The 72,089-nt window shown below is 40.4% G+C and overlaps 3 protein-coding genes across 5 annotated transcripts; all 3 read right to left on the bottom strand.

Annotated features, from left to right (window-relative positions):
- Nucleotides 1–3,896: 3,896 nt before the first annotated feature.
- Nucleotides 3,897–24,902, bottom strand: LOC127627041 (forkhead box protein N2-like). 2 transcript variants are annotated; one of them, XM_052103247.1, is made up of 6 exons: nt 24,607–24,901; nt 9,975–10,570; nt 8,940–9,064; nt 7,937–7,992; nt 7,529–7,597; nt 3,897–6,214 (listed from the first exon to the last, which is right to left on the bottom strand). In XM_052103247.1, exons 1-6 carry the CDS (start codon nt 24,614–24,616, stop codon nt 5,856–5,858), a joined length of 1,215 nt encoding a protein of 404 aa, XP_051959207.1. In that variant the 5' UTR covers nt 24,617–24,901; the 3' UTR covers nt 3,897–5,855. The 2 variants fall into 2 exon arrangements, with proteins under 2 accessions (XP_051959207.1, XP_051959208.1); XM_052103248.1 differs by lacking the exon at nt 7,529–7,597 and having other exon boundaries at nt 24,607–24,902.
- Nucleotides 24,903–28,247: 3,345 nt separating this feature from the next.
- Nucleotides 28,248–49,910, bottom strand: LOC127627037 (F-box only protein 11-like). 2 transcript variants are annotated; one of them, XM_052103242.1, is made up of 23 exons: nt 49,610–49,910; nt 47,956–48,025; nt 44,114–44,241; nt 43,921–44,002; nt 43,610–43,754; nt 42,163–42,292; nt 41,759–41,842; nt 39,894–40,026; nt 39,656–39,762; nt 39,337–39,448; nt 38,866–38,972; nt 36,059–36,196; nt 35,748–35,965; nt 35,360–35,540; nt 34,901–35,023; nt 34,742–34,827; nt 34,483–34,559; nt 34,107–34,250; nt 33,690–33,800; nt 33,339–33,446; nt 33,146–33,254; nt 32,959–33,057; nt 28,248–30,080 (listed from the first exon to the last, which is right to left on the bottom strand). In XM_052103242.1, exons 3-23 carry the CDS (start codon nt 44,219–44,221, stop codon nt 29,951–29,953), a joined length of 2,532 nt encoding a protein of 843 aa, XP_051959202.1. In that variant the 5' UTR covers nt 44,222–44,241; nt 47,956–48,025; nt 49,610–49,910; the 3' UTR covers nt 28,248–29,950. The 2 variants fall into 2 exon arrangements, with proteins under 2 accessions (XP_051959202.1, XP_051959200.1); XM_052103240.1 differs by lacking the exon at nt 47,956–48,025.
- Nucleotides 49,911–51,268: 1,358 nt separating this feature from the next.
- LOC127627042 (DNA mismatch repair protein Msh2-like) lies at nt 51,269–56,206 on the bottom strand. Its single transcript, XM_052103249.1, has 5 exons — nt 55,587–56,206; nt 54,347–54,597; nt 54,153–54,199; nt 51,683–51,859; nt 51,269–51,587 (listed from the first exon to the last, which is right to left on the bottom strand). The coding sequence occupies exons 1-5, from the start codon at nt 55,619–55,621 to the stop codon at nt 51,270–51,272; spliced, it is 828 nt and encodes a 275-aa protein (XP_051959209.1). The 5' UTR covers nt 55,622–56,206; the 3' UTR covers nt 51,269.
- Nucleotides 56,207–72,089: the final 15,883 nt, after the last annotated feature.

The raw sequence follows: 72,089 nt of genomic DNA on the forward strand, positions 1-72,089 counted from the left end.
GCACGCGCGCCATTTTTATAAAGCCTCCAGCTCGCGGCGGGGGTTTTGGGCTTGCATACAGTGTTTGTGTGTAGGGGTGCATGCATGACAGCAGGCACGCCGCTACCTTTATAGAATTTCCCGCTTTTACTGGGGAAGTGTTTATAACTGTGGGAACAGTGCTTGTGTGTAGTGGTGCATACATGACAATAGGCACACGATCCACATTTATGGGGCGTCCAGCTTGAGCTGGAGAAGTATTCGGCACTGTTTGGACAGTATTGATATGTGGGAATGCGCACTTTAGTGTGGACACGTGACCCCTTAGTGACACAGGCAGAAAATGACTCTTTTTGTGATTTCTGTGTGTTGCCGTTAAAACGGCGTTTGATTGCAGGTGAGCGAGTTCTGTGACTGGCCCATTGACTGCTGTACAGACATTTCCAGCCGCCTGTAAGGGGACTGGGTAATGCCTTGCAGGAACCACTCGTCCAACCGGCTGCGGGCGGGTTCTTCCGGAGAAGACCAGTCGAGCCCGAGGTCTTCCACGGCTTTGAACAGGATGCGGACGATCTCTGAGTCCATGCTGGTACCCGTGCTCGTGTCCGCTAATGTCGACGGCGCTGGGTCGAAGGTCGAGCCCGCCAGTCGCCGGATGCAGCGTCAATGGAAAGGCTGTCATCCTTTTCACCGTCGCCCCTGAAGCGCCGAACGAGACGAGACCCACCGCCCGGAGGGGTGCTGGTCTGCCTGCGTGAATTGAACTGGCGGCAGGGATTCCTCGGTGGTGGTGAAGCACGCGGGACTGGCCCGGCGTGACGTCACTGAAGTCTGCGTGCTCTGGCGGCCTCCGTGAGCGGCGCTTTTTCTTGCGCTGCTCGAACAGAGGGATGGCAGCACGGTGGTAGCAGGCTCGTTCACGGCGAAGGCGGCAAAGCGAAGCGCAGCTCGGTGAGGCCCAGGGAGTCACATTCGGGGCATCCGCCTCGAGTGAGAGCAGCTTCTGCGTGGTCAGGTCCCAGGCAGCGAGCGCAGAAAATGTGACGGTCCCCGTCAGAAAGAGGGCCTCTGCACGAGGCGCAGGTCGAAGGCAAACAACGCCTCGAATTTGCTCTTTTACTAAGTGACAAAAAAGCGCCGCAGAGGCGAACACTTGCAAAGTAGCTTAGTAAAAGGATATCAAGGTGATGCGCGCCGGATGGCGTAGCAGAAGGCTTTGAAGGCGGCTGAAGGCGCCGGCGTCCGAAGGCGCCGGCGTCCTCGTAGCAGTCCTGCTGTAGGCTTGTCGACGGTGGGCTGAAAAGACTCCAATAATCCGGAGGATCCAGCGAAGAGAAGGTCTTTGCTGAAGGAGATTAAATCTAAAGAACTCTCATGACGGGCCTAATATATAGCCTTAGCCACGCCAATCTTGGCGGGCTCTGAGCGCTGGCGTGAAGCGCTCATTGGTCGCTGCTCAGAGTCGCCCGTCATTGGTTCGAGCAAGTTGCCGCAGCACAGCCAATGACCGAGCTGCCTCGCTCATTGCTGTCTGCTGTGCAGCTGCAATGCGTTTTATATAAAGACTTCAATATTTCTCGAGAAACTGAGTTTTCCCATAGCGTAAGCTACTTACGCAGTAGGAGAGACCTCTCGAGAGGGAACGGATATTTACATATGTGGCACATGACAAAATAATAACTGAAATAATCAAATTATCCTGTTCAAAAGTTTACATACCCTTAGCTCTTAATATAGTGTGTTGCTTCTTTGAACATCAGTGACTGTTTGTGATAGTTGTGCATGAATCCTTTGTCTTGTGGAATATATTTGTATATCTGGTTTGTAGCTTTTTCAGGACAGTACTAAATAAAGAAAGGCTTACAGATCCTGCAAAGGGTGTGTAAACGTATGAGCACGACATTGAAGCACAACTCTATTCACAACAGTCCAAGCCTGTTCTCTTCATTCTGTTCTTATCTTCGCGCCTGCAATAATGTTCAAGCACTGAGACAGAGAACTGTTGTTCTGCTGAAATTTATTAGGCAGCGATGTTTGAGGGAGAAGGTGGGAGTGGTCTTGTGTGTGACAGTTAAAGCAGCTGTGCTACACAGCACCCTGAACTCAAACCTTACATGGGCTGAGGAAGACTAAAAAGAAGAGGAATCTGCAAAGAAGATATGGCTCATGTATCAAGGCCAGGAGTTCAATGCTGCAAGTCAATGGAACAGTGGACAGTGAGAAAGCCACACACAGAGAAGGCAGAGCAGGAGAGTTGCACCCATTATAACGTGTGAAACATTTAAGTCCAATTCCTCACAAAAAAAACAAAAGCATGCCTGTGTTTAACCATACTTCGTTCCTATCTACAAAAAGTACCATCATTTTATTAAATGAAATGAAGCACTATAGTTAATAATTTCCACAAAAAGCATACAAAATATGGCTTAAAACTCTTAAAAATTAAACGTTGTAAATTAAGTTTTTGAATATTTCAACAAATGGTCAGTGCTTAACCTTCAACCTCATGAGGGCAAACAATATTTTAGGAGCAGTTTTATTTTCTATTCATTTTTAATTAGTTTTACAAAAATTTGGACCATTAAATTAGTCAAGGTAAAACTTTATAAGGTTCAGGTTTAAGGTTTATCAGTCATTTATTTATTTTTCTCCCCAATTTGGAATGCCCAATGTCCTCTAAATCCTCGTGGTGACGTAGTGACTCGCTTTAATCCGGGTGGTGGAGGATGAATCTCAGTTGCCTCTGTGTGTGAGATGCAGTGCATTGTTATCTCATGTTAATTCATGTAGTTGAAGGGATAGTCCACTCAAAAATAAAAATGGTATCATGACATACCAGATGTGAAAGACTCTCTTCACCTAAACACATAGATTTTTAGAAGAATATCTCAGCTCTGTAGGTCCATACGATGCATGTCAATGGGTACCAAAACTTGGAAGCTCCAAAACCACATAAAGGCAATTCAATTACAAACGTAATCCATACTCCAGTGGTTAAATCTGTCTTCAGATACAATATGATAGGTGTGGGTGAGAAACGGATAAATATTTAAGTAATTTTTTTTACTATCAATCTTCACTTTTACTTTCACATTCTTTTTTTTCAATTCACTGTGAACATCACTGCCTTCTAGGCATGGTGGAGAATTTATAGTAAAAAAGACCTAAAAATATATCTGTTTCTCAAACGCACTTATAATATTACTTCTAAACATATGGATTGAACCACTGGAGTTTTATGGAGTACTTTTATGCTGCCTTTGTTCTTTTGGAGCTTCAAAATAACAACTTCACTTTCATTGTATTATTCTAAATATCTTTTTGTGTTCTGCAGAAGACAGTCAGTCATACACATCTGGGATGGCATGAGAGTGAGTAAATGATGAGAGAATTAACATTTTTGGGTGAACTATCCCTTTAAAGTAAGGTCAACAAATTCAGCCTTATTGTAAAGAGTAAACAATCAACCTTAATTAGAAACAATGCATAAAACCAAAAAAAATAAGAGGGCTATACATTATCCCCCAGTTATTTAAGTGTACCATGTACCTGGAAAGTGTGAATACAGTGCATTATAGCAAATTCAGTTCTATAATGCACCGTATTCACCATCTATGAACGCTGTCCACCGCCAGATTGCGCTATAATCCACCAAAAGCATGAATGAAATATGGTTCTGAAAAACCTATTAAAAAAAGGAATTAAAAACACACCTTTAGTTAAACTGACAAACACTAAACCATTAAAATAACTTTTTTTTATTCTTTAATACCATATATAATGCAATAATTGCATATCTTTGGCAAAAATAAACTTTATAAACCTTTTATTAACAGAGCTTTGCTTACAAAAGCAAAAATCAGGTTCAGCCTGCCATACATACATGGCACAATAACATGACAAAATTGATTTGGGGGCAATTCAGTTGGACCATCTTAATAATAATAGCAATAGTCATAATTAATAGGCATTTTCTTTCAGAATTGGCCTCAATTTCCAAAACTAAAGCTAGCTCCCCCTCCACCCTGCATTAATACTTGCATTCTGTTTTAGCACTATGTACAGCTAGGGGGACAGTGATGTGAATTGGCAGCCACGGTTAAAGTGACTAGGATAGGCAGTTTTAAAGTAATCAAATCAAAGACCTCAGGAAGTTCTAGTATGCCAGTGTCAATGGCAAATGGCAGTTATATTTCACTATTTCACATGCTTGGGTATATAAAATCCTAATGTAGCCTCAAACAAACACTAAAAACCCAATCAAATACAAACAAACTGAAGATTTAGGGTTACAGAGTACACACATGTTTTGTGAGCAGCAATTTTGGCAATCTCAAAAGGAACAAAAACCGCAGTGTGAAAGGTTAAACATGGCTCTGAGTTCTTAGTTCACATCCAGCCATGCTTTTACTGTTTTCCTGGAAAGATTCAGCTGGTTCTCCAATCACTTTTAAGCTTCTTGAGAAAACCAACTTAAAAATATAATTTCCACTTTCCGATGACTTTCTCCCATAATCAGCCCCTATCAGCGAGCTGCAGCTCTCCTTGCAGGTTATTTTGTGCAGTTCATTGTCTCTGGTTTCCTTTCAAGTCCTGGGAACTGTATTGAGGTCTAGAGCAGCAAAAGCAGCAGTGGGAAGTGATGAACCACACAGCTCCCCCTACTGGGGAGCATCGTCACACAGGTTGCACCAAGAACAACAAGACAACAGTCTGATTTGGGTAAAGGTGACACTTATGGCACCAAAATGTCAAGGAGAATACCTTGCAGTAGAGGTAAAGACGTTCTTGTTTTGATTGTTTTTTTATGCTCCAAAAGCAAGCAATATGTGAATGAGCAAAGATTTCAAGGAAGAATTCACCATTTACTGTCGTCATTTACTCGCCCATATGTTGTTCAAACCCAGTATGACTTACTTTCTTCCACAAATAATAAAATTATACATTTGGATTACAACTGAATTTAAGCATCAGTTACCATTTACTTTCATTGCATGTGAATGGTGACTGTGATTTACATTCCAAAGAAAGAAAGTCTTATGATTTTGAAACAACATAAGGGTGAGTAAATGTTGACAGTTTCCATTTTTGGGTGAACTATCACTTTAATCAAGTCAGTGCACATGAAATGGCACAACTATTATTATGCAGATCAGTAGTAGCATTGTAGAATCACTGAGGTGGATGCCACAAAAAGCAGTTTCTTTCAAGCTGTTCTCCAGGCTTTTTCAGGGCAGAATAGCTATAGTGGTCAGGTTGGGGAAGCAAAACTGATCCAATCAGAATGTAGGAGTCATCACATGGGTTTGACATCATAACTGCGGCAGCAAAATGCTCCCAGGGGCATGTCATCACCACCACACAGGGTATAAACCAGCAGTACAATAATATAAATAACTACAGGTATTTAGGTCAACTAATTATTGCATTTCTCTTTTTTCCCTCTATGACGAAGAAGCCCGAGACGTCTTGGGAGTTTGTAAAATCCATGCATTCACTCATTCTATAAATAAGTTTGTGTTGATTTAGAGGTGGAAGCATGCAAATCTTTTATGTTTGAAGCTTTTTTTCCAGTCTTTTTTTAAGTGATTAACATCTTCAAACCCTTGTCCTGATGAACTCAAATCATGAGGGCTGTTCATTCTAATCTTTTTTTTCTTTCTGTACAATAAAACATGTCAGTATGGCTTTTCTCTCCAATGTTTGTATTGCCATAGTTGATGAGTGGACCAGGACAAACTCCCAGATTAAAAACAAAAGGAAAGAAAAAAAAAAAGACTTGATTACAAACGAGAAGGAAGATACACCAAACCAAAAGAGAGAGGTTGGGCAGGCCACAGGATGAAGTCACAGAATAGGGGTGAGGTTACAGGGTCTCATTTCCTACTAAGTTTCCTGCTCTTGCGTCTTGAGGTTACTAGACTGGTGCGAATACCGGCCAGGTGTAGGAGCGAGCCAGCCGCCTCCTTTAGCTCCTCATCGACCTCGGGCCGAGATTCTCTCCTGCACCTTTTCCCTGATAGCGGACCCTGCAGTGAAATGCATGGCCATCGGGCCCAACCTCCTCTCTCCTGCTCAAGGTGCGAACCCATGCTGAAGTTGATTGGTTGTGAAGGAGACATCTGGTGAGGGTGGGGCGGGGCAGGGTTGCTGCTGTAGGTGTGATCCTGCTTCGGATCCCGACTCACAACCACCAAGTCCCTTTTGGACAGATCTATGGGGCCCTCTTGGTCATCTGGGACAAATAAATGATATGCAGAGTGATAGCTGATGAGTACAGACAGTCTTTGTATTGACTGGGGAATCCAATAATACTAGTACTTCTATACCAAGATGATACTGAAATAGTAACAATACCAGATTTTCTACTGTTTCAGTAGTACCAAGGACTGACTCAATTTGGAACCTATGTATTGTTTTGATTGACAGCCTGCTACTTTTGAACCATTGCATGTGTATTTACATGCATGTTCTGCAGAGTTCTCATGGTGATATGTCTGTGCGCATGAAGTCAAATGCACATATTTGCAACATATTATTGTAGACACCATTGGCAATGGCTTAAGTGAATGTAAACAGAGAGAATAAAATTAGATGTGTGAACATTTTTAAATTTGTTCATCAGGCCTTAAACACTATGCCATCATTATTCTCATGTTGTCAATATCAAATCTAAAACAAAAAGATTGACAAACACTCATTGTTCTTATTTTCTTTGTTCCTCATTATTAACTAACATTGAAGCAGTGTTTAACTGAAAAATATTTGTAGTTTATATTACATTGTTTTAATTTATGAATATTGGTAATAAAGTGGTTGTTCAATTGCATTTTAGTTTTTGCTGTGGTATCGAAACTGGTATAGAGAACTGTGAAATTTCACTGATATTAGCACCGACTATTGAAATGTTTGTATTGTGATCCATGTTAGGAAAAGTTACTCTTTATTTACAAAAATTACAGATTACTTCTATCAAATTGAACCCTCATTACTTAATAGTAAAACTTATCACATTACTAATTATATTATTTTAAAATTACATTCTAAAACACAAAAAATATTTATATTACTATTATATTATAATAAGTCTATATTTCCTTCTATATCTCTTCGAATACAAGTCAGATACTAAGCACCACATGTTCCTCCCTTACAGTGACTTGTTAGGGGGCACACACCCTTCAGCTGTCACAGAAACACAAACATAATAAAAATGTATATTTTAAATGTATTCAATTAAATATGATTTTTGAAATATATGTAACCCTAGTAATGTAATAATTAAAAAAAGTTAGAAAATGTAATCTGATTTCAATCATTAAAAACGTAAAGCAATATGCTATTATCTGATTTAAAAGTAATTCAATTACAGTAAATAAATACTTTGTAATCTGATTACACCCAACACTGACTGTGACATCCCTGGTACTGAGATTATGTAAAGAGATGTCCAAATGTATGTCTTGATAAAAATTAACCAGATGTAACATGGATAAAAAAAGGAGAAGGACGAAACATGAGAAGTGGGTGTATAATGGTGGTCTCTTACATGAGTCAATGTTCTGCTCAGAGGCAGACTTTAACAGCATCATGGCAGTGGCAGCATCAAAATCACATTCTGTAAAGAGAAAGACACGTTTGATGCACACAGGTATTGACTACTGGTGTGCATCTTCACGTGTGTGTTTAAATGAATGAGTCACATCCACCCAGGAGCGATTAAGTCTCTCTCTCTCTCTTATTTAAAAGTATCAGTGTCTTGGTTGTCAAGGTTACCAAATACAGGAAAGAGATGCCATCTCTGTGCACAGTGTAGACCGCACAAGTAAGAGATGAGTGGAACAACAGAAGCTGAGATGAGTGACAGGCTTTAATGTGTGATGAAGTCTGCTTATGGTGTGTAAATGATGTGACCATGTTATGGAGTTTCTGAACAGAACTGATGAAGTCTACAAACCTTTTAGGAAACAGCCCTGCTCTGATGTGAAGAGGTGATGAGGAGGAGATGAGGCACTACAGAGGAGAAAAAAAAAAAAGAACATTTAAGACACTAATAGAGCCGTCCACTTTTCAGCCCCTTTATTCCTGAAGTATTTTTCCCATTAATTTTTTTCCATAATGATTTAATAATGTATTTTTAATAAAAGAGTTCTAAACCATGAACCAAACCAACCAGCTCTAAAGCAAATCACATCATTACATACATTGATTAGAAGCAAAAAAGTATTTGGAAAATCTGACAAAAAGACAAAGGTAAAAAGACTATGTAGGGATTGTTCACCCAAAAATGAAAATTCTCTCATTATTTACTCACTCTAATGCCATCCCTTTCTTTCTTCAGATGAACACAAACGAAGATTTTTAGAAGAATATCTCAGCTCAGGTCCATAAAATGCAAGTGAATGTTGGCCAGAACTTTGAAGGTCCATAAAACATATTAAGGCAGCATAAAAGTAATCCATAAGACTCCAGTGGTTTAGTTTATATCTTCAGATGCAATATGATAGGTGTGTGGTGAGAAACAGATAAATATTTAAGTCCTTATTTACTATAAATATTCACTTTCACTTCCACAATCTACTTATGTTTTTGGCAATTCACATTCTTCTTGAATATCGCCATCTACTGTTCAGGAAGGAGAATTTATAGTAAAAAAGGACTTAAATATTTATCAGTTTCTCACCCACCCCTATCATATTACTTCTGAAGACATGGATTTAACCGCTTAAATCATATAGATTACTTTTATGCTGCTTTTATATTCTTTATGGACCGTCATACCGCCCAACCCTCCTGTGAGTTGAATATTTCATTGGGTGGACACCATGAAATATTAGTTGGCAGTAAACAGACATTGTTCACTTACAATACTAATTTAAGCCTTGATAAATGGCAGCATGTTCAACAATTATATGCATCAAATCCCCACAGATTAGACATAACCAGGGCAGTGTTGATACCTGGGAGGGGAGGCAGGAGGAGTGCAGAAGGCATGTGCATTTGGGAAGTGCTGCTTCTTCAGGGCTTGCATCAGCATGGGCCGGAACTCAGGGTGAACACACCACAGAGAGCCTTTCCCATTGGCCTAGAAGAAACAGAGCAGTGAGGAGTTAGAACTGCAAGAAACAAGCATGATCTCAGCATGGTACTCTGAGGACCAGGCTCAGGTAAATTGACCACAGGGCCACACCATCTGTCGGTCTTGAAAATACAGATATGGCTCTAACACTGTACACGTATGAGCACATCCCAGAATAGCTGCAAAATGATCATTAGTGGACAAACTAGAATAACCCCATGGGAAGGATGCAGAATGTCAGCACCTAGCATCTACTCTATTTGAATGGGGGTATTTTGTGTGTGTTTGAATGGAGTGCTCATCACCCTTAGTTTGAGGTGTGGTCCTGCAGGGGAATATGACCTTGACTCACTTCACTAGCCATGTTCATAAACAGGAAAGAGGAAACATTGCCATGGCAACAGACACCAGGCTGAGACATATGAAACACAATGTCTCACAACATTGAATGGAACATACCATCCTCGTCGATCCATAAATTATTTTGCCATCTATGGATCATGTACAAGAAATGAAAACATCTGCCTCACTCTTTTTAACTGGCTGTGTTCCCTGCTTTGAACACATAAGCGTTTAAAACCCCTAAACCAACAACCGTTTTGACAACCCTGTTAGCACACTGAAGTCAACCTGCACTCCTTTATACACTGACCCATTTAACTAAATGTCTGAGCTAATGCTCTGCAGCAATGCTATGTGAATCGCTCTTGCGAAAAAGATGTTGTTCCAATTAATACAACAGTTAGTTCTGGTACTCTTATTTGATTGAACAAGTGGTGTTGCAAGAGTAAAGATATTTAGTACAACACCACTGGAATGGTTCACTTGGGGAGAAAATGATGACAGAATTTTCAATTTTAGGAGTACTATCCTTAAGTAAGTATACCACATGGGATTATCCATTTTGTGTTCTTACCTTTCCTATGCTTCGCTCTTCTTTGCGGAAGCACTTGTTCAGGGAGAGGTTGTGGCGCACAGAGTTCTTCCAGCCAGTGGGGGCACTGGAGAAATATGGAAAATGTTTGAGGATCCAGCCATAGATGTCCTTCACAGGAAGAGATTTGTTGGGTGACTGCTCGATAGCCATGTATATCAGTAAGGAGAAAGATAATGGAGGCTTTGACTTGTGTGGATCTCTCTCACTTCCTGCACTCCCCACTCCCCAGATGGACGAAGTGGATAAGGTGGCGTTACTGTGTGGTGACCCACCACAACCCTCAATGTCAAACAGTGGGCTTTTGTTGGATTGTGCTTCGGGTCCTCCGAGAGTGAAATTCTGCAGCAAGTTCTCATGAAGCCAATTCAGGTTGGTTAGCTCATCATCTTCTGACTCACCTCCTACAACACTCAATGCTCCAGTTCGACCGATCTGGTCCAGACTGGTAGCCAAGGGGCTGGAAGCACTCTCTGCTTCAGGGAGAGTCCCTGCTCCCCAAACTCCCTGCGCTCCAGGCGATTCAGCTTTTTTATCTGGAGACATCCCGATTATAGGACCCATCAAACCAGGAGGGTCTGTGGAGACAAAGTGAAATCAGCTTACTTTAATGATTACTTCATCTAAAAAGTAATCACATTAGTAATTATTTTAAATTTAAGTTACTTTCTAAATCACTTTTTCTAGAGGAATTTTTGGTTTTCACTCAAAATGTCTATATTTTCTCCTCTTTCATTGTCGCACACCATTCTGCTGTCAAAGTAATGCTAACAGACTTACATATGACTTTATATTTTAAATGATTTATACATATTACTTTAGCAAAAGTAATGTACTTAAAAGTAATTACTTTAATTTAAAATCATTAACTGTAATCTGATTACAAGAATTTCAAATGTAATCCAATACACTACTTTATGATTTAAAGTCATTAGATTATAGTAGTTAATTACTTGTAATCAAATACACCCAACAGTGCATCTAAACCATACCTGAAAAAATTTAAACAGTGGCTCGTGGGACTATCATTGCCAAGTTTGTTTGAGAATTCTACCCAACCCAACAGAGAAAACTCACAGCAATCAATGGTGTGAGTTTGTGGTGGGACTAATTTAACATTGGAAGATGAGGGGAGTGTTTGGCTAAACAAGGGATATGAAAAACTTAATGTTTTTTAAAATTGACAAGATGGTGGGTTGTTTAATCCAGGCTTTTTTTTTGCCAAGGATCTCCATATGTGATAATCCCATTGCAAGGGACTCCTTCTTATATATATATATATATATATATATATATATATATATATATATATATATATATATATATACACATGATATATAAAAATTCACATGAAAAATTCAATTAATCGCAATGCCCACGGACCGTATAATAAGGAAGATTCCTGAGAAATGCAAGCTTGTAGTACCACCTGTTTACTCCAGAGGGCAGTAAGTGAAACTTCATCTTTATGGCAACATGCAGTTTATACAGTGAAGAAAACAACCCTTCAGTAGGCAGGACAACACAAACATGCATTACGTCCTTGCGTTCAAAACACTTGATGGGAGTGCAAATTCGAAATAAAGGAGCTCAAGATGTGTTCTAAGCACTGATCTAATATATATATATTAGTGGTTCTAAGTATTAAACTATATTTAACTTGACTTAATTTTTATGTTTATGACATGATGCAACGAACCCGAGACGCAACACAAGCATGTCTGATGCAGGTGTACATTGACGGGTCCTTAAACAAGTCCTCATATTAAATCTCTGACAAATTAAATTGCGAAATGGATTGCTGTGTGAAGGATTGTGGCATAATATGGTGGTAAAAAATACATTGCATTCTAAAGCCGCTTTTTGTATTTTCAATGTTAACTGTTCTGCCACAAGGATGTAATGCATTTTAATTATCAGAATATTTTATTTATATATATATATATATATATATATACACACACACACACACACACACACATGCATATACTCACACACACACATACTTTTTAAAGATATCTATGTATAATTATTTCATCATTATATATTGAATTATTGTTATATGAGGGGCTTTCTCAGCAAATATTTGTATATGCGATTAATTAATCGGGACACCATGTAATTAATTTGATTCAACATTTTAACCGATTGAAAGCTCTTTTATAACACATGTTCTTTGCAATATTAAATAGTTAAATTTCTCATTGCACAAAAAGAAAGCCAAAAGAAATTATTCAGATATTATGTGGATAATATTTACTTGATTTCCTTAATTTGACAGTATCTTTAAATAATTGTCAAAATTAAGCAAATGGTAAAGCAAAATTGAATAATCGTCAAATTAGTCTAATGCTTTTTTTATTCAGTTTTGTTTTTTTACACTTTTCTGCAATAATTTTAATTTGCAACAAACCCCCTAGCATTTCATTATCTAAATAACTGTTCAATCTTAAGGAAGCCCTATTTCAGCATTCACAGAAGGTAGATAGGGCTGGGTATCAAGTTCAATAAGTTTTAGGCACTTTAAGGTTGACAGTAACCGATCAAGTTTAACGTGCATACAACTAGTTATCTTGTTAAACCATTCTTATCCTTAGGGTTGGCTGAATTAATAGCTTTCTTTTTTTCTCTTCACTTTAATGTTATAGCATCGGCCCCTGCCGACCCTGGCATGAGGAGACCAGACGGCTCAGGAGTCTTTGAGTCTGTAAAAATAGACAACAAACTGAAAAATAAAACCAAGGTTGTTTTGATGTAATGTGTAATGTTTGTAATCTTGTTAAAAACATTGTGCGAATCACTGAAAAAAAAGAACAATTCACAACACTACAGGCAAAGAAGTCTTTCTGGATGTATACATAAACCAACAATAATGAATGGACTGTTTTGAACCTTATCGATGAAGGTGTAGGATGTGTTCCCTTTCCGAGAAGTTACAGTTGAAGTCAGAAGTTTACATACACTTAGGTTGAAGTCATTAAAACTCATTTTATAATCACTCCACAGATTTAATATTAGCAAACTATAGTTTTGGCAAGTCAATTAGGACATCTACTTTGTGCATGACACAAGTAATTTTTACAACAATTGTTTACAGACAGATTGATTCACATTTAATTGACTACGTACATCACAATTCCAGTGGGAATTGGAGGTGTACCTGTGGATGTATTTTAGGGCCTGCCTTCAAACTCAGTCCCTCTTTGCTTGACATCATGGAAAAATCTAAATAAATCAGTCAAGCCTCAGAAAAAAAAATTGTGGACCTCCACAAGTCTGCTTCATCCTTGAGAAATTTCAAAATGCCTGAAGGTATCATGTTGTCACATCTGTACAAACAAGAGTATGCATGTATATACACCATAGATCCATGCAGCGATCATACCGCTCGGGAAGGAGATACATTATGTATCCAAGAGATGAACGTAATTTGGTGTGAAAAGTGCAAATCAATCCCAAAACAACAGCAAATGACTTTGTGAAGATGCTGAAGGAAACAGGTAGACAAGTTTATATATTCACAGTAAAACAAGTCATATATTGACATAACCTGAAAGGCTGCTCATCAAGGAACAAACCACTGCTCTAAAACCACCATAAAAAAGCCAGATTACAGTTTGCAAATGCACATGGGTACAAAGATCTTACTTTTTGGAGAAATGTCCGGTCTGATGAAACAAAAATGTAACTTTTTGGCCATTATGATCATTGTTATGTTAGGAGGAAAAAGGGTGAGGATTGCAAGCCGGAGAACACAATACCAAGCAAGAAGCATGACAGCAATCATGTTGTGGGGGTGCTATGCTGCAGGAGGGACTGGTGCTCTTCACAAAATATATGGCATCATGAGAAAAGAACATAATGTAGATATATTGAAGCAACACCTCAAGACATCAGCTATGAAGAAAGCTTGGTCACAAATGGGTCTTCCAAATGGAGAATGACCCCAACTATACCTCCAAAGTTCTGGCAAAATGTCTTAAGGACAACAAAGTCAAGGTATTGGAGTGGCAATCACAAATCCCAAACCTCAATCCAACAGAACATTTGTGGGCAGAACTGAAAAAGCGTGTGCGAGCAAGGAGGCCAACAAACCTGATTCAGTTACACCAGTTCTATCTGGAGGAAAGGGCCAACATTCCAGCAACTTATTGTGAGAAGCAAGTGGAAGGCTACCCAAAAAGTTTGACCAAAGTTAAACCTTTTAAAAGCAATGCTACCAAATACTAACAAAGTGTATGTAAACTTCTGAGCCACTGGGAATGTGATGAAAGAAATAAAAGCAGAAAAAAAATTATTCTCTACTATTATTCTGACATCTCACAATCTTAAAATAAAGTAGTGATCCTAACTGACCTAAGACAGGGAATGTTTTCAATGATTAAATGTCATGTTACTTATTATGTGTTATAAAATGTTCAAATTACTCCGTGATAGCATAACAGCTGTGATCGAAGCAATGAAAACATAAATAAGAATTTCAAATATTCTTATACTGTATAGTATAATATAATAATTATAACTGCATTAGCAGACATCAATGTTTAATATATTTTCAATTTTCTTATTTCTATGTATTCGGATCTCTGAATCATTTTTCCCCTTTCTCTTGGAAGAATTAAGAGGCCCATGTGGGCACTCATAGAACAGAGTTAAGGGCCTCTTGGGTGTCTACTCAAGTGTGTATGAGAACCTGACCCCTCTTCTTCAACCACACCATAACAATTGCAGTGCATACTTTAGGGTTCTTAGACTCAACAACTGAGGAAATGCTGATCTGTTATCAGTGCCGTGGCATAAAACAAAGGCGGAGAGGATAAGTGATTTTCAGATCCGACCCCTTCATTTGAGTGCCAGGAGCCTGGCATGGTGGCCCCAAAAGCATAGAGAAACAAGAAGCCCTCCAAGCACAGGAGATTAACTCTTTCTGACCAATCAGAAAGCTACTCTGTCGCAGAAGTGACTTCCTTTAATGGACAGCCATGAAAAGCACACAGAATATTGATAAATAAATCATCTGCTCAAGTCAAAGAGGTCTGAGTGCCTAGGAGAGTTAACGTTTCTCTGCCCACTATTATACCCACTGCCATGGAAACCATACAGCACATCAATAAATAAATAATCCCATAAAGTGCTGCTCTGAATCATTCTCTCTCCCACTCTGGAGAATAGAATGGAGGGTGCAGGGAGGGGGTTCCTCTTCCCCTTTCTTTCTGACTGTTCAAAAACACCCCAGACACAAATAAAACATCTTCCTGTTCATATGCGTACTGTGATAATGGTTGGTGCTGACAAAACCTTACTTGATGAACTAAACTGAAACCAAACAATCGGTCTCCCTTGTCCACATCATTAGACCCCTGTTGTGTTTTGTAGAACATGCCATTCTGTTTTTACAATAACGTTCTCTTTGATTGTCTTTCTCCATGGGCACTGAAAGACAGGTACGGTAGCAGCATCTACTCCTAAGCACATCTTGCCCCAGCCAGAGACTTGATCTCTGTACACAGGGCGGCTCTCATTAGCAAGACAAATCTAACTGCCTCCAACAAGCTCATCAGCCCATCTCCACACCCTCCATCTACACAGACACATAATGCTAATGATGGCACTCCACCGCTCTTAACCACTTCAAACACAAACACACAAAAATTAAACCACGTTTCTCTATGGGAGGAGCATCTTGGAAATACATCTGCTCCTTTTAATTCATATGGGGGGGGGCAGTATGGGAAAGCTGTGCCATTTAAAGTAGCTTATATACACAAAAAAATTAAGACAACCTTATATTACTTAATAGCAGGGCTGTCACGATTATGAAATTTGGCTGATTGTCAAAAAGATTTATTGCGATCAATTGACTGTTTTAGGGCTTTTGAAATTATAATGATTAATTGTCTTACAAATTGTCACATAATTTGTATAGAATGGTGTATGTGTGCTTCATCTTAAAAAGTAATCCATTTATATTTCACATGGAATTATACAATAAAATATGGCTACAAAATTTCCTTTAAAGTTTTCAATACTTAGAGATGACATGAAACTAATATTTGAAATATCAGAATATTTCCAGATAATTAAAAAGTCTCTTTTTAGTCAACTGTTGGAACCCAGCCAACCTAATTAGCTATTATATTGTATGTATTATATGAAATAGCAAAATATTTCTGTCATATTTCATATGTTATTTTAAGACTCTTGGATTAAACCCACCATTACTCAAGAAGGAAGACATTTGAGATTGTGTGTATATAAAAATATGTGGGTTTACGGACTCATTTCCATCAAAGTTTGATAAAGGATGCATTCAGTATTGAACCATTGATGTTTGCATTAGCGAGAAAAGTACAGGGTAGCAGGAAGAGAATATATATGCCACAAAACTGTTGGAGAAGGAGATCGGGGCCTGGGTTGCTCAGCAAGTAAAGACGCTGACTACCACCCCTGGAGTTGCGAGTTTAAATCCAGGGCATGCTAAGCGACTCCAGCCAGGTCTCCTAAGCAACCAATTGATCCGTTTGCTAGAGTGGGGGTAGAGTCACATTGGGTTAACCTCCTCATGGTCGCTATAATGTGGTTCTCGCTCTAGGTGGGGCATGTGATGAGTTGTGTGTGGAAGCCACGGAGAATAGTGTGAAGCCTCCAAATGAGCTAGGGTCGCCGCGGTAACGCACTCAACAAGCCACATGATAAGATGCGTGGATTGACGGTCTAAGACGCGGAGGCAACAGATTCATCCTCCGCCACCTGGATTAAGGCAAGTCACTATGCCACCATGATCGGGCATCAAGGGGTTTGCTAAATGTTTAAGCTAGGGATTAGTGCTGCACGATTAATCATATCGCAATCACGATGTCAGCCTGTGCAATTATATAATGGCAAAATGCTGCGATTTTATTAAATAAATAAGTGCATGTGTGGACATGACAGCCCATTTTCTACACAGCTAATAAAAAGATGACCAGAGGAGCACTGCAGCTCGAGTGTCTGAGTGTCACAGCATGGCGATATATCTTTATTTCATCCTTAATTAAGCTTCAAATAATACGGGAGGGTGCCATGTAAATAAGCACAAACTCCAAAACTGTCATTCTCTGTGCGGTCAGAGCTGCTTCAACCAGTCGTGGAAGAGACCCAATCTGAGCGGGAGAGATTTAAAATTTTGCGGAGACGCTCATCTCTCACCACCGCTGTCTGCAGCTCGCAACGCCATCATGATAAGATCAATCTTGTGTGACAAATAACACTAATATTACAACAACAACTAATATATATATATATATATATATATATATATATATATATTACACATACACACACACATAAAAATGCTTATCAATAATACTCTAAAATGTTTACAGTTTTCATTGACTAAAACTACATAAACAATGCCCAGACTTTGTCAAAAAAAAAACAACTAAAAACAATAAATAGAAATAGGATAAGGTTGACTAAATATGACAAAAACTAAAAAGGACATTTGACACAGAATTAAGACTAAGATGAAATAAAAAAACAGCTGACAAAATTAACACTAGTATTCAGTTGCCAGGTCATTAGAAGTGTATTAATGCAAAGCCAACATTTATGTGTTTTTAACGTCACTTTTTTGTTCAGTATGGTACCATCTCTGCCTCATTTTAAGCCAGGAAAAACCCTGGATATATGGCGATATTTTGGCTTTAAGATAACCGACACAGAGCAGAGAGAGGTACTGTTCAAAATTAAAGTTGCTACATCACGTGGCAACACGACAAATTTATATCAGCAACTGAACCAGCACAGAGAAATTTAGAAAAGTGAGATTTCAGAAAAAGATCCACACACTTGACAAGCGATACCAGCGATAAGTAGAACTTTTTAGAAAGAGGATTTGGAAATACCAGTTGTCATTTAAAAAACAAACGAAATAAAAAAAACAACAGTTTTAGTGGTTTGATTGAGTGAACCACACTTTTATATCTAGTTTCATTTTCAAAAGAGTTTATAAAAAGAATATGTTACATCCTGCTTAAAAGTCCCTGTTTGTTTGGACAATCTTAATTTCATGAAAATTTGTATGTTCTTATTTATTGTTTATTTTATTTAGGTGTAATATTGAGAAAATAACAAGTTTGCAATAATGCAAAGATGTTATTTCATTTAGTAAAAAAAATATTTTAATTTGAAAACACTGTTCATTTATAGTGGTTTTTGTTGCTAGTTTGTATGTTTGAGTTGCAAAATACACATTTCAGCATTATCAGTAATCTATTTGGGCATTGTCCTTGATAACCAAGCAAGTTGACTCATGATACGATTTGTTTATTATATCGCAATCGCAATATTAGCCTCAATAATCGCAATATGACATTTTCCCCAAATCGTGCAGCCCTACTAATGATGTGCAAAATTTCCAATTTTCACAATATACTAGTCAGTCAGTTGTTTAAAAGACTAAACAACTAGTCAGTGTAAAGGCTCAGTTAGGTTCACGTGACCCCGATCAGACACCTTTTAAAGGGATATACGGACACTAAGTGCAGCACTTTAATATGGTGAATTACAGATATTCAACAAATGAATAGTCTAAATAACTATAACATCTTATTGCACAAAACTAAGTAAGCATTCAACACAGAGCGGCACAAAGCCACTTATGCGCATCCAGAATACTTCATTGCGAACCTCACTGCGCATTCAAAAGTGCAAAGCTGCAAGATAATATTGCAGGTACATATCTAGTTCATGGCATCAAGCAGTTTAAACCTTTTTTCTGAAGCACTGTCAGACAGAATCATCAGCAAAACACTTTAATCTCTCCACAGCACCTCACAAATATGAGAATATTACTCAGAGGATTTAATGTCCAACAGTGATTTTGAAATTGTTGATGTGGCTCTTTGCTGTAACAACAGTGCATAAAAACACTAAACCTAAAGCATTAAAGAGATGAAACATCTTGCAGAGGGTTTTACTGTGCTCACTGTTATTCACTGTTAAGCACAGCAAGTTATCTTCACGCAATAATGCTCTCAAAGAAGTTGCATCTCTAAATGAATGTGAGAATTGCATCTCCGGTTAAAACTGCCAATGCTAAAAAAAAAAAATATTTTAGCAGTCGACCCCACTAATCGACAAGTGTTGGCCGATAAGTTGACCACCCCAGGCACATCTCTAGTTCAAGTATGCTTAGACAGCTCATTTAAATCGGAGTTCTCTGCTTAAACTAAGCAGAGAGCTTTTCTGTCCTGATTCCTGTAGCTGTTGGAATTGGTCTGTCAAGCATCAGTCCTGACACAAGGGCTCCCAGTGCATCTCCATAACTGTGTGAGAGCTGATCAAAAAGCTTAGCTGGAACATCACCTAACTGCATTAGAAAGCTTCTGGAGATTAACTAGTTTTTATTCTTCCCTGTCCATAATTCAATTATTGTCCTTGATGTCGAGGAGACATCTGACAGAGACTAATGGATTTATTTCCAGTCACAATAAGTTCTGAGAAATTCTGATTTTTTTGTAAATTTTTACAAAGAACTATACAGTACAAAGACCTTGTTGTTAGATTGATTGGGGCTCATTTTTCTACAATTCTGAATCACGATTCAAAGCTAAAGCTACTTAAACACATTCATATGCACAGGTTCTGGAATTTTGAAAGCTTTAATCCACAAAAGTATGTACAATACCAGAGTTTGTTTCATGTCAATACTTAAATATAAATAGAGTATAATTTTTTTTTTTAATCTTTTTAAAAAGTTACATCTCTAATGAGTGTGTGCATAACAAATGCAATGCTTTTCTATGATTGTGCAAAAATACATATTTTCATACTCTAGTCATTTTCTATCAGGCAAGTACTTATCAACAGAAGCCCTGTAGCTGAATAGTGGCAATTCTAGGGGGCTTTTAAAAAAGACGTGTTCCTTATGTAAAACAGCTGGATGGAGCACAAGGAAATGGAACAAAACACAATGGTCTTGAGGCAAAAGTTTCACTATTTTTAACTCTACACGGTGTCGTAAACAACATAATGCATTAATACCAATCCATAGATTTTTATACAATAATGGGGTCACAAAAAGAATGTATAGAATCCCTAAAGGGGCTTTAACGTGACTCGTGTCGGGACGTCCATGCATCACTCAATGGCAATGCCTTTTTGATCTCCACAAGAAATGTAGTTCAGATAACATCTTCTGATTTTACAGTGATATGCCATCTGAATTGTCTGGTAATCATTGGCCGTCGCTTCGAAAGGTTAACAGCAAAGGGGTCAAAGTTGAAATTGTTTGAACATTGAGAGCTGCATTACAATGCTTGCCAAAAGCGGATAATGCTGAAGATGAAGCTTCACTCCATAGAGCTCAATGTATTCAATAACACTGACACACGTCATGTGGGAGTCCCTTTAGAGCCATAAAAGAGCTGCAGTGTTGCTGTAGTATTATTGCATGATGTTCAACTAGTCATCCAACAGCTGACTTGCTGATTAGTGGGGTCAACTACAAACATTAATATTTTTAGTGGTGGTGGTTTCAATGGGATTTACTATTCTTATTATAACCTCATAATTATTATAAATATAACCTCATAATTATTCTTATGAGGTTATATTTATTCGGCCTATTCATTACTTGAATACATGTTAAAGTACTGCACTTAGCATCCGTATATCCCTCTGAAACACGTCTGATTGGGGTCAGGTGAACTTAATGGAGGCTAGATTTTCATTATCCTTAACACAGACTAGTCATTCATAAAAAAAACAGCTGACTAGTTGATTATGAAAATTGGTAGTTTTGCACATCTCAAGTTCATGTAGGCCTAAACAAAAAGTGCCAACAAATCAATAAGATATCAGCAAGATTTATTCCAGGATCTATTTCTTAGACGTTTACATGGTGGTGGCATGTATGCATTCATACACACAATCCCCCATGCCATTTCCACAGCATGCTGACTGGACTTTCCCCGTGTCATTGTCACACCCAACAGTCTCAATTAAACACACCCTGTTTATTCACACAGGAGTGACCAACACAATGGAGGCTATTGTAACCAAAATGACACAGAGGCAACATCACTGGGGCAAGCTATCCTCATCAAGGCAGTGCCTAACATCAGCATCACTGTCAATGGGCAGAGGGGCCCTATAATGGCCTGCCGGCTTCTCTACGGACTTAAATCTTTCAGAAAGAAGGTGAGGGATCCTAAACTAGGAGGAGGGTGACAGACTTAAACTAAGAATACAACGTCGAGTTGGGGGTTGGGGTGGGCACAAAGTGTGACACAGCCCAGGCAAATGAGTGTAGAAAAGCCCACATTTGCAACTGAAATCCAGAGCAGTTGCCAATATTTGATTACCACGCCCTAGCGTCACTATGTAGCCATGGCAACCACAGTGTTATAGCCTCCTGGGGATGACATTTGCGCCTCCTGGTCTAATGTTGAGGGCATAAGTAACAAAAAGAGGCTAACGGCAGATGAGAAATATGTGCAGCTGGACATATAATGAGAGGATGGAAGGAGGGGGGTCACTGAACAAAGGCATTGTCATTAGTAGTAGTCATAGCATTTTTCAGAACTCCAAGATTTAGTTTCATTTAATCTCATCATGAAAATGGTGTCTAATCAATTCATTCTTAAAACTTTTAAGGAGTATTTTTTTGCCAAACTTTTATTCAACAGCAGTTTGCTTGTGATATATTGCTTAATTATTATTATCATCATCATTACAGTGAATTAGTAGTGGTCTAAGCACGTAACTGGTAATCTGGTAATCAGAAGGACACTGGTTCGAATCCCACAACCACCACCATTGTGTCCTTGAGCAAGACACTTAACTCCAGGTTGCTCCGGGGGGATTGTCCCTGTAATAAGTGCACTGTAAGTCGCTTTGGATAAAAGCGTCTGCCAAATGCGTAAATGTAAATGTAAATGTAGTTGTAATATATTTCTGTCACAATTTCTGTAGAAACACTGGTATCGTTGCATCTTTTTATTTTAGTATCGATTTGGTATTGAAGTACCGGTACTTTTGACAACTCTAATCCATGCACATGTTTTATTTCCATTTTATTTTTTACCTCACAATCTTTAATCAAAATGTAATAACTCAATCTTCTGGTGAAATTACAGACTTATCTCTGGTGATAAAAGGACTTCTCCAATCATTTAGCGTAATTGTGGTGAAGATAACAAGGTGTATTTTTGTCTGTTTTCCTTCAAAACTATCGTTCCTTAACCCAGACTTCATTAGTTATGGTTCAGCTGGTAAACTCACATTCAGATCTGCTATGCAGTGCCAATATTTTCACAGTCCAATCAATAACCAATGGGTAAACTCTACTTCCGTATTGTGACGTATTTCCAAATTAATCTGTTTATCGAACAAGAAAAAAAGATGTATGGCGGAGAGTTAAGTCGGTCACAACTTCCGTTTCATGATGACTTTAAGAGGAATACACACACACACACACACACACACACACACACACACACACACACACACTATATATAAATATATATATATATATATATATTACACACACACACCACATGAAGAAAACAGATTTACATAAATACCGTGAGATTTGTGAATTAAATCGGTTTAAATGGGATTTTGCAGATGGTATATGATAGAAATTTCATTGACATTTGCCATTTTATCATTAGACAAGACAGTTAATGTTTACAGAGATCTGTTTAGAAGAGAGAGAGAATGAAACAACTGAGCACTTTAAACATCATGAGCTCATGTGCGATCCTCTGATAGGATAATTTAAATGACACTGTTGCACACCAGTCTATTATTGTGATAACACGATGTAGCACCAAAACAAACTGTGATTGGTCGATTACATGTCTCGTCTCCTTCATGTGCAATTGGGCGATTCTTGTGCCGTCACAGCTTAACAAACCAATCAGACAAATTGGAAAATGTATTGGCCTATGCAAATAATTAAAAAATACCAAATATCGGCGATATATACTGGTCGACCACTACACACAAACCTTTGTCAAAGCTTACAAATATGTCTTATATTTTAGACCCTACAAGACATTCCAAACTGGCTTATCCTTGCTGCCAAAACAGTGACTTAAAATCATGTACTCTGCATTTCCTCAGCCTTTGTGCGACAGCAACTCCATACAGCCAAGAGCTAGATCATATGTCATTGTGAAAGTCATAATGAGACTAATTAATTTCCCGTTTAATGCCAAGAGAAAAGCAATAAGCAAGGAATAATTTGCTGTGCCCTACAAAAGCCCTCCAGAGAACAGCACTGCACAGATACTGCTGCCACTAACAACATTAGCACAGGATTCGGTATTAATGAAGTCTCTTAGGGCAATTCTGAATTCTGTACACTGTGGATGCAGCTAATCACAGAAATAGGTCCATTTTGTTTGTTATTTTTGCAAAGCAACACATTATGTCAACATGTGAACAACAGAGCGCACAAACAGACACGCCAGTTACTGCCTACGCAACCTGCATGCGACCACAGCCTAAAGTGCAAAAGTAGAGAGCACAACTAAATAATGTGCTCATGTGACAGGCTGGGCAGAAGTTGTATACTCGTCCCTTTCCCCGTCCCCCTAAGCACAGCTATGCGCTATCGCTCTCTGTCCACGTGTCAGTGTCACTCACATACATTATCTACCGCCGGAAATAATGAGTGCACGTCCGCGTCAGAACATCCCATTCCAACAACAAGTCACGAGCTAAACTGGCAGGCAAACATTCGGTTTCGATCTCAACGAATAATTGCTCACGGACACTGTGGATATCCACAACCCCTAATATAGGCAATACAAAACAAGAGAAAATAAATCCCCCACCCTCAGATATCATGTTACATAGTTGCCCTGGATTCTCACTATACTTGCCACAAAATGAATATATTTGTATCATTTGACTATAACCTTAATTACTCGTTAAAGTCGCGCGCAGTCGATAAGCGTTCTATTGGAATGTTTTTAAAACGTTGAATTAGAAATTCGACGCGCTTTTGCGCGCATTAGCATTGTAAATGTAATTTTGAAAATATGACTGACTGCCGTGTGTTCTAAAACTTCCGCAAATAATGTCACAAGAATGTTGACCAGTCTCGAGGATCTTCAGTTAGCGACAAGCTACAGTAATGCGTGGCTTTACAGCAAAGCTTCACTGCGAGCTGCTGTCCATCCAGTGGAGTTCCAAGTAATAAAAACGCACACATAAGGAAATCCCTGGATATTTGTCTGGTTTCAAATATTAATTTTGGAAAAGTGTAAGCATGTGGCTGACCAAAGGTATCGTGTCAGCTCGACGGCAAGGCGCGTGCATTTCACTCAACTAAGTTAGCTAGCAAGATCACATGGTCTAAAATGTTTATCGTTTTCTTCAGGAAAATAAAATAGACGGCGAAATGTTCTAGCTATTCCAAAGCGGAATGTTGCTTTCAAAAAAAGATCAATGCAAACACCAAAATTAGGGAGGTCAGTGGCTTAATATTGGCTAGGTTTTATCGCGAGACACCTTTCATACTTGTCATCTGGTTAAAAATGCGATGACAAATAATATTTTCTTTCAAACACCTTTGAACAACAAACGTTATGTATAATTTCGAAAGCCGTGTACTTACATTCGTGCATTATACTGTCACGTCAGACGACAAAAACTCCCGTGCTTTCATGCAGTAGCCTTTCGCTCGCGCTGTGTCAAAAGATCAGCAGCTGCTTCCTCCATCCACACAGCGCGGAGATCACGCCGCACGGCAACGCTTCCGTACCCCCCCTGCCGTCGCCAAGGCAACAGGACCACTTCAGCCAATCACACCCCCTCCTCTCCGATATCCCCCTGACAACTGCCGCATCGCAGTAGCATTTTTTTTTTTTAGCAAACCTAGGCAATTGCGTTCAGCATGCGCTCCGCGTTGCACCACGTTCTTCATTTGTTCTTGAGAGGTTTGTGACGAAAGAGCTCGGCGCTCGGAGATTCGTGAATTCAAACGAATTCAATCACTCGGTGTAGACCAAATTCAATGGAATTTTTCACGTCATATTTTCATTGAGCTTTTTCTTCATATTCGAAGGTTTTACAACTTAGACTGTTATTGACCACCAACCAGCTTATGTTGGAAACGAGGTCAGATGCTGTTACGTCATATGGCGGGGGAGTCCTGGCTGGAGGCTTGACGTCCAATCGCAGGCAATTTCACGATGTGAAGTAGTAGAGGTACTTAACGAAAACATATCAGACAAACTTACATAACTATTATGCTCTAGAGAAATAAAACAGGCAACGGAAAGTAGTTGTATGTAGGATGACAACAATTGTATTATTATACTTATATACATTTCATTTTTTCTCTTATGCATGTTTTTTCTATAAATAAAAATGCTTGTAAAAAAAAAGTATTTTAAGAAATCTAATCAAACAATTAGAAAGAGGCAAAAGTGTCCTGTCTGTAGCTACTGTTTATGCATATCCCATGCATGTTTCTTCCCAATCACATGATTGATTTATGGCATTGAGGTGGGCTGGAGGTGGGATCTGTAAATGTGTTCAGCAGAGGGCAGTGAGGTCACAGCTGGGAGGAGAAATGGTATGGTTACTTCATTTGCAAGGCTCACACACATGTATTAAGGTTTATGTGATTATATTAGGTTCAAATATCTCATGTTACCATCTCACTTTGCCAAGCTCTGCTTTTCAGAGTAAAGACATTAAAGGGGTCATGACATAATCTATCTATCTATCTATCTATCTATCTATCTATCTATCTATCTATCTATCTATCTATCTTCCCTGAGGTCCACTGATAATGTAAAAGTGTATTTTTTTTTTTCACCAAACAGACATAATTTTGTAATGTATGATCCGTTTCCACCCTGTCTCTGTCCCTCTGTCTGAAATGCTCGGTTTTGGCCTAAGCGCCTCCTTTAAACATCAATGTCAATGCCCACTTTTATGATTGGCTAGCATCATGCAGACCCTCAATTACACCCAGATTTAACCTCAATAGGAAGAGAATGAACGAAGCTCCACAACATTATAAAACTAATTTTCAGGGTTTACACATAATGCACATCCAACACATCGAATCTGAATATATTAAACAGGAGCAACCTAATCTGTCAAACAATCATGACATTTGAAATATTCATGAATGAAAGTTTTTTTAATCGGGTTCAATAGTGTTTTTAACTGCCATATCCTTCAATTACAGTTCCTTTGCGAAGCTTGAATCGTACATATTATGACTGGTTCACAAACAGGTATGAGCCAAAAAAATGCACATACATAGTTCAAAGCATGACGAACTAGACACAGATACAGTATCATCCTGCACTGAGACGCACATTGCCAGATTCGAATAAAAAATGGTCAAAGACCTCCATCCAGTGTGTTTACATACACCAATAATTACAAATAGCACATAAGGGAGCAAGAATGCGCCCGGATGCGTTTTTGCTCAAAACAGCAAGATGCACAACAGCTGATGAAACACAATGGTGTTTTCTTTTCAGAGTTGTAACTTGAAACCGCTTCTTTTAAAAAGGTCAAAGACAGTTGTCTAGTGCCTGTTTATATACAAAAAAAATATTCCAAATAGTCCAGATGGGTCCTCCTTGGTGTTCAGGAATAGTAAGTGGGACACACAAGGCCTACAGTATCTGTCCTGCTCTCTCTCTGTTAGCAAACTGAGTGCCAGTGGGAAGGGCCAAGGGTGCAATGATTTAAATTAGGCATTGATGTTGTTGCTATATAGTCATCAATTAAAGGGCCCCCTAGTGACGTAGGAAAGTCACGGAAATAGAGAATGATGCTTTTTGTAGCTTAGTTTCGAAATTTACAGTATATATTATAGTTGAATGACCTTTTCTATGTCAAAATATCAAGGAAAGTTTGATTCCTTATGAGATGACCCCTTTAAAGAGTGCCTATGAGCTGTAATGTGTACTACACCTATGTATGTTCTATCTTTTTACCACAGGGTTAATAGCAGATTGTTAAAAAAACTGGTCATCCACAAAGAAAATTATTTATATCTGATTTATCTGAAATACTATTTAAGCTGGTTAACATTGACACTTTTGATCTTCTTTTAGGCATTTCTGCACACATACTATGGATAAATGGTAAGCAGAGTGCATAAAAATATACATCTGATTTGCTCATAGTTGAATGTCCAATCCAGTCTAATTCTGCTAATTTAAACAGTTTAAGACCACGGGTATGTGCAAACTTCCATTTATCTGGCCTCAAAAGTCCAAACTGCCTACCAACCATACAGCCAAAATCTTTTAGTCATGCTATATCTAGTGTAACCCAATACAGGGTTTTAGGTGTATTTGATAGTATTAGATGGAAAAGCTGCCAATTTGTGAGTGACCAAATCCTCAGTTGTATGCTACTAACCGAATTAATTTCTCTCTCAAAAATTATATTCCCACCATCCCATCTAATTAACCTTTTTAAGAATAGAAACAAAAGAGGGTTTGTTTCTTTGAATCTTATAATCTACATACAAGTCTTAACTGTTTAATAGATTTAGGCCACAGAGCCATGACAACTTTAGAACATAGATTGTTGTCCTTGTTAGAAGTTACTGTCGTGGCAAGCTTACATTTCAAAACATGCATACTTTGAATACAATACATTATCTTGTATGCTTGAGAAACCAAAACTGGCAATATCAAAAAACAAGTACTTGAACAGTGTCAGCATGCCACAAAAAATCAAGGTAATGCAGTTTAGGAGGTTTCTGCCCATTCACACTAGCTCTGATAGACTCTTATTGAGGTAGATTGTCCATAGGTGGCCCATATTTACCCAGGAACTGATAAAAGCCAAGGTTTTATGATTTCAGTCACTAATGACCTAATCTTATCAAACTAGATAAACACACTGCTGACAAAGTCTCCTACAGCACAAGCCGCTGCTTTGAGAACAATGCTTTTGATATTTGCACATGTTATGTGGAGTACTTGGTGCTTTAGATTATTACAGGAAGGCAACACCTGCAATCAGGGTGGGTTTTGTCTTATAATAACTGTAATCAAGTCATGTTGAACAAGCTCTTGAAGGTAGTATACTATTTGTTGACAATATGTAAGGGGGTTTCATAGCTTTATGGACAGGAAGGCAAGCTAAATTTTTTCTTTTTTTATCAGGAATTTTAAAGCAAGCAATGCAAGTAATGATTGGGTGCATACAAAAGCAAACTTCCTCTACATGCCCAATATATTCCCAAGAATAAACAAACACAACCTGCTTTGACCTAATAAAGTTTATTTTCTTAAAAATGACCAGTTTCTGTTCTTTTCTAGGAAATTAAACCCTTTTTAAATTCATACTAGCAACTACATAATGGTTATTGAAGACTTCACAATATATTAAGTCTAGATGTTATGGTACACATGCATAAAATTCAGGCTGCATGAGAAGCCACAGTCACTACATTACACATAGATGGAGTTTGAGGGGCAAAAAGACAATGAGGTGTAGATACTTTTCTCAGCTTTAAAGAGGCCAGAGGCCTCCAATATAACCAACTCCAGCGAGGCTTTTAAAAAATCTATATGTTACAGGCACAAGTAAGGCCATGGGCCCAAACGAAAGCTGTTTAACTTAAAAAGTGATGTTCATATTTTACTACAATGTGGACACTTAGATGAAAAGTCTCTAGGACTGTTTATTATATATATATAAAAAAAAAAAATCAATCATCTGGCTCAAGATTAATGGTCAAACATGTTTCACAATTTTTTGGGCCCTTGGTTAACACTTCCAACTGTTTGGAGATTATAGCTCCAAATATTTAGAAAGGGAATTATGAGAGATAAATACAACAGGGAAAAATAACCCTTTTTCTAATAACTGACGCAACAAAGGTGACGCAAACCCTCATGAACATGCACAACTGCAAGTTGAACAAGTTCCACACATCAATCAGTCAATTAAAAGTTAAGAGTTCACCTCATTTGGACAAAATAAAAAATGCTGGAGAAAAATGTAGTGTTATTTTTCTGATCGTTTCTTTGTTATTCCTCTTTCACAGAAAGAATTTATATGCTGAGACACAAGTATGATTACAGTGAGCCTAATGTGTGCTAACAAAAATATTAATAACAATAATAATAATATATAATAAAATAAGACATTCAAATACAGTAAGATTTTTTTGTTTTTGTTTTTTTGCCTGAAAATACAAAACTACATGAGAAAGCATTAAAATCATATTTGTAGACCAGGATAACATATTAACATATTTTAAAAAAAGCAAGTGCTAATCACATTGTTGTTTTTTTTTTTTGGTTAATTTTTTTGTATCATACATATTTCAGCAAATCTGCTGTCAAAAAACAGTCATGGAGGAAAGCCATAATAGTATGACTATGCCTCTAATCTGAGAAACCGCCATCTATAGCTCCTAGTGGCCCTGGTCGTGGTCATGTCTGTACGTAAACTGCAGCAGAACTCTTCTTGAATATCCATCTAGCACTGAAGTAGCACATGGCAGGCTCACAGCATAGGGCTATGAGGTTGGAAGGACCAAAGGAAGTTTACTCTCCTCCCAATCTCAATACCACTGTGGCGCCAACCTCCATAATCTTCAGAATCCTGAGTCAACATATTGCTTCGCAATATTTTACTCTTCCAAACATTCCATTGTTCTCCCAACCATCATTACTTTGTACGTTTAAAGTGAAGAGCATAGAACTCCTTGCATCCATTTGCATTCAGTTAGCAATATACAGGAGTCTGCATCCAGTACTGAGGGAGCTTTACACAGTTACAGAGTTTTGCATTTTATCTTTCCAAAGATAGTTTCTCTTAAAATGATTAATTCCATGTCTGACATTTTAGTTATCCACATACACTTTGCACACATGGTCTCTCTGGCCCAGAAATGGCAGGCGCTGTGGATTTGTAGGCAGGTAAGAAAGACCAGGGTGCTGTGATGGAGGACAAGTTCAATCTCAGTTGTGCTGTAACGTGTTTGATTCTATGGGAGGTGCGGAGTCATACAGAGTGTCCGTGTCATGGGTCGGCTCTCCAGCCAATGTGCAAGGATTGGACAATGTACCCGCGCCACAGTCACAAAAAAACCTAGACAGGGCAGATTATAAAAAGGATAAAATCAGATTAATCTATCATGTCCACAATTTTACAGCATTTGTAATTCAACTGCATCTAAGGCTAGACTCATAGTTTTATTATAATAAAAGATGAGGATAAAAAAAGACCTCATAATATGTTTATATGTGACTTTGAGAGGGGAAAAATAACTTGACCACAACATTGCCTTAAAGGATTAGTTCACCCAAAAATGAAAATTCACACTTTATTGATTCACCTTTCCCAGATATGCATGTCTTTCCTTCAGCAGAACCGAAATTAAGATTTTTATAAGCACATTTCAGCTGTTTGTCCATACAATGAAAGTGAATTAGTGACGCTGTTGGCTGTTTGATGGTCCAAAAGGCATATTTAGGCAGTATAAAAGTAACCCACATGACTCCAGTCGATCAATGAATGTCTTCTGAAGCCAATAGATAGGTTTGTGTAAAAAACAAAATAGATAATTAAAACTTACAAAAAACCGCTTCCTGGTACCAGTCGACCCAACACTGAGCTGTTGAGTGATCCAAGCACAATGGCACTTTGACACGAGAAGTCAGAAGCGTGCGCTTTGTAAACAACACAGGCCCTGTCCCAAATGGCACACTCCGGACTTGTGGACTTCCTCAGAGTCCACACTTCGGTGACGTCATGTAGTGCAGACTTATAGGGCCCCTCGCGCAAGTCCACAAGGGCGCATTGAGAAGTATTTTTGGGACAGACTCGATCGTGAAGCGTGGTTATTGTTGGACAGGAGCTGCAGGTTCGGTTCGGGGAAATATGCTGCCTATTGCTGTTGTTTTTACTATTGTGTTTGCGAGATGGCTTGCCATGCAGAGAAATCACATTTATACGCTCCGACGTCGTAGAAGACAAGATTATTTTTCATGCATACAAATGCTGATGTTATGCACGGAGGAAAGGGTAAGCAAGTAAATGTTATTGACTTTGTAGATAAACATATAACTTGTCAAAACTCGTTAATGCATTAAGTCATTATTATTTGATTTACTGTTTAATTTTCTTTTTTCTTTATATACATATATATATGTATTTTATATTTTTTATGTGTACCTTGTTTTTTTTATGTCGTTTTTAATTTACAGGTTTAAATATCCATACTTCACTTATCCCTGCCATTCGGTTCTATATAATGAATCGTTATGCGATCAGCCTATTATTCAGCGTGCTATTACTATGTTTGAGACATCAACCACTGGTCGATGACCATAATGTTTGTATAAACTGTAGGTAACAACTGGTAAAATGTACACAGTCATAAAAACCATAATGATACTTACACTTAAATATTTTCTTCTCAGCCATGTTATCAATTGTCTGTGTCCGTGAGCGAAAGCGCTCTTCACACCAGTTGTCTGATTGGCCTTTCGCAAGGACTCCTGGGTACTTGAAGTGCGTGAAGCCTGGATCTATGCGGGCTTCGCGGAAGACCGCTTCAAGGGTACAAAGGGGGCGCTGCTGAGCACACTTCAGAGCGTTAAAATGCTAAATGGGACGGCCTACGGACTCGTAGACTCAGCGAGCACGCGCAATTTAGGTCCACGAGACCGAAAGTCCGCATGAAGTGCGCCATTTGGGACAGGGCAAGAGAAACGAACGTCACATTAGAGTTAGGTAAAAACGGTTAGAGGGTTAGGTAAAAACGTTTTAATTATCAATTTGTTTGTTGCACAAACCCATCGATTTACTTTAGAAGACACTCATTGATCGACTGGAGTCATGTGGATTACTTTTATGCTGGCTAAATATGCCTTCTGGACCGTCAAAAAGCCAGCAGCCTCACGTCACCCATTCACTTTCATTGTATGGACAACCAGGGCTGAAATCTGCTTATAAAATTCTTAATTTCAGTTCTGCTGAAGGAGGAAACTGGCAGGTAAATGTTTACATCTGAGATGGCTTTAAGGTGAGTAAATCATGAGAATTATAATTTCTGGGTGAACAGTCCTTTAAACAACTTTGAACCACGGTTAGTAGCTCTGGGGATTGTAATTTTGGATTCTATTTCACAACCTTTTTATTCATATTTGTTATGTCCCTATTGCTTACATAAAGAAATTCTCCCCATTAATGCCAATATAATGCTGTTAATTATACAGGGGACCTTCGAACTAGATACATTATGAAAATATTAATTTGACTAATTATGTTTTTTTTGTTTTTCATTATGTCACATTTTGGCTTTTAAAAATCTATGTTTTCAATTAATAAAATAAGAATATATTACATATATAATTTTTTGTTACATGTTTATTGTTTAATTGCATAATTTGTACTATTTACACTGATTTGTTCAACAATAGCTAAAAGAGGTACTGTCTCTTAAGCAAGGCCAACATTTCTTTAAAGAGCTTCTATAAATGAACGCATGTAAACGAGAGTGACTTGATTGGCTTTCACTCATTTGTACCATGAATGATTAGATGTTTATTTTTGTTGTTTTTGATCAACAACTGACTGTATAGAACATTAAGGGTATTAAACGAGACATTATTCAATGACAAATTGGTCGTCTGGATCTAGTATTTGGACACATTATATGGACCAACCTTTACTCTCAACACACAGTGAAAGGATCTCACTGCTGAATACTCCACCACTACACAACACAATTACTGGTGAGTGAAATGTAAACAATTACCAGCCAGTTGCCAAATATATACATTATAATCGCAATGCAAAATTAGGTTGCAAATGCAAGTGATTTCCTATCATTGTAGAATCAATCTTGGGACGATATTGAGATAGTTCAAAATGCAGATTGGATGCATCAGGAAATCAATATTTTTACCCACCCCTAGTGGTTAGATGCAAAGAGATCAGCATGAAGCTAATGCACACTGACCTATCATGCCGTATAAACTCCACATCGTGCCCTTGGTGGCACTTCTTAATACAATTCACACAAATTGCATTTCGGTCTGTTGTGTTACAGGTGTGACACCTAAGACAAGAGAATGGAATAGTGTGAAATACTGCAATTTCTATTGGTTTTTAAAGCAGATTATATTCAGTTGCCTGCCTTCGATTACCTGTAGAAATCGTGCATGGGGTAGCTGGTGTAACTGGAAATCTTGTACAGACACTGACCTCTGCTTACAGCTTTTTCTATGGCATCTTGATTGTTCATGATTTTATTATCTAGAGAGATTTGAAACATTTATATTAAAGGGGTATGTTATAAAAAGTAAGAAATTTAGTCAGCTGTGTGTCAGTGATGTTGACCTTTCATTGTAACGTTGACACCAGAGGCTAGAAATAAGCCTCCAAATCTATTGTTGAATATTTGATTGCCTTCCAAAGTTGCTGTGGCATGGTTTGTGATTTCAATGCCTACGGGGGAGAAAGAGAGATTGCTTGGATGAATAGATCATGGAACAAACTACACAAATCCAATTTCTTAATAGATACCAAAACTCCACAATCAGTTTATTTTATAAATAGTCAATAAAGAGATCATTATTACTGCACAATTTAACATTAAGGGAGACATTAGAGAAGTACTTAATCACAGTGCATTGAAGACCACCGCTGCGGCAGCACTTACGCACCTCAGACGTAAAACTTCTTACTGACCTGCAGCAAAACCGTCAAATATCCGGTTCTTCCGCAGCACGGGGTGGCTGTTTGTGCTAATTAGAACACCAGCCTGTGCATTCCTGAAGATGTCATTTTCTTCCAACAATCCTGAACATGAATATGAACACTGCTATTAAGATTCATTAGAAACACTGTGATAATGAATAAACATTCACATGAAATAGGTACATGCAATAGGTGGATGCATCCATTATATTAAAGGGGTGGCTTCTTTGACAAAGACTAAACCTTGTTAATTAGTTCAAGACTATCCTTGATCAGTGTCTAGGAATCTGCTCTGATTTTAATTCTACTTTATATCAGCCTCAACAAGTGTAGAATTTCCTGTACTTTACAAAAACAAGAGGTCTTCCTCTCCACAAAAACAAAAGAGGTCTTCCTCTCCATTCTTACCCCTCCCACCATTGAATATGCAAATGCCCCCATCTCGACCATCGTGGATCTTATTCCTGCGGAGCGTGGGATTGCTGTCTGTCTTAATCCACACCCCCGCCATGGCGTTATCAAAGATCTCATTGTCCTCGATGAAGCCCAGCCCTGATAACAGACCATCCCATTAAATATAAACAACAATAAGCAGATACCCTTGCCTCTCTCATAACTGGGTAGCACAATGCAAGAAAAATAGAAATCATTTGAAAGTATTTATAATTGCTTTTACATTTAAATGCATAATGGCAATAATATTGGAAAAGAGAAGGATTATTCAGATACAAGATTCATGAGAAGTGAAAGACAAATGAAGAGAGGATGCAGATACAGAAATTACCTGAGTTGTAAACAAGGATGCCTCCATTTTGCCCACCCCAAATTTTGTTTCTTCTGATTTTTGGATTGCTTCCAGTTCTTTGTTTAATATAAAAAAAAAAAAAGAGGAGGAAAACAAAATAACAATAATGTACAATGCATTCCAAAAAAATTACCCAATATAAAAACACATTACAATTTTTACCTTCAAAGGTCTTGAAAAACTATTTGTTCCCCCGATACTCCTTGAAGGAGCAGAAATTCAATTACTTCCTTCCTACCTGATCTGGACTCCAGAGTACATGTGATTGTAGATATCATTATCTTCCAGTACTCCGTGCCCATTGTCATAGAAATACACCCCAACCTTTTAAGAGAGATAACAATATTAACTTTAGGACAGGGAAGAATGAAGCCAAGATTAGATCAAAGTCTCAAACCTGTTTGCCGCTGTGTATCCTGTTCCTCCGGAGCACTGGCGTGCTTCCTGTAGTCACCCACACGCCTGCCAGTGTGTTGCTGTACACCTCATTCTCCTCTATTACACCCTGGCCCTTTTCATGCTATAGACATCCACAGAGAATCGAAAGAACAGACATAATTAGGCTGTGACCAGACTAGGGATGTAGATGTTTAACAGATCAAACAACATTAACAATTTGTGTGACTAATAATATTGGTTAAAAGGTTATTGTTGTACAATGAACAACAAATGTGACCTCAATTGAAGTTAGGCTTATTGGTTAACCAAATAATAATAAAAATGTTCTGAGATCATACTTTGCCAAAATGTGCATGTGTATGCAACGTACATTGTGTGCAATTTATTTTTCCATCCACGATCCTTGCTGTATTATGATTGGTGCTGAACAAGTCAAAAAATTAGGCTATATGCTTACCACATAGATTCCTCCATGCTGCCCGTCATGGATCTTGTTGTGTCTTACTATAGGACAGCTGTTTGTTCTGATCTGAATGCCAGCCAGGGCATTTCCATAAATATCATTTCCCTCAATAAGGCCCCTCCCATCACCAAATATGTAAACGCCTCCTTGGTTGCCATTGAAGATGGCATTTCCCCTAGTATAAGAGCAGACAGCTCATTTTAAAGGTAATCAACAGACAGCATTATATCAACAATTTACAGTGTGCAGAGTTCTTAATTTATATAATATCTGAAGCATGAAAAATAAATTATTTGCATGTTTAAAAACACCATTTTTGATTTAAAACAATATGGTATGAAACTGAATTTCAATAATGTCAGTGGGGGCAAGGAAGACTGACCTTATTGTTGGGTCACTATTGGATGTGATCCACACTCCTGCAAAGTTATTGGCATAGATTTTATTTTCTATAAACTGGCCACGGCCCTTCTCATGTACGTAGATGCCGCCCGTTTGGCCGTGGTGGATCTCACATCGTACCACTGTTGGGTTAGCGTATGCTTTCACCTCAAACCCTGCAATCCTGTTCCTATGGATATTACAGCTCTCAAAGTAGCCCTGCAGATGGAGGCAGAGAGACAGAAATCAGCTTAGGAAGTACTGGCCAGAATAAATGGTCTCAGTGCGTGAACAGATGTTTGATGTAATTACCATGCCATGGTCAAAGGTAAACACTCCTACATCTCTGCCATGGTGAATATGATTACGTCTGATGATTGGATTACCATGGTTTTTTACCCAGATGCCCGCAAGCGCATTGTTTGAGATTTCATTATCTTCATAAATACCCTGTAACACGAAAGCACACAGTTAAAAATTTTAGAAGAATTTTTTTAATTACAAAAAACAATATAGAGCATATGCAGGTTGTAGAACACGTATATAGTGATTAATAATAAATCCAGCTGTCAGTAGTTCATGTAATAGTACGAGACCTGTTAACACCTGGTCAAGATATATGAATCAAGATATAGTTCACCTAAACATAGTCTCATTCACTCACCACAATGCCATCCCAGATCTGTATAACTTTCTTCTGCAGAATACAGACGAAGATGTTTCGAAGGATATTTCAGTGCTGTAGACCCTCAAAATGCAAGCGAATGGGCAATAAAATTTGAAGCTCCAAAATGCACATAAACATGCATAAAAACAAGTAATCGATATGACTCCAAGTGGTTAAACCTGATGTGTGGGGGTGAGAAACGGATCAATATTTAAGTCAGTTTTTATTATATTCTCCTCCCTGCCCAGTAGGTGGCAATATGCACAAAGAATGCAAATCACCAAAAACAAAAGAATGTGAAAATGGAGATTGATTGGGGAAAAAAGGACTTGAATATTGATCTGTTTCTCACCCACAGATATCACATCGCTTCAGAAGACATGGATTTAACAACTGGAGTCTTTTATGCTGCCTTTATGTCCTTTTTGAGCTTCAAATTTTGGTCAACATTCACTTGCATTGTATGGATCTGAAATATTCTTCTAAAAATCTGTTTTGCAGAAGCAAGTCATACACAGCTGGGTTGGCATGAGTAAATAAAGGAATAGTTCATACAAAATGAAAATTCTCTTAAGAGGTGTTTTGGGTGATCAAATCACAAGGTGTTTGAGAAATACAGGTGTAAAAGGGGTCAAAATTTTGTGATCGGATCACAAAAAGCACATGTGGAGGTAGTCAAAAACGCATGTGACCATATCACATGAGGTATAAATGCTAAAACGTCCTGATTTTGCAGGTCACATGCAGCTTTAAAAGGAAATAACTGTTCGATTGAAAAATTTGAATAAGCGAATAAATATAAAAGCCTGAGAACTTCATGGATCTTCTTCAGTGTCTAATATCAACATGCAGTAACACAGATTACCACACACACAGTGCATCCGGAAAGTATTCACAGCGCTTCACTTTTTCCACATTTTGTTATGTTACAGCCTTATTCCAAAATGGATTAAATTCATTATTTTCCTCAAAATTCTACAAACAATACCCCATAATGACAACATGAAAGAAGTTTGTTTGAAATCTTTGCAAATTTTTTTACAAAAAAAAAAAGAGCCTTGAGCCTTTGCTCAATAATTTGTTGAAGCACCTTTGGCACCAATTACAGCCTTAAGTCTTTTTGTATGATGCAACAAACTTGGCACACCTATTTTTGGGCAGTTTCTCCCATTCTTCTTTGCAGGACCCCTCAAGCTCCATCAGGTTAGATGGGGAGCGTCGGTGCACAGCCATTTTCAGTGAGATGTTCAATCAGGTTCAAGTCTGGGCTCTGGCTTTTGGTTTTTTAATTGTTAATAAATTTGCAAAGATTTCAAACAAACTTCTTTCACGTTGTCATTATGGAGTATTGTTTAAAGAATTTTGAAGAAAATAATGAATTTAATAAATTTTGGAATAAGGTTGTAACAACAAAATGTGGAAAAAGTGAAGCGCTGTGAATACTTTCCGGATGCACTGTATCTGAAACTCATCTAACAAAGGTACTCCATTAAACAGCAGTAAATTGGGGCCTGGGTAGCTCAGTGAGTAAAGACGCTGACTACCAACCCTGGAGTCGCGAATTCGAAACCAGGGCGTGCTGAGTGACTGCAGCCAGGTCTCCTAAGCAACCAAATTGGCCCGGTTGCTAGAGAGGGTAGTCACATGGGGTAACCTCCTCGTTGTCGCAATAATGGTTTGCTCTCGGTGGAAAACGTGGCAAGTTGTGCGTGGATGCCGGGGAGAATAGCGTGAAGCATCCATAGCGCTGTCCCCGCTGTGAGGTGCCCAACAAGCCACCTGATAAGATGAGCGGATTGACGGTCTCAGAACGCGGAGAAAACCTCTGCCATCTGAATTGAAGCAAGTCGCAACATCAACACAAGGACTTCGAGCGCATTGGGAATAGGGCATTCCAAATTAGGGATAAAGAGGTGAGGGGAAAAAAATAAAAAAATAAAAAAAAACAACAGCGGATAATTCTTTAAATGGTTGCGTTTGTGCTAGGGATTACATTTCAACAGCATCTGGGAGAAACAGCATGCTGGTGCACTTTTTTGTCTTTTCTGACTTTGTTGTGCTTAAATATCATGCAGTAACATACTAACATAGCGATTGATGCATGTCATCATGAAATCAAAGACCCTCCCCTCAAAATCCGAACACAAGTGGTCACAGATGCATTTAAATGACCAGGTGTAAACAGCGACAAGTCTTGCTCAACTACATGATCATGCAAAAAATGCATCTTAAATCCAAGTTTTACAATGTTTCTGAACTGATTCCAATTATGTACTTATAAATGGAATTAGTTACCTGAACTATACTAGACGTTCAATATATGCAGTATTCACAATAGATAATTTCACCAAACATGCCCTCAAAATAAATTATTTCTTTAGTTCTTTAATTACACATAGCTTTGTCATTTAACCCCTATGTAATACAAATGAATGAGACTGAATGTTCATACTTGGGCATGATCAGTGATGTACAGCCCAACGTTTTCACAATCGCTGATGTTGCAGTGTTTGATGGTAGGACCGGCACCTTGACCACTTACACACACAGCTGATCCCACTGTGTGGACAGACAGAGAGAGACTTAGAAAAAAAAAAACGTATTCAAAAATCACCCCATTAACAATTCCAGTCCTTCAACTGGTAGGGTGCTCCCACTTTCCCATATTCTGTATCATAATATATCCTGACATCACACTAATCTAGGTAGCTAGGCATCAGGGACAAATATTTCCTAAATGCTTTATGTCATGATATTCACGCCACAAAGTGGACAAAGTTGATTGTCAAGTCATTTGTTTATAAATCACTTTTCACAACAAACATAGTTTCAAAGCAGCTTCACAATTAATATCTGTAATGTCCAAGTCAATATTGTGCGGTTTGATAAAAACGTGATTGCAGATAGTCTAAATGGAATGTACCTGTGCAGGTGCTGCGGATGACACAGTGGTCGATGTTAGGACTGCAGTTAACCGTGATCTCCAAACAGTGGTGAGCATTATGGTGCTGGGCTGATTTATCATCAGGGTTGAACTGAGGGTAAAATAATACAAAGGCTCAAGAAATATTTTTGCTGAAATCTATTATACAAAGCATCATGGTTTTAAGTGAATTAGAAAAGAGCCAGCAGCATTGTCAAATAGATGCCATACATTGATTTACAAATGCAATCACTAGAGAGGACGAAACAGAGAAGATAACGTGCTATGAGAAATAATCGAAATAACAAAATCAACTTACCCTGATAGTCATGTAGCCCACATATGCATCTTCAGATCCCTCCATAAACACAAACGTTGAATCTCTAGTGTTTTCAATGACAACCTTGTCAGCTACCTTCCCTGAGGCTGAAATGGATGAAAACAGGGGTGTTTATGATTGTAGTACAAGGATGTAAAGCTAAAAGTGAAAGGTTGAAAAGTGAGAAAAGCATTAGGTCAACCAAAAAAAACTAAAAATACAGGGTCGTCAAGTTCACCTGCACCAATCATTATGATGGGGGACTCAATGTAGATCCATTCATCTGTGTAAATGCCAGAATGGACAAATATCAGGCCGTCAAAATGGGCCTCCTGCACCCCTCCCAGTGCATCCTCAATGGTGTCGTAATACTGCAAACCATAAGAACATTGCCATTACAGTGGAGCTGAAAACTGTTTAAAAGCATGTACTTTATTTTGTTTACAGAAATGAAACAGCTTAAGGAAATTCCTTATACAGTGAGGAAAATAAGTATTTGAACACCCTGCTATTTTGCAAGTTCTCCCACTTAGAAATCATGGAGGGGTCTGAAATTGTCATCGTAGGTGCATGTCCACTGTGAGAGACATAATCTAAAAAAAAAAAAATCCAGAAATCACAATGTATGATTTTTTAACTATTTACTTGTATGATACAGCTGCAAATAAGTATTTGAACACCTGAGAAAATCAATGTTAATATTTGGTACAGTAGCCTTTGTTTGCAATTACAGAGGTCAAACGTTTCCTGTAGTTTTTCACCAGGTTTGCACACACTGCAGGAGGGATTTTGGCCCACTCCTCCACACAGATCTTCTCTAGATCAGTCAGGTTTCTGGGCTGTCGCTGAGAAACACGGAGTTTGAGCTCCCTCCAAAGATTCTCTATTGGGTTTAGGTCTGGAGAGTGGCTAGGCCACGCCAAAACCTTGATATGCTTCTTACAGAGCCACTCCTTGGTTATCCTGGCTGTGTGCTTCGGGTCATTGTCATGTTGGAAGACTCAGCCTCGACCCATCTTCAATGCTCTAACTGAGGGAAGGAGGTTTTTCCCCAAAATCTCGCAATACATGGCCCCGGTCATCCTCTCCTTAATACAGTGCAGTCGCCCTGTCCCATGTGCAGAAAAACACCCCCAAAGCATGATGCTACCACCCCCATGCTTCACAGTAGGGATGGTGTTCTTGGGATGGTACTCATCATTCTTCTTCCTCCAAACACGGTTAGTGGAATTATGACCAAAAAGTTCTATTTTGGTCTCATCTGACCACATGACTTTCTCCCATGACTCCTCTGGATCATCCAAATGATCATTGGCAAACTTAAGACGGGCCTTGACATGTGCTGGTTTAAGCAGGGGAACCTTCCGTGCCATGCATGATTTCAAACCATGACGTCTTAGTGTATTACCAACAGTAACCTTGGAAACGGTGGTCCCAGCTCTTTTCAGGTCATTGACCAGCTCCTCCCGTGTAGTTCTGGGCTGATTTCTCACCTTTCTTAGGATCATTGAGACCCCACGAGGTGAGATCTTGCATGGAGCCCCAGTCCGAGGGAGATTGAAAGTCATGTTTAGCTTCTTCCATTTTCTAATGATTGCTCCAACAGTGGACCTTTTTTCACCAAACTGCTTGGCAATTTCCCCGTAGCCCTTTCCAGCCTTGTGGAGGTGTACAATTTTGTCTCTAGTGTCTTTGGACAGCTCTTTGGTCTTGGCCATGTTAGTAGTTGGATTCTTACTGATTGTATGGGGTGGACAGGTGTCTTTATGCAGCTAACGACCTCAAACAGGTGCATCTAATTTAGGATAATAAATGGAGTGGAGGTGGACATTTTAAAGGCAGACTAACAGGTCTTTGAGGGTCAGAATTCTAGCTGATAGACAGGTGTTCAAATACTTATTTGCAGCTGTATCATACAAATAAATAGTTAAAAAATCATATATTGTGATTTCTGGATTTTTTTTTTTAGATTATGTCTCTCACAGTGGACATGCACCTACGATGACAATTTCAGACCTCTCCATGATTTCCAAGTGGGAGAACTTGCAAAATAGCAGGGTGTTCAAATACTTATTTTCCTCACTGTATGTCAAAGGACCATACCAGCATATTCTCTCTGCCTTTATATCTGGCTGGATTACTATAAAAGTGTTCTGCAAATCCAGGCTTTACATGTGCTCCTTTATACTGTGGAAAAAATAATAAAAGCAAAGGCTTAAATTAGTCAATGAAAATTTACCACAAACTATTGACTCAAATATGATACCCCATTTACAACTGGTATTAACAAGTCTCTGGTGAGTTGAAGTGCTCACAAGTTGTCAGCTGTGATTGGATAATCCAAGACACACATTAATTGACACATTAGAGGCCTTAAAGTAAAAATGCTTCAAAATTCCATTAAATAACGGTGACAAATACAAAACAAAAGCCATCACACTGGAAAAATCCTACATACACATGGTCACCCATACACGGTTTTACAAAACACAAAAGCAAGCTCATACCAACTGCTGAAAGCTCTCCTTCCAAGGGTTAGGCTGCTCATATTCTTCTGGGTTGATTTGGTAGAACTTTCCTGGCTCTGGATGCATCATAGGTCGTGTGTATTCAAACACCTCCATGTACAGTCTCTTCCTACGAAACAAACAGACAAAACCAATGTTAACATTAAACTTCTGGGATCAGAAACATCTGAAGCTATTATAATCACCTTCCATTAACAGAACCTTTTGCTAGTGGATAACCATTCTGTGCAAGTAATTTACACTCATGTAAGCTGCAAAAAACCCCAAGGGCCAATTAATCTTAACCAACATCTTTGCTTTTGTCTGCTAGCAATATTTAGATGTTAAGCTCCTCTTCCAGTGAAATTATTGTCTTTTATTAATTTGTCCTTTTCTGCAATATTAGTGTTATCTACAAGTCAAAATCATCAAAAATCTTGGACATTGCTAAAATGTGCACATTATACCGTTTAGTAGGGCTTGCAATTAATCACAATAAACCACTGCAAGCAGCAATTTTATTTATCTTTTTATTTAAAATTCTGATGTTTATTTCACTGGTCTGATTGGTGCACATCTTTTGCTCACTGATGAAATCTTGCTAATCAGAATAAAAAAAAGGAGCAACAGCAGTGAGAACAGAACAAAAAATGGAAAGGTGAATAAATAAAAGAAAAACACAAACAAGGCATGAAGAAATAACTGACACTATCATTTGCATTAGCTGCCAATGGTTGTTTGAATCAAGTTCAAGGCATTGAAGATCACTTATAGAACATCCATTGGTTCCATTCCCCCCCCATCTACAATCACTGCTTCAAGTCTATGTGCCCTCTAGAAGCTGCCAATTTCTCTTCCTCCGTTCCTTGCTGGTGGAACGACCTTCCGAACTGCACCAGGGCAGCTGATTCTCTAACTTCTTTCAAGAAAGATCTAAAGACGCTTCTCTTTCGTGAGCACTTGACCAACTCCTACTAATGCACTAACTGTCTTCTTCCTAAAAATATATATTAATTTTCACTCCATTTTTATACCACTGTCTCTCACCTTCCTCTCTACATGTCTTTGAGCAATTTAAAACTTTATATTGCTGGACTCCATATTACTGCCTCTGTAGAATGGATCACTTTTGCTGTATTCCTCACTTGTAAGTCGCTTTGAATAAAAGTGTCTGCTAAATAAATAAATGCATCATTTATCACTTTTTCCTTCCTGAAAATTTATGAACAAGAAAAAACATCAATGTGATTTAAGAACTTTGTATTATTATTTCATGGGACAACCCTGCGGTTTAATAATATTATGGGCAAAAATCAAGCGTAACAATGCCCAGCCACTTATTTCAGCATTGTCTGTTCCTAAGTATTTCCCCATTCGTTTTTCCCTACAATTATGGGAAACAGTCAGTGCATCTGCAAACCAATCAAATGCATCACAAAATTCTCACCAGAGGATGGGGTCATTTGCAAGTTCACTGAATCGCTTGCATACGCAGGCAGCCTGGCACAGGTCCTGCTCCAGCAGGTAAGAGAAAATCTTCAAAACAACTTCATCTGGAAGCTTCTCTTGGAGATACTGCTCTGCAGGGGCGGCTGAAGTTAAGACAACAGGAGAACGCATTTGAACTACACTGCTTGCAGAGCACTCAATAATAACAACACATCAGTCTTTTGATAAGAAAAGCCAAATGTAATATTACAATGCCCATACCCGTCTGTTCGAGTCCACATATGCAAAAAACAAATTATATATTCTCACCTGGCAAGTCTTGGGATTTTCCTGATACTCTTGCACGTTTCGCTCTGTGACCAAAATTTTCTGTGGCTGAAGTGGAGGCTCCCTGCAAGCATAAATAACATCAGACACATACATTTTTAACTACACCTTTTGGGTGAAAAAGATTAAAAAAAGATCAAAGTCCAGGCTAAACATGATTAGCATGAGTCTTTACCTCCATACTGCTTTTTGTGGGGCACACTGTTCTTTTAGGCAACAGGGACTTTCTGCGTAGTTGGTATGGACTGTTTTGAGCTCCTGGACCAGATTCTTCTGCAACCATATCTGCAGGGATGTCCTCATCTACAGAAACACAACAAGGGAAAATAGCTTTATTCAGCAAGATATCTCAACATGTCCTGAAAAAGTTAAGTTCCATGTTTCACCACACACTCCTGAGTCCTGACATCCATACGTGCCTGTAGGAACAAAGGTATGAACTTTGAGAGAACCCCAAGCAGTTTACCTAAGAGCCAAGGGGAAGCCCACAAAAAAAGGTGCTAAGTGTATTTGTGGTTATAGAGTAGGGCATGTATGTAAAAAAATAGATCTACTCTCACAAGGTAAACAGCCGGCAACTAGAAACAAAATCAAGGGCCTTTTCCAATAGCATTGCAGTACAGATAACTTCCACCCATCATTTGGTGAGAACATTACACATCTGTACACAGAGGTGGGTAGAGTAGCCAAAAACTATACAATTACTGTATAGTACAAAAAGTACAATTACTTAAAAAGTAAAAGCACTAACATAAACAATTTACTTGAGTAAGAAAGTATCCAATTAAAAGAGTACTTTAGTGAGCAATTTGTTACTTTCACAAATGGCACAATGGATGTTAACGCCCCTATATTCCATAAAAAAATAAAAAATATATATATACACCGGTATATTTAACATGCGTTACAGAATTTGTATTATTATTATAAATATTAAAATGGAAATTCTGTCATAATTCACCATCATGTTGTTCCACACACATGACTTTCTTCCATGCAACATGATAAGGAGATTTTAGACTGAATTTACTTTCAGTAAATGTGTTTTTTTTTTTTCCTCCATTTTTTGAAAGTGAACGGTGACTGAGACTGTGAGTCTCTAACATTCGGTCAAACATCTTTTGGGTTCCACAGAAATAGGTCACATGAGTTTGGAACAACATGAGGGTAGGGAGATTACAGAATATTAAATTATGGCTGAGCCATCTCTTTAAGGGATAGTTCACCCAAAATTTAAATTCTCTTTGTCATGTACTCCCCCCTCATGACCGATGTGTATGACTTTCTTTCATCTGCTGAACTCAAATGAAGATTTTTAGAAGAATTCCTCAGCTCTTTTTGGTCCATACAATGCATGTGAATGAGTGACAAAATGTTGATGTTCCAAAAAGCAAATAAAGGAATCATAAAAGTAATCCATAAGACTCCAGTAGTTAAACTCACTTCTTCAGAAATGATACGATAGGTGTGGGTGAGAATGAAACAGATCAATATTTGTCAATTTTTGCTAGAAATTCTTCTCCCTGCCCAGCAGAGGCAATATGCAGAGAAGAATGTGAATCACCAAAAACACAAGAAGAATGTGAAAGTGATCAGTTCCTCATCCACACCTATAACATCGCTTCTGAAGATATTGATTTATCCACTGGAGTCTTATGGATTACTTTTATGATTCCTTTATTTGCTTTTTGGAACATCAACATTTTGTCACCCATTCACATGCATTGTATGGACCAAAAAGAGCTGATAAAATTCTTCTAAAAATCTTCATTTGAGTTCAGCAGATGAAAGAAAGTCATACACATCGGTCATGAGAGGGGAGTACATCACAAAGAGAATTTTAATTTTTGGGTGAACTATCCCTTTAAGGGCTCTTGTCAGATCTGGATAAATTTATCAATTAGAAGAGAGGTTTGGATTATTACGGTGAAAACGTGAACAATGTCCCACTGGGACATTATACAGTATAAAATGCTGAAAAATAAACCAAAGCAAGAACATGCTTTATTAAAGCCTACTTAGTCTTTCATAGCTTGTAGTTGTTAGTTCAGTGTAGTTACAGTTTTCAGTGTCAGAGAATTTAGAACATTAGTTCTGAACTGCTCCCTAAACGCAGAGTATGCAGCCTGCGTAGGACACGTGACCCCGGTCTTGCAACACTCTTCACAATATGATCTCTTCACGTCTGCAGATCTCTCATGCGCGTGACACGCAGAAATGCTGTCGGTTCGTGCTCCAGTTGTCAAATCACGTGAATGACAGGTCAAAAGGACTTTACACTTAACTTGGATGTTTACATGGATTTATACGGTTAATCAGCCCATAGTTGTCATAGTTTCCAGTACACCCACGAGGGTGTACGTTAAATGCGTAACTGCTCATGACATGCGGGACACAGAACAAAGTGCACTGATATATTGCTGCAGATTAAAAAATATACACTTAAAAACTGATGTCACAAGAGCAGAATCACAGAATTTGCAGAATCACCCTGAAAATGACCATCACCATTAGTGTTGTCACGGTACCAAAATTTCAGGAGTCTGTACCAATACCAGTGAATTCACGGTACTCAATACCATTTTCGGTACCAAAGCAAAAACAGGTTACTAAACAACACTCTTTTATTAACAAAGTCTACAAAACATTAGCAGCAGAACTAAGAACAGAAACATGCCATTGAGCAACACTTTAATTTAAATATATTATTTTTTAATTATAACAAAACTGAACAATGTACGCTTAAAGTATTTTTGAACACTTACATAAGATTTGCTTCAACTTTTGCAACTTTTAATTAAAGTTTTTACCAAGTACTAAAAAAAAAGCCTAAATAAACAAGCATACAATAGAATTAATAAAAAACTATTTACAAACTAATGTGCAAAGGGCTCTCTTATTAATAGAGCTGCATATTGCCAATTTTCTTCATGATAAGAAATGCATAGTGACATATATATATATATATATATAGAGAGAGAGAGAGAGAGAGATATTATGATTAAGTCGCGAGCAACCGCATTCTAACCTAGCTACATTTAGCGTGCGCGCGCGAGGGAGGAGCGACCGAGGAAGAGTCTCTCTCAGCCGGATACAGTTTCAATCTCTCCCCCGGAGATCGGGTCATTCGCTCAACTCATAGAAGAGCCTTTACCTGGCTTTTTCCACTTTTCATTTTGACTTGATTCAGTTGAGGCTCCGCAGCAGCTTTGCTTGTCGTCATCTTTTGCTTGTTGTGAGTGTTCGAAAGTTCCTGCCTCTGCATGGGTACCGGGTAGACCCCGTACTCGGTACCTTCAGAAATTCTGGTATCGTAAATATTTTTTTGTCTGAGTACCGACTTGGTAGCAGGGTACCGATATTTTTGACAACACTAATCACCATGACACAGAAAAGCCTACGTTATCTTTAGAGCCACGACTTACCACAGCATGCTACCTTAAGTTGGAGCAGCAACTGTAATCTTGAAATATCCGCTTGTCTTGGTGTTAATGAAGGCATTGCATGACAAACTATTCTTTTTTTAATGTGCGGAGTGAAGTGTTTCACTTAGTTAGAAGAGCATGATGCTGTAGCAGTGATGGACTCTGTTTGAGTGATAGTCTGTGACAGCGCGCGCAGCTGTGTGAACTTCCACTGTCGTAAAAGTCCCATTCAATAAAATCATAATGCTAATTATTATGCATTAATTAAAATTAAACCCAGTAATGTAACAACAGGAACGCCACCCATTGTAGCCAAGTAAAGAACATTTATTAGAAATTTACTTTGAGAGTAAAAAGTACCCACTTTAAAACCTACTCTAAAAGTATTTTTTTCCACTCCAAAAAGTTACTCAAGTAAATGTAACTGAGTAAAAGTAGCTAGGTACTACCCACCTCTGTCTGTACAAAAGGTTGAATCTTGATCCAGGTAAGGAACAACAGCTGCAATTTGTATGCTGCTCTTTCTTCAACTACCAATATCAGCAAGTGCCCTACCTGTTCATCTGTTTGTGTGTGCGAGTACCCTACCTACCTGTCAATACCTGATGTACTGATCACCTGAGAGGCTTACAGTCTGTCCTTTCCTACTGCACAATTGGTACCTGGACACAACATCCAAAAGTGAAAGATGAGACAAGTAGCTAAAGCTTGACTCTGAACGGTCACGAATTTTATGCCAACTCACAGATGACTGCCCCATTGGTAACAATCACTGTATAGATGACAAGACAGAGAGATGTCAAAAGTGCATCAGGTTAAACAAAAACATAACACTAAACTGTTTAAAGGGTGCTGTTTACATGATTCTGATATCTCTCTTCCTGTCTGCCTATATATACACACCTAATCAGCATACACGTTTAAGAAAGAGGAATGAAAAAAAATAGCAGTATGTCATGGAGAAGATACTCTTCCTCTTTGCCTGTGCAGATCTGAGAAACCGGAAAATTATGTGACATTTATTTACATCGCTAGGTGCAATCCTCCACCTTTAAGAGTAATATAATTGTAATACATACAGACATTACTTTATGCACCCTTATCAAAAAGGCCCAATTACAGGTTAAATGTGTTTGCAGAGGGTGCCTACACAAGATCTTCCCTTGTTTTGATGAATAATTAACCTCATTACATTTTAAGGCAGTGAAAATAAATGTTCTGTACACTCTCAGGTTAATGCATTGTTAAGAATGGTGTTCCCATTGATGTAAACTATGATTGTAAACATTAATTATTACATCAAATGTTTTATGTAACACACAAAATGCAATCTATTCCACTACTGGTTTTAAAACGCATAAGGCCCATAAAATGCTTGAGGAGCAGAAAACAGCTACTTATCTATGTAAACCTGATGTATTTTCACACTTTATCAATAGATTCACAAAAGAGGAGCTAAAAGCCTATCGGGGAGACAAAGGTTTCTGATTGATCACCGCAGATGCACCTCCTCTAGCACAAACCGGACCATCTAAAACCTGCAACAAAACCACCCAAGCAAACATTACCTATGTTATGACTTACAATTACACACGTATCTCGAACAAAACATTCAAGACAGCCCATTTAATCCCGTTTGCTCGCTGTGAGTCCAACTGCGCAGCTATTCAGATTAGCTAGCGTTGCTACATAGCAGTGTGTAAACACAGAGTAACTTCAAAGCTACTGCCACTACCGCATTCAAAGGTGACTAAAATCAAACCGAACGGCCTAACTTTACTCAACATTTTAATGCCGTTAAGTAACCAACTGGCGTGTTAGTATTTTGGCGTCAATGGATACACTGCTGTGTGTCAGGGACATTTTCAATGGCAGCCCACACTGGATACTAACAGCTACGCAGCGCAGATTTTCCTGTCAATATCCACTTCCCCCGTCTCTCTTTTAACTAAAAGCAAAAAGGTGAATTTCAACTGATATAAATATACTTTTACCCGGCCACTTTGTTTCTGTTCTTAACGCAAACAGTGTCAAAGTATGTAAAAGCTAACCGAATACGGTTCTGGCTCGTGAAGCCCAAACAAAGCGCGGCCTGGCCTGTGTTTATGAGCCTCGACGTTTTCCAAACAAGCTCATGTAATCGGGCCGTTAGACTCTCGACTGATAGTGTAGGGTCAGATAGAGAAAGTACCGCTCACGACACGGCACTACATTGAGCGTTGTTGGATTAAAGGCCATAATCTCACCTCTTTCTGCGTTGTTTCTTTCCGGCTGCACCGGGCGCGGCCTCGACACTCGCCTGGGTCTCCTGCTGCTCGCTCTGACGGAGTTCATTTGGCGAGATGACTTTACCCAGAAAAATACACTTCCCTCGGACCTTAGCGCGTTTTTACCATTTAAACAAATCTCTGGTCTGAAATAAGTCAAATCGTCCGTCTACGCCGAAAGGACACCAATCCGGAGCAGTTTTTCTTATTCGGGGTGTTGTTGGTGTTTTTCGGACAGCTCCCCCCTGTGCTGAGCTCCGTGTCGCTCTCTCTCTCTTTAACAGGAGGAGCCATTAACACGGAGACCGTGCACAAGGGGGCACTGCTGATATTCAGCAAGAGTAACATTTATAATTAACACTTTTAAGATTCCATTTGTAAACATTAGTTAACATGAACAATGACAATTACTTATACTGCATTTATTAATCTTGGTTAATGTTCATTTCAACATATAGTAATGCATTTTTAAAATCAAAAGTTGTATATGTTATCATTAGTTAATGCAATATGAACTAACATAAACAATTATTTTTATTATCTAACATTAACAAAGATTAATAAATGCTGAAAAAATATATTGTTCATTGTTAGTTCGTAACACCTAAAAAATTAACTAATGTTAACAAATGGAACCTTATTGTAAAGTGTTATTGTTTACGGTATAAGTATACATTGCTTTAAATTATGGAGTCTCCAATCTGGATAAAAGATAAGTTTCAACATGTAAAAAGAGATGACTGTCATTAGGCATAGTTTTGGGTGACATTTGAATGGTATCAACCATAAAGAATGCATCGAAAAGGAGTTCATTTGAAAGAGTTACACTTACAAACCTCATCACATTATAATCATTCTTCAAAATTAAGGTCTGTTTAAGCTTTTTATAAAGCTGTTTTAGTAATCAATGCAACAGGCAAATTTAGCACCCATATAAAGGCGACTATCAAATAATTTATTTGTGAAAACATCTTGCCATCCCAGATGCTTCTGAAGAGATGTATTTAACCACTAGAGTCTTTTATGTTGCCTTAATATCCTTTTGGAGCTTCAAAGTCTTGGTACCTATTCACTTGCATTGGATGGACGTACAGAGCAGAGATATTCTTTTAAAAATCTTCATGTGTGTTCAGCAGAAGGAAAAAAGTCATACACATCTGAGATGGCATGAGGGGGAGTAAATGATGAAAGAAAGTTCATTTTTGGTGAACTATCCCTTTAAGTTTCAACAGTTTCACACGTACTCCAATTCATCCATTAGATGGCGACATTATATCACCAACCAAAATCCTTGTAAATTAAAACTGAATTGTTCAAATTAATAAATGTAAATACATTTAATTTAATTTTCAAAACATTATGCCTTCTTACCTGGAACAATAAAGATTATTATAATTTTAGCCTCCGTCACCATTCACTTTCATTGCATATTTTCCATTAAATGAAAGTGAATGGTGACAGAGGCCAACATTCTGCCTAACAACTAATTTTGTTATACTGGTTTGAAACAAAATGGGGGTGAGTAAATGAAGACAATTTAGTTTTCAGCAAACTATCCCTTTAACAGACAATACACACAAAACACATACTGTATTTAGCAAATGTTTACTCTGAAAGAGGATTTAGAAGTACAGGATATTCAAGAATGTGAAAAGAAAGAGATGGCTTTAAAATTGAATTTTTTTTCTAATCTACTATAGATTATATGCATTTCCATTTTATCATAAACAGTTTTACACAAATGCTTTTGACCACTTAGACAAAGATATCCCACAAGGTTAAGGCTGGTTTTAATTTTTCCAGGACATGACACTATCTCATTAACAAAGCTGATGTTTTGGCTGATGACCCCTGCCCTCAGTTTATATAGCTCTTCTTTGACAGCTTCATCAGTCATGCCATCAGCAGGCATGAATTTAACCTTAGCCAGGAAAGCTTCAATGATCTTCTCTCCATCCTATGAGTAAGATGACAGGACAACAAATTATTTTATAAAATGTGAGTGAGCTGCATAGCAGATGCAAACACATTTCTTTCAACAAGACATCTCACCTGTTTCTTGAGGCAGCGCTTCTTGGCTTCAGGTCCAGCCTCTGCCCCCTTTTCCCTGGCTCTGGAGATATCCTGGAACTCCTCAAGCTCCAAAGCCTTCTCCAGTGCATTAGCAGTCACATGTTTGGGGAAGATAGCAAGCTCTGCCACGTGAATTCCAAAGCTCTGGTCACACACCTATGTCAAATTGAGACGGGTCAGCATAAATTGAAGAGGAGCGTTAGTCCCAGTTTACAGGCTCTAATTTGATTGGACAAGTGGTGTTCCAAGATTATTTATATTTCTGAAAACTTTTGGGCCTGCCGGCAGACAAATCAGAAGAGTTCCGTTTTGATAATTTATGAAATATTTTGCACTTTACATATTATTGTAATCAGTAAAAACATAAAACTCATCAAATGGCCATGTGTCATATTTTGGAAAGATTTCAAAGAGTAGAATACAACCATCTATTTGTTTTACTCAGACAAACATATGAGTAATAGCCAAGTATGTCTTTGACATTTATGTTTCATTTGAACAGGTGTTGCTTATATGCCTCGTTTTTGCTTAGAACTTCATGAAAAATAAACAGAACATAAAATATAACATGTCATTACTTAGAGGCAATTATCTTTCAAATGAGCCCTCACACAAGGTAATCGGATGCATAGATCATTAGATAATTGACACAAAGCACAGTGCACAGCATCTGGCATAATGGAATCTGTCTGAAAACACGTTAGCTCTCCTGTATCAGATGACATCATCAGAAATGATGTAACATCATGGAACACTAAACCAAACAGAGTGGGTTCAGATCATCCATAAATAAAAAATTATCCATATTTGGCCAGAGAGACATGTGATTGGTGACCGTTACCTATGGCCACCAGGAGATGGTGCCAAGTACATGACACAATCAATTATGACACAAATGGCACATAATTAAACTCATTCTGTGAAATCTCATTAATAAAATCATGTCTGCATGCTATTAAAATTTAGTCATTGTTGTGTCTGCATGTGTATTTATTTCTTATGTACAATTATGGTTTATTGGTTTGGAGAGGCTTTTGGACATTTGGAGAAGTTTTTGTACACTAGGATAAATAATTTTATAACTATAACTTTTGATTGCTTTGTTGAATCAACACAGTTTACATGATTGCAATAAAACAAAAGCAGTTTTTCCAGAGCCACCTTATTTACACCCAGAAATATTACATTTAAAATCACACAATTTTTGGCTCAAGTTTTTCTTTAATTTTTCAGCAGTTAGGCTCATAATTTGTCATAATCTATAACATTAAAAACAACATTTTCTTTACAATTATACCAAAAACTTGACCCTCATTTTTTATTTGTTTAGATTTGTTGTCAAGTTATAAGCCTTTAATTTTGCCATTTCAGTATGCCACTGAAACAGGAAATCTATAAAAACACCCTTAGAGCTTAAAGTGTTAAAACACAACTGGAAGTGAAAAATCCATACTGTCTCTTTCACTTTTCCACGTGTCTTTGACACTTGCAGTCTGTCTCGCATATGCAGATACAAGTTAACTGTTACTTAAAAAATATAAAAAAAGACAGATTGAATGAACGCACTACACCAACCCCAAATGAAATCAAAATGCATACAAATTATCATGTGTACTGGAAACACAAACTGAATTAGTAAAACATTTCACCTTGTTAAAGGTTTGTGGTAAATAAACTGATCACCCAAAATTACAATTCTTTCATCATTTACTCAGAATTATGCAATCTCAAACTGATATGGCATATTCTTCTGTGGAACACAAATTAAGATGTGGATGTGAATATATGCATAAAATGAAGGTCAATGGGGACAAACACTTCCAAACTCCAAGAAAGTCATAAAGGCAGCATAAAGGTAATCCATACTACTCAAGTTGTTTAATTCATGTCTTCTGAAGTGATAAGATCAGTTTTGGGTGAGAACAGACAAAAGCGAAATACCATTTTTACTATAAAATTTGCCATCTGCAGTCTCTTTGGTGCAATCCCGATATAAAGCTGGATTACACTTCCTTGCGGTTGGACTGTTCTCCAAATGATCATATCACTTCAGAAGACATGGATCAAAGCACTTGAATGATATGGATTCCCTTTATGCTGCCTTTATGTCCTTTTTAGGGTTTGATGGTTTTGGACAACACTGACCTGCATTGTATGGATATATTTACATTATATCTCCAAAGATGGCGTAAGGGTGCATAAATGATAAGAGAATGGGCATTTTTGGGTGAAATATTCCTTTAAATATGGTTGGAGTAGAAAAAGTTGTATAAATATGAGTTCTGACTGGAGGACAGAAGCAGTCTCCAGCATGTCTGCCATGAGGTGGACAATCCTTTGATCTGGCTGTCCACTGCACCCACTTGAGCAAGCGTTCCACCACACTGAGCTCTGCCTTGTCACATGGCACAAAACAGCCAATCTGTGCCATCAGAACAATCACACCCACCTGATGGATATAGGTAGACTTGCCACCCATATTTGGACCTAAACAGACTATTTTGGGGAAAACAATAAAAGGCTTTTATGGTATTATACCATGTGGATTATGCATTTATATACACTTTTTTATTTCATTTAGTGGTTGAATATTCATCACCCACAAGCTAATTTTTAAAATCCCTTTATCCAGTTGGAGCTTACCTGTGATGGTATGAAACATCTCCTTGCCCCTTGAAAAAATAACATCATTGGGAATGAAAGCCACATCATCATGGGCTTCAACACAGGGGTGTTTTGCTGCCTTCAGAATGAGTCTGCCTGATCCTTTCTCTAGTATTCTGGGCCTTACGTAAGGCACAGGAGCAGCATGGGACACTACAGCAAATCTCACCACTGCATCCAGCGGAGCAATCATCTCATTCAGTGTCTGCACTGCACAGAGTCCACATAGCCTAAAGGTACAAAAAACAAGGATTTTAGAATATTATAACAGTTAGTTATTAGGTTTCTCCTCAGTTGCAATATTGATATTAATAAAATCTCCATTAAACTATCTAACTTTCATAGACAAGCTCTATTATCCTGGTTGCTGGTATACAAACACAATTTCGCTCCCCACAAATGTTTGATTTGGAATAATAAAGATAAGAAATCTAAGAATAAAACACTTTTTTTTAAATATTGGTTTAGAAATGATATTTTATTGGTGACGCAGTTGCTTCGCCATGATGGTCACTTACTTTCATATGGAGAATTTGTAGATAGATTCAAACTTCCAATATCTGCAAAGGATTACGCAATAGTTTTTGATGCCATACCTTCTGGACTCCTTCAATTGTTCCGTGTTGCTGGTGATGTTGATTTGAATGTAACTATGGTATAAGTATTGTTGATAAAAAATGTAACAATAACTTCCTTAGACAGATCTGTCGGTCTTTTAGGGTACCCCCAGCTAAATGTTTCTGGAATTCATGCTTCCAGGACATTGAGTGGGATGAGGCTTTTATGGTTTCCAGGAGATACTGTGTCATCAATAAGATTAGAGAGATTTCATTTAAAATTATTCATTGTATTTATCCAGTAAATCAGGTTATAAAAAGATTTAAGAAAGATATTGATTTGAAATGTGTGTGTGGCATGGAGGGAGTGGTCGTGTGTCGGTCTGCGGGAGAGAGAGAGAGCGGTAAGGCTTGTCACCTGGTTTGTAATTACCTCTAACACCTGTGTCTTATTATAGTGATACGGCGAGAGACATTTAAGGAACGCCAAGTGTCGAGAGCGAGAGAGAGAGTGTCCAGAAAGCAAGACAGACGAGAGAGTGCGTCCCAAGAGTGCTCACATAAATATATATATAGATATCTTTGGAAAAAGGAGTAGTGAATTGTTATCGACGGTGACCGTCGATTCTGTGAATGAAAACAGAAATAATAAAAGGACTGACCTTGAACCTGCCTCGTTGTCTCCTGACTCCTCCATTGCTCCAATCAAACCAGTTCACAGTGGTGCCGAGAACCCGGGTTTGGAGGAGAGCGCCGCTATGGAGCCTTCACCGCTGGCCGAAGTCATCAACGCCCTCACCAACATCCAGCATGCCATCCTGGACTTCCTGACTGGGAGACCTCAGTCAGTCCGGATTGGGAACAGCATCTCCACCACCACCACACTGAGCACTGGGGCCCCCCAGGGCTGTGTGCTCAGTCCACTGCTGTTCACTCCGCTGACTTACGACTGTGCAGCAATGCTCGAACCTCACCTGGTCCCTCAACACCAGCTCTATTACCAAGAAAGCCCAGCAGCATCTCTACTTTCTTCAAAGGCTGAGGAAAGCACATCTCCCACCCCCATCCTCACTACATTCTATAGAGGGACTATTGAGAGCATCCTGAGCAGCTGCATCACTGCCTGGTTTGGGACTTGCACCGTTTCAGACCGCAAAGCCCTGCAGAGGATAGTGAGGACAGCTGAGAAGATCATCGGGGTCTCTCTTCCCTCCATCAAAGACATTTACAAATAACACTGCATCTGCAAAGCAACCAGCATTGTGGATGACCCTACACACCCCTCACACAAACTCTTCACCCTCCTGCCATCTGGCAAGAGGTACCGAAGCATTCGGGCCCTCATGGCCAGACTGTGTTACAGCTTCTTCCCCCAAGCCATCAGACTCCTCAATACTCAGAGACTGGTTTGACACTCACACATGTCCTGAGTTGCACTTTAATTTTGTCAATTTATACCTGGCTGCTACCTCAATAACTGCTATGTCCATAGAACATTATCTCATAGAATGTTATGTTCCCCTTCTGTCGCTCTCTCCACGTTGTGTCAGAGAAGCGACACTAGGGGTCTCTCTTGAGCGCCGATATTCACCTCTGAACTATGAAAAAAGGCCAATGAGAGTTGGCAACCAGTATTTGCATGTCCCGCCCCCGGACATACGGGTATTTAAGCGGCGCAAATACGGGAGTTCATTCAGAAAATTTCTTCGGAGCCGATGGTCGTGTTTGCAGACTGCTGCGTTTTACACACCGAGTTCCTGCTATCCTCTGCTGCATGCTGTTGGATTCTACGGCGCACAACAGCGGCTTTCTCCTGTTTGCACGGCTGTGCATGTGAATGTGCATACGCATACTCAATTACCTCGACGATTGGCTCATTTTGGCCTCCTCGCAGGAATTACTATGCACACACAGAGACCAGGTGCTCGAGCACCTCGGCCGTTTAAGGTTTCATGTCAACTGGGAAAAGAGCAAGCTCACCCCGGTCCAGAGCATCTCTTTTCTCGGTTTGGAGTTAGACTCAGTCTCAATGACAGCACGTCTCTCCAACGAGCGTGCTCAGTCAGTGCTGGAATGCCTCGCTTCTTTTGAACCAGGCACCGTGGTCCCTTTGAAACGTTTCCAACGGCTCCTGGGGCATATGGCATCCTCCGCGGCGGCCGTGCCACTGGGGTTGATGCATATGAGACCACTTCAGCATTGGCTCCAGACTCGAGTCCCGAGACGAGCATGGCACCACGGCACGCACGGCGTGGAAGTTACCCCTGTCTGCCACCAAACCTTCAAACCCTGGACAGACCTCTACTTTCTACGGGCAGGAGTACCCTTGCAGCAGGTGTCCCGTCGCATTCTGGTTACAACCGACGCCTCCAAATTGGGTTGGGGCGCCGTGTGCAACGGGCGCGCAGCCGCAGGCCGGTGGAACCGAGGCCCGCTGCTCTGGCACATCAACTGCCTAGAGCTGCTGGCCGTTTTTCTTGCCCTGAAGAAATTTCTTCCATTGATTCGTGGCAAGCACGTCCTAGTCAGGACAGACAGCACCACAGTGGTGGCCTACATAAACCGCCAAGGCGGAATATGCTCCCTCCACATGTCACAGCTCGCCCGTCGTCTCCTCCTTTGGAGTCAGCAGCGACTGGAGTCACTGCACACCACTCACATCCCCGGCAACCTCAATGTGATAGCGGACGCACTGTCAGACAAAACTTGCCCGGCGGAGAGTGGAGGCTCCACCCCCAATCGGTCCAGCTGATTTGGGACAGGTTCGGCAAGGCCCAGGTAGACCTGTTTGCCTCCCAGGAAACCTCCCACTGTCCGCTCTGGTATGCCCTCACAGAGGCTCCCCTTGGGACAGATGCTCTGGCGCACAGCTGGCCCGTGGGGCTGCGCAAGTACGCTTGTCCCCCAGTGAGCCTTCTTGCACAGGTGCTATGCAAGGTCAGGGAGGACAAGGAGCAAGTCACTCTGGTGGCCCCCTACTGGCCCAACCGGACGTGGTTTTCGGATCTCACGCTCCTCATGACAGCCCCTCCCTGGCGAATTCCCCTGAGGAAGGACCTTCTTTCCCAGGGACGGGGCACGCTCTGGCATCCGCATCCAGACCTCTGGAATCTCCACGTCTGGTCCCTGGATGGTAGGCGGAGAATCTAGCCGGCCTACCGTCGGCCGTCATAGACACTATTAACCAAGCCAGAGCCCCTTCGACCAGGCATCTTTACGTCCTGAAGTGGCGTCTGTTCGCGGACTGGTGTTCTTCCCGAGCCGAAGACCTGCAGAAGTGCGCAGTTAGGTCAGTGCTCGTGTTTCTTCAGGAGAGGCTGGAGAGGAGGCTGTCCCCCTCCACCCTCAAGGTGTATGTTGCCGCTATCGCGGCCCACCACGACACGGTAGACGGCAAGTCTCTTGGTAAGCACGACTTAATCGTCAGGTCCCTAAAAGGTGCCCAGAGGATGACTCCCTCCCGGCCTAACCTGTTTCCCTCCTGGGATCTTTCGGTCGTCCTTATGGGACTCCGGAGACCCCCCTTTGAGCCGCTTGACTCAGTTGGACTCAGGGCCCTCTCACTCAAGACCGCCCTGCTGATCGCGCTCGCTTCCATCAAGAGGGTCGGGGACCTGCATGCGTTCTCTGTTAGCGACGCTTGCCTGGAGTTCGGTCCAGCGGACACTTTTGTGATCCTAAGACCGCGACCGGGCTACGTGCCCAAGGTTCCTACCACACCCTTCAGGGATCAGGTGGTGAACCTGCAAGCGCTGCCCGGGAGGAGGCAGACCCAGCCCTTTCACTGCTGTGTCCAGTACGTGCCTTACGTATTTACCTGGACCGCACACAGAGCACCAGACGCTCTGAGCAGCTCTTCGTCTGCTTTGGGGGACAGCAGAAAGGGAATGCTGTCTCCAAGCAGAGACTCAGCCCACTGGGTTGTCGACGCCATTTCCCTGGCTTATCACACCCAGGCAGTGCCCCCTTTGCTTGTCCGAGCCCACTCCACCAGGAGTGTTAAGGCCCTCGTGGGCACTGGCTAGGGGCACTGCCCTAGCAGACATTTGTAGAGCAGCGGGCTGGGCAACACCTAACACTTTTGCGAGATTCTACAATCTCCGAGTTGAGTCAGTATCGTCCGTGTTCTCTCAGGTACCGAGCCCGTGAGAACTCGGTGGCATGTCTCGATCTGACCGGGTGAATCACTTGCACCCAGCCCTTCCCCTAACCAGGGGAAACAGTGCGCCTTCATTCCCAGGAGATCCCAGGTTTGGGACACTGGTTGACTCCTCCCTAGCCCTCGTGGGTCGCAGTTCTCGTGGAGGAACTCGCCGACCCAAACCACTGCGGGTACCGCAAGCTACCCTGTACTGGTATAGGTGCCCCACAGGTAAGGCCTCCTGTTCGGACTCCCCCTGTGTGTAAAACCATGGTTCTGTCCCCTCACGAGTTGACTCCGTGTTTCCCTTAGGCAGTTACAGCTGCCTCGGTTGCCGTGCTGTATGCTTCCCCCCTCTGCGAGGCTGGATCTACCACCGCACTACTTTTGACCTAAGTATAGGCCATGCGATGTATTTGCCACTCAAAATTTGCCTCCCCTCCCGGGTAGGTGTGGCCTCCGCAGGGTCTTCTCCGCCCTAATAAGGGCTAAGACCCCCTTCCCTCAATGCGTGTAAGGGCCCCGGCCGTAGTTGCTCTATGCGAGAAACATAGAGAGAAAAGAGGCCCAGCCAGGCTGGCCCGTTCCCATGTTGGCAGCCATCACCTTGTTCCCCCCTCCAGGGTAATGATAAGGAATTCTGATGGCTTAAATGGGGCATTGGGGAAGGGTACGTGCAGCCTGATACAGTTGGTCGTTCTGCACATAGGAATACCTGCTCGCTCCTGTATCAGCAGATCACGTACACGGCTCAGCGCATGGCTCTTTTAAGTGGACTCCTAGTGTCGCTTCTCTGACACAACGTGGAGAGAGCGACAGAAGGGGAACGTCTAGGTTACGTATGTAACCTCCGTTCCCCGATGGAGGGAACGAGACGCTGTGTCTCCCTGCCACATCGCTGAGCCGAGCCCTGTTGTGGCCGGACCATTTCCGGCTCCTCAGAAAAATCCTGAATGAACTCCCGTATTTGCGCCGCTTAAATATGTCCGGGGGTGGAACATGCAAATACTGGTTGCCAACTCTCATTGGCCTTTTTTCATAGTTCAGAGGTGAATATCGGCACTCAAGAGAGACCCCTAGTGTCGCTTCTCTGACACAACGTCTCGTTCCCTCCATCGGGGAACGGAGGTTACATACGTAACCTAGACGTTTACATTTGGCATTTTTAGAAACTGTTATCTTTTTGCACTACTTGTGTATATTGTCCTGTTCATTGTTAGTAATTTATTGTACTGTCCCGTACTTTTTGCACACGTTTGCATGTGCACTATATATTGGTATGGTATTTAGTCTGTGTAGTCTCATGTGGTTCTATGTTTGTCCTATGATGTTTTTATGTAGAACCATGGTCCTGGAGGAACGTTGTACTAACTGTATATGGTTGAAATGACAATAAAAACCACTTGACTTGACTTGACTTGAGAAAATAAAATAAAATTTGTTTATTATTTTAGGGAAATATCACATTCATAAATGTCATTGGTCAAAAAGTACAAATGAAATATTATCCTTTTTTAAGGATTTTTGTATTTATTTTGTAATTAGAAATATGTTTTTGATTTTAAAACCCCTATGTATATACTTCTTAATTGTGTTGTTTTGTTGTTAATTTATTTTATTTACTTTAAATATTTTGTATTAATATTGTTTTTTTTTCACAGATTTTATTGCAGTTATTGTTATTGTCATTCTGTATTTGATTATTGTGTGATTTTGATAAGGAATGAACTTTCATCATATATTCCATAGCATTCTGTGAAACATCACCACTAGGATACCACAAAAAACAAAAAAACGCAGAAAGTCCACATGTTTCTGAAAAACCTTTACCTGATGAACTTTTATATGGATGACTGTTTAACATCTTTGCCTACAGAAGCTGAAGCACTTCATATGGCTCAGAATCTTATTGCTGCTTGTGCCAAGTGAGGATTTCAATTGTCAAAATGGATGAGTAATAGTAGCGTCATTATGGCCAGCATTCCAGAGGAACATAGATCAAAGGTAATCAAAAAGCTTGATTTGGATAAAGATGATCTACCCATGGAAATAGTACTTGGTCTGCACTGGTGCACTGAAAAGGATAAATTCACCTTTAGTTTATCCATAAAGGAGCATCCCCACACAAGACATGTCATGTTGTCTGTGGTTAAATCTATGACCCCTTGGGGTTTCTTTCACAATTTACTCTGCCTGTAAAACAGGTGCTCCAAGAAATGTGCAAGTGCAATGTTGACTGGGATGACACTGTTCCACAGGTCTTCTCTCAGCGATGGACAAGATGGCTGGCTAACTTGCACTGTATAGCAGAACTGAAAGTAGACCGGTGTGTAAAGCCCAAGGACTTTGGACCATCCGAACATGCTCAGCTCCACCACTTCTCTGATGCCAGCGAGTGTGGCTATGGGACAGTGTCATACTTGAGGTTGGTGAATAGTGGAAAAAGGACTGCAGTTGCATTTATGTTAGGTAAATCAAGAGTTGCTCCATTAAAACAGATGACAATGCCAAGGTTGGAACTTATGGCTGCTGTTCATGCTGTACGAGTCGATAGAATGCTAAAAAGGGAGTTGCAGATTAATTTGGACTCCTCTGTGTTCTTGACAGACAGCAGGACTGTACTAAGATTTATCCAGAATGAAACCAAGCGGTTACTAGCAAATAGAGTGGCTGTCATAAGAGACTCAACAGATGTTGTGCAATGGAGGCACATAAAGTTACGTTTGAATCCAGCTGATGAGGCATCTAGGGGTCTTTGTGCTGAAGAATTTTTAGCATGTAAGAGATTGCTTAACAGACCTGATTTTATTTTAAAGGAAGAATAAAAATGGCCCAAGTCCAACATTAATCAGTTGTCAATACCTCCAGATGACCCAGAGATCAAAGTGGAATGCACTGCACATGCCTTTGCCTGTCAGGTTTTAAAGTCTCCTAAGTCTGATTTTGCAAGACTTAAAACCTCTGTAGCATGGATTCTCAAGGTCAAGGAGATGCTTAGGCAGCTTGAGAAAAAGAGGAGGGCTTTACAAGCATCTACTTGTGCAAAAGATGTTCCAGAAACTGAAGCAAATAGATTTCATGCAACAAGAAAGATGAAGGCCAAATTGGATGGCAAATCATTGACTGCTGATGATCTCATGAGAGCAGAATCCACTATTATTCAGTATTATCAACAAGAGATTTTCTGATGAGATCATTGCATTGAAAGCAGGAGCTACTGTCAAGAAAAAAAGTGACATCTTTAGGCTTGATCCAGTGTTGGAAAATGTGTTTTTGAGAGTAGGAGGGAGACTTGCTAAGGCTGCCATGCCTGAGGAAGAAAGATGTCCAATTATATTGTCTAAGGACCTGGCTATTTCTCAACTGATCTTGAAGCATGTACATCAGCAACTGGGCCATGCAAGAAGAAATTATATGTTGTCATTTATCCGTAAGCATTACTGGATAACTAGCGCTAATTCTGCTTGTCGGAAAATAATCTCTGACAGTGTCATATGTTGTCATCTTCAAGGAAAGGTCGGAGAGCAAAAAATGTCTGACTTGCCAGCAGAGAGAGTTTTACCTGATTTACCACCATTCACAAATGTTGGTGTTGACTACTTTGGACCCATTGAAATCAAGAGAGGTCGAGGAAAAGTTAAACGCCATGGGGTAATTTTCACCTGCATGGCAAGGAGGGCTGTACATCTTGAGATGGCTTATACTTTAAATACAGACTCCTGTATTAATGCCATTCGCCGGTTTATGTGTCGTCGTGGTCAAGTTGCACAGTTGAGATCAGATAATGGTACAAATTTTGTCGGAGCTGAGCGGGAGCTGAGGGAAGCAGTAGCTGGGTTAGACCATAACAAGATCCAGTATGCATTGTCATCAAGAGGACTTAAGTGGATATTCAACCCTCCTGCCGGGTCTCACATCGGTGGAATATGGGAGAGGCTTATTCATTAGACAACAATCTATGGAAGATGAAAGCTTTCAAGCAATCCTTAACGCCCGTCCCATTACGAAAGCCTCTGACGATGTGAATGACCTTGAGGCACTTACGCCTAATCATATTCTCCTTCTAAAGTCTAAACCACTAACGATTCCTGGAGTTTTCAATGAAGGAGATTTGTACATCAAGAAATGATGGAAATGGGAATAATACTTGTCCAATCTCTTCTGGAAAAGATGTGTAAGGGAATATTTACCATTACTACAAGAGAGACAGAAATGGATAAAACCACGAAGACGCTTTACCGTGGGAGACATTGTTGCTATCATAGATCCTGTAGCTCCTCGTGGCTCCTGGTTGATGGGAAGAGTAATTAAAACCTATCCTGATAAAAATGGATTTGTTCGATTACAGGGCAGCTGGATAGGCCTGTGTTCAATATCTGTTTACTACTGGAAGCGGAGCACTGAAGCTGAATTGGAATTCCCATACAAAGACATTTATAGCTCCTTTTATGTATTTGTTGTTTAATTGTGAATTTACATTATTACAATTATGGGGTGTAGGAGCCAAATTAAATGGTTGTTCAAACCACTAGATGACAGTGTGCACCAGTGGTGTGGGTGTGGTCCACTGTTAATTTAGCTTGGTATTTAGACTTCCCGCGGGTTGTATCAGGACACAGGTGGCGGGAACATATGGTTCTTACCATAGAGCAACGTGTTACGCTGTGTAAGATATATATATTTTTTTCATTAAATGGACAACAAAGAAGTTGAAATGGATATTGATGTGTGGACATTGTTTATTCCAAACTATGCGTAAAGAACATCTTACCACCTGGCCCTGGCTTATAGGAAAAAGCCACTACAATTACAATCAAAGAACATATTTAAAATCAGCAATAAAATAGGACAATACTGAAATCATAAATTGTGAGTCTTTACTTCATATTACACATAAAAAACCTGCAATGTTTCCAGCTTATAGCTAATGTGCATGCAGGTTCTAGAGTTGATTGAAAGGTGATGTCTGTATCTAAAAGGTGATTGGCTCTTTTAAATATAAGGTGGGTCTTCCTTTCTACATCTGTTGACCATTGAGTACTCAGAGCTTCTTGGTTGAGCATTCCAATTTCTCCCATTAATTTTAATAGAAGTGGTCCATCTCTGCTAAATAATCTCTACACTGACTTTTTAAAACACGTTTTTGATATTTTCAAATATAAACATTGCTCAACAATGTAAAATTCCAGAGTTTATTAAAAGTGACACTTTACTTTTTGGAACTGCATCAAGAACAACATCAAATCCCTTTGGTTTAATGGGTAAATTTGTTTTAAATAAATTCAGTAACGATTTTTGTTACATCACTGAAGATATGTTGTAACAATGTTGTATCAGATAAGGTACAGAAAATTATGATAATTTCACTATGAAAAACATTTCAAGTTAATGTTTAAAATTGTATTAAAAAGGACATTGACTGCTACTACTATTATTATTATAACTAATAAGCAAATCATTTTCAGTTTCATAAGCTGTATCTCTGACTCTGTATATTCATACAAATACTCTGTGGATTAGCAAAGACATAAACAAATTCTGGTTACCAAAGTTACCAATTTTTTTCTAAAGAGCAATGAAAGATCCTAGAAGCAACTTTGCAACATTATGCTTTTACATTACATTGTGCATTTATTTTTTAGAACATGTATTTATTTATTTGAACAAGGGAGGGATGAAATGTTCAATAATTAAATGTTAACAGCCTAATTGCTTTAAGAAGAAAAAAGCATGTTTTTCTAATTGGTGGTGCATAAAGTCATTATGTAGACAAACTGCAAAAGGGCCCATTGAAGGCATGCATTTACACAATCAATTTCTTATTTTATTTTGCTCTCTTTTTAAAGGTATTTTGTCAAGAAATACAATGCTCAATAAAATCCTTGCAGATATCAGACATTTGGACCAATTTTTTGCCATGCAACATCTTGATGTTTGCAAATACATAAAGAAAGAAACCCTTTCACATTCGTCACATTGCTATAAAGAAGCTTTAAATGAGACTGTTTTTATTCAGATATCAGCATCAGTCGATGATGACACACAGAACTGTAGTTGTTTACTGTAACATGCAAACATAGCTGTCATAATCAACTGGATGGTTTGATGTGTATGGGTCATAGTTAAACTGATTGAAAATAGTTGTTTTGCCTGTGGTGAGTTGGGAGGGTTACTTTTGAAATGTATTCCACTACAGATTACAGAATACATGTTGTAAAATTGTATTTGTAATGTATTCTGTTAGATTACTCAAGGTCAGTAACGTATTCTAAATACTTTGCATTACTTCAGCACTGGTAGATAATTTTTTTCAACTTGTTTTGACTATAAAAACTCTGCCAGTACAGTAAGACAAAATACACATGTTAAAAATACATTCTCTGAAAAACCTAAATATCTTATACAATGTTGTTTCTAAAACAACATAAATAACATTGATTTTGTTTTAATGATATTTAGATATTTTTACAGGAAAACAATACACAAATTACTATCAAGAATATGATTTTTGCCCTAATATCAAAGGTCTTACTAGAAAAAAATATTATTATTGTCACGAACCCCGCTCCTCTGCCCCATCCCCGTTTCGTCGCACACACACTCACTCCCTCGACCTCACTCCCTCGCTCCGCCCCCTCGAGCTTTTCACGCTCTTTTTGCTCGCTCGAGCCCTCACGCCCACTTTGCTCCTACTCGCTCACATGCTCGTAGGTTATCTCCCTTCCTCGAGTTCTCACGCGCTTCCAATCCTCCTGCACATTAGTTTCACCTGCACTCGTCTCATCACCTTTCATTGTTTACACCTGCACCTTCCCCTATAAATACCACAGCACATCCGTTTCACGGGGGTTGGTTATTATATTTAGATTCCCGTGTCTTTGCCCCCCGCTAGTCTCGTCTAGTTTTGACCCCCCTGTGATTCGTTACCCCTTAGCTTGCCAGCTCTCTTGTTCCCCTAGCTCCCCTGCTTAGTCCTTCCCGCTACTCTACTTTGATTCCCCGGCTTTTGACCCTACGCTTCCCTCGACGATTCTCCCTCTGGATTTACCTTGTTATGTACTTTTGCCTGCTTTCTATTAATAAAGCAGTTTCATCCGACATTGTGACTGTCTCATCTTGTGTGTGTGTGTTCGCTACAGAATAACCAACCTCACCGTTGACAGTCACAATGCCCCGCGCTAAGGATTCGCGCAGCTCACTAGAGCGGAGAAGCACGTCACATTCGGCGCGAGGAGCTACAGTGTGCAGAGATGACCACGCCCACGGCCCAGGGGCAGCAGGTATGCGCTATTTCTGATTTGTTTCACCCTATTTCACCTGTGTCTGCCCCTGAGCCCGTTTATGCCTCTGGTGCATTTCTGAGCGCCGTGCACTCTCCACCCCGGAGAGGTTTTATGGCTCTTCGGACGCTGACCAAGGGTTTTTATGCGAGGCAGCGGTTGTGTAACTCATAACCCGCCCTCGACATTATGGAGCCAGCGGCCCAACTCGTGGGGTTGCGTCAGGGGAGTCAACCCTTGGAGGTTTATGTTGTGGATTTTTGTGCCCTGGCCAACCAGGTGAATTTTAATGAGATGGCTCTGAAAACATGGACTGAGTGAGCCAGCCTCATCATTCATGCCTGGTGGTCGCTGCTCCCTTAACCTGGCTCAGTTTATTGACCTCGCCCTACTGTACGCTGGTTCCTCGTTTACTGTAGGGGAGGCAGACACTGAACCAGCGTTCCATACCACGGCCCCCGTCTTGAAGCCAGACACGGCCCCCGTCTTGAAGCCTGACACGGCCCCAGTCCCGAGGCCTGTCACGGCCCCAGTCCCGAAGCCTGGCACGGCCAGCGAGTCAACGCCCATGCCTGCCACGGCCAACGCGCCAGCGCCCACGAGCCAGCGCCCATGCCTGTAGCCTCGACCGCCCCAGAGCCAGCGCCTGTAGCCTCGACCGTCCCCATGGCCACGTCCCCTGTTGGCCGAAGACGTAAGAGAAGGAAGAGGGCCCCTTCTCCCCAGTCTCATCTTGTGCTCAAGACCGCAGAGGTTCCCTCAGAGTCTTCCACAGCTCTGCTGGGTTCTGCTCCGCCCCCAGAGTCTTCCACGGCTCTGCCGGGTTCTGCTCCGCCCCCAGAGTCTTCCACGGCTCTGCCGGGTTCTGCTCCGCCCCAGAGTCTTCCATGGTTCTGCCGGGTTCCGCTCCGCCCCCAGAGTCTTCCACGGCTCTGCCGGGTTCTGCTCCGCCCCCAGAGTCTTCCACGGCTCTGCCAGCCTCTGCTCGCCCCTCAGAGCCCTCGTGGGCTCCTCCTCTCGAGCCCCCCCGGGCTCCGCCTCTCAAGCCTCCCAGGGCTTTGCCTCTCGAGTCTCTCAGGGCTCCTCCCCCTCCTTCCAAGCCTCTCAGGGCTTCGCCTCACGAGTCTTTCATGGCTCCATCCCTCAAGCCTCTCACGGCTTCGCCTCTCGAGTCTTTCATGGCTCCATCCCTCAAGCCTCTCACGGCTTCGCCTCTCGAGTCTTTCAGGGCTCCTCCTCCCCTCAAGCCTCCCAGGGCTTTTCCTCACGAGTCTTTCATGGCTCCACCCCTCAAGCCTCTCACGGCTTTGCCTCTCGAGTCTCTCAGGGCTCCTCCCCCTCTCAAGCCTCTCAGGGCTTCCCCTCTCGAGTCTTTCAGGGCTCCTCCTCCCCTCGAGTCTTTAAGGGCTCCTCCTCCCCTCGAGCCTCTCAGGGCTCCTCCGTCCCTCGAGTCTTTCATGGCTCCACCTCTCAAGCCTCCTAGGGCTTCTCCTCACGAGTCTTTCATGGCTCCACCCCTCAAGCCTCTCACGGCTTCGCCTCTCGAGTCTCTCAGGGCTCCTCCCCCTCTCAAGCCTCTCAGGGCTTCCCCTCTCGAGCCTCTCAGGGCTCCTCCTCCCCTCGAGCCTCTCAAGGCTCCTCCTCCCCTCGAGCCTTTCATGGCTCCACCCCTCAAGCCTCTCACGGCTTTGTCTCTCGAGTCTCTTAGGGCTCCTCCTCCTCTCGAGCCTCTCAGGGCTCCGTCCCCCAAGCCTCTCGAGCCTTCCAGGACTCTGCCTCTAGAGCCTCCTACGGCTCCGCCTCTCAGGCCTCCTACGGCTCCCCCTCCAGAGCCTCCCACGGCTCCACCTCCCGAGCCTCTCACGGCTCTGCTCCCAAAGACTCCAGAGCTTTCTACGGCTCCGCCTCTCGGGCCTCCTACGGCTCCCCCTCCAGAGCCTCCCACGGCTCCACATCCCGAGCCTCTCACGGCTCTGCTCCCAAAGACTCCAGAGCTTCCTATGGCTCCGCCTCTCGAGCCTCCTACAGCTCCTGCGCTCGCCTCTCGGGCCTCCTACGGCTCCCCCTCCAGAGCCTCCCATGGCTCCACCTCCCGAGCCTCTCATGGCTCTGATCCCAAAGACTCCAGAGCTTTCTAGAGCTTTTCCTCGAGCCTGCTACGGCTCTACCCCTGAGACTACAGAGCCTGCCAGGTCATCGCCTCGGGGACCTCCCACGGCGCCACCTCCCTTGGCTCCACCTCCAGAGCCTTCCAGGCCTACTTCGCTAGAGCCTCCCACGGCGCCACCGTCATCGGCTCCACCTCCTGAGCCTTCCAGGCCTTCGCCCCTAAAGCCTCCTTCGGCTCCACCTCCAGAGCCTTCCAGGCCTCCGCCTCTAGAGCCTCCTGCGGCACCACCTCCCTCTGCCCTGTCTCTTGGGCTCCCCATGGCGCCGCCTCCTCAGCCTCTCAGTACCCCGCCTGCCGAGTCTCTCACGGCTCCGTCTTCCAAGGCTCCGTCTCCCAAGTCCTCCACGGCTCCGCCTTTCACGGCTCTTCCCTGGCCCCCTGACCCTGTCCGGTGGCCCCCTGACACTCTCCCTGTCCTGTGGCCTCTTCCCTGGCCTCCTGACCCTATTCCTGTCCGGTGGTCACCTTCCAGACCCCCGGACCCAGTCTCTGCCCTATGGCTGCCCCCTAGATCTCCCGACCACCCGCCTGTCCACTATGTTCCCTCTGACCTTACCTTGAACTGCCCATGGACTGTCTCACTTCCCTTTGTCTGTCCCCCGATCATCCTGCACCGCCTCCCGCGCCCGTCAGGAGCCGTCCTATTCAGAGGGGGGAGTACTGTCACGAACCCCGCTCCTCTGCCCCATCCCCGCTTCGTCGCACACACACTCACTCCCTCGAACTCACTCCCTCGCTCCGCCCCCTCGAGCTTTTCACGCTCTTTTTGCTCGCTCGAGCCCTCACGCCCACTTTGCTCCTACTCGCTCACATGCTCGTAGGTTATCTCCCTTCCTCGAGTTCTCACGCACTTCCAATCCTCCTGCACATTAGTTTCACCTGCACTAGTCTCATCACCTTTCATTGTTTACACCTGCACCTTCCCCTATAAATACCACAGCACATCCGTTTCACGGGGGTTGGTTATTGTATTTAGATTCCCGTGTCTTTGCCCCCCGCTAGTCTCGTCTAGTTTTGACCCCCCTGTGATTCGTTACCCCTTAGCTTGCCAGCTCTCTTGTTCCCCTAGCTCCCCTGTTTAGTCCTTCCCGCTACTCTACTTTGATTCCCCAGCTTTTGACGCTACGCTTCCCTCGACGATTCTCCCTCTGGATTTACCCTGTTATGTACTTTTGCCTGCTTTCTATTAATAAAGCAGTTTCATCCGACATTGTGACTGTCTCATCTTGTGTGTGTGTGTTCGCTACAATTATCCAACATGAATTTTCTTGATAAAAAAAAATGATCATGCCTGGTAACGTGCATGTAAAATGGCTAGAAATAGCATTTTAGCTTGGCGTGAAGGTGACAATTTACACAAGATTTATTTCTGTTTCTTCTGCTCTAAACTTACTTCAAACTTAATTTTCTGTCTGCTCGTATTAATGTAACTCATCATAAGAAAGTGTTTCACCACTCTTCAAATTTATACAAATGCATGTATAAATGTTTTCCATCTGAAAGGACTAAATATTAAATGAAACAAATGACAATAAAATGCTAAATTATCTCTTCAGTAATCAAAATACTTTTTGAATGTAACTGTAATTACCAATGATTTAAATTGTAACTTAGTGAAATACAGTTATTAGTTATTAGTCGTAATACATATTACATGTATTCCGTCACTCCCCAACCCTGTCAGTGAGGTCCCATTTAATGATTGTTATTTGTTTAATTCATTTGGACAACATAACCATCGATTCTGGATGAAACAGTAATTAAAGGACTGCTCAGTTGAGCCCTCACTCTGAGCTTCAGTCAAACAAATGGACTTCTTTAAAGGTTTTTCATGACTTCTCACAGGAGCTTACGCTACACCTATGTCATACGCCAGAACTCGACTCTCTCGTGAATGCACGGATGGCCGTTAATCGAAGCCAGTGATACTAGTTTATAAAGTTATAAATATGGAGGCATCAGAAGGCCTTTATTAACCCCCTGGAGCTGTATGGATTACTTCTACAATGGATGGATGTGCTTTTTTGGGCTTCAAACTTTAAGATACCATTCACTCCCATTATAAAGCTGGGAAGAGCCCAGATATTTTTTAATATAACTCTGATTGTGTTTGACTGAAAGAAGAAAGTCATATACACCTAGGATTACTTGAGGGCGAGTACATTATGGGATAATTTTAATGGGGAAAAAGTGATCTCTGTGATTTAGACCGTGGCATGATTGTTGGTGCCAGATGGGCTTGTTAGAGTATTTCCATAACTGCTGATCTTCTGGGATTTTCACGCACAACAGTCTCTAGTGTGTAAAGAGAATGGTGCAAAAAATAAAAACAGACTGCGAGCGGCAGTTCTGAGGGTGAAAATGGCTTTTTAATGACAGAGGTCAGAGGAGAATGGCCAGACTGGTCCAAGCTGACAGGAAGGTGACAGTAACCCAAATAACCACACGTTACAACAGTTGCATGCAGAAAAGCATTTCTGAATATACACATGTTGAACAGAGCAGCAGAAGACACCTCTGGGTACCACTACTGTCAGTTTAGAACAGGAAACTGAGGCTGCAGTGGGTACAGGCTCACAAAAACTGGACAGTAGAGGATTGGAAAAACATCACCTGGTCTGACAAATCTGGATTTCTGCTGAAGTACAAAAGGTAGGCCAATGCAGCCTCAGTTTTCTATTCTTGTCTGACAGAAGTGGAACCCAATGTGGTCTTTTGCTGCTGCAGCCAGTCTGCCTCAAGGTTTGACATGTGCACAATGCAATTGTACAGAGTGGTTATCTGAGTTACCGTAACCTTTCTGTCATTTTGAACCAGTCTGGCCATTCTCTGTTGACCTCTCACATCAACAAGGCATTTCCATCCGCAGAACTGCCTCTCACTGGATGTTTTATGTTTTGGCACCATTCTGAGTAAACTCTAGAGACTGTTGTGCGTGAAAATCCCAGGAGATCAGCAGTTACTGAAATATTCAAACCAGCTCGTCTGGCACCAACAATCATGCCACAGTCAAAATCACTATGATCTAAAATGTTCTCCATTCTTCTGGTTGATGTGAACATTAACTAAAGCTTCAGGTCCGTATCTGCATGAATTTATGCACAGCACTGCTGCCACACATTAACAGGAGTTAATCCTCATACTTAAAGCATGTTCAATGAGGGATTTATCCCTAGAAATGTAACTCTGTGAACTGGTAAATTGCTGTCATGATATCAAAATTGTTCAACACCAGTGTTGGGTAAGTTACTTAAAATAGTATCCTACTAGAAACTACTAATTATTTATCTAAAATTATAATCAGATTACTTTACAGATGATTTAATTGAAAAGTAATCACATTACTTTTAAGTTACTTTCTAACACTTTTCAGCTCAACAAATTCAAAATAATGTATATATTCTTTTTCATTGTTACACACAAGTCATACACACAGCACCTCACATTTCTCCTTCATAATGTCTCGTTATGTGGTCATACTTCTTTTTAATAAAAAAGCAATTAGATTACAGCAACCAATTACTTTGTAATTGGATAAAACCCAACACTCTTTAACAGTGTTGGGTGTTGAAGG

The sequence above is a fragment of the Xyrauchen texanus genome, chromosome 33 (genome assembly GCF_025860055.1).
Source record: "Xyrauchen texanus isolate HMW12.3.18 chromosome 33, RBS_HiC_50CHRs, whole genome shotgun sequence".
In the NCBI taxonomy this organism is placed as follows: Eukaryota; Metazoa; Chordata; class Actinopteri; order Cypriniformes; family Catostomidae; genus Xyrauchen; species Xyrauchen texanus.

What these genes read in the sequence shown, in the direction of transcription:
- LOC127627037 (XM_052103240.1), bottom strand. Translation starts at nt 49,697, where the DNA reads ATGAACTCCGTCAGAGCGAGCAGCAGGAGACCCAGGCGAGTGTCGAGG. An exon ending in AAGGCAGAGAGAATATGCTG is followed by an intron (nt 40,027 to 41,758) that starts GTATGGTCCTTT and finishes TATGGTTTGCAG; the next exon opens with TATTACGACACCATTGAGGA. An exon ending in CCCATGCACGATTTCTACAG is followed by an intron (nt 33,058 to 33,145) that starts GTAATCGAAGGC and finishes CTCTTGTCTTAG; the next exon opens with GTGTCACACCTGTAACACAA.
- LOC127627042 (XM_052103249.1), bottom strand. Translation starts at nt 55,621, where the DNA reads ATGGAGGAGTCAGGAGACAACGAGGCAGGTTCAAG. An exon ending in GACAACGAGGCAGGTTCAAG is followed by an intron (nt 54,598 to 55,586) that starts GTCAGTCCTTTT and finishes TTGTACCTTTAG; the next exon opens with GCTATGTGGACTCTGTGCAG. An exon ending in GATGTTTCATACCATCACAG is followed by an intron (nt 54,200 to 54,346) that starts GTAAGCTCCAAC and finishes TCCCCAAAATAG; the next exon opens with TCTGTTTAGGTCCAAATATG.
- LOC127627041 (XM_052103247.1), bottom strand. An exon ending in AAGAGCGAAGCATAGGAAAG is followed by an intron (nt 9,065 to 9,974) that starts GTAAGAACACAA and finishes TGTTTCTTCTAG; the next exon opens with GCCAATGGGAAAGGCTCTCT. An exon ending in CCTCCTGCCTCCCCTCCCAG is followed by an intron (nt 7,993 to 8,939) that starts GTATCAACACTG and finishes TCTCCTCTGTAG; the next exon opens with TGCCTCATCTCCTCCTCATC.